A 60,948-nucleotide genomic window follows, 5' to 3' on the forward strand; every position below is an offset into this window, starting at 1 on the left:
GGGTACGGCCGGTCCAAATACATTTTGTTGATTGACTAAAATAAGTGAACACATCCTCTACAGAAAACACACTTCAGCACATTTTAATGCACAGTTACTGTTTATTTGCTGAATTTAGTGGGGAAAATGTAAACGTAAAATGTGCCCTATGTAAAATGTATGACGCATTTTAAATTTTACATTTTTCAAATATGTTAAAAAAAACAGAAATATTGAAAACCTGCCATATATATTTACGTTTGTTCCCTGTAGAGGACTACAACGTGAAAATCAACAAAACATGTCATTTGACCGGGATGTTCCAACTTTAAGTAACTTTGAGTAAAACATTCGGATGTGCTGCGACCGAGATGTGATCACGTTGTTTAGAAATTGTTCATGTGACCACATTCGTAGTATTCTTTTTGTATAAAAACAATGATATAACTAAAGAGATAACACAGTTCTACTCAACACCATAACTCTTAATGTTCTAGAACCCATTATACTGTAGTTTCACCAAACTTACTGATAGAAAAGAAGGACTAATACCCAGGACCTGGCCTGAAGGCCCCAAAATACCTAAAGTTCACAAGCATGCACATTTGAATGCCTGCATTCTGCTTAACAAAACCTGATGGGCGTGCACTTACACAGGCAGAAAAAAATAGTGTTTAAGATGTCACATTGAGTTATACTGTAAGAATTTGAAGCGTTCAGCAAAACAATGTTGGACCCACAAACTTTCCATTAGTTAGCTATATTGCATCTCTAAATCTTCTCATCACTTGGAAACACTTATCATCACTTGGCAATGAAAATATTTCCCTTACTCTATAAATGGTTTCTGAAAATAAGCAGTCAATATATTTCACTGAATTCATATAAAAGAAATGTCACTGGGTATTTTCTTGTTTTCCCTACATTGTCAGCTATTGCTACAAACACAATATGTCCAAAAATTTTAGACACCTGCTCATTCAGTGTTCCTTCTGCGAGCAAGGGTATTAATAGAGAGTTTGTCCCCTCTTTACTGCAGTACCAGCCTCTACTCTTCTAGGAAAACCTTACACTAGATGTTGGAACATTGCTATGAGGGTTTGATTGCATTCAGCCACAAGAACATTAGTGAGGTCAGGTTCTGGTTTTCGATGACTAGTTCTGGATAACAAACTCCACTCCAACTCATCTCAAAGGTGTTGGATGGAGCTCCATCACTCCAAAGAACACAGTTCCACTGCTCCACAGCTCAATGCTGGGGAACTTTATAGCCCATAGTCAACACTTGGCATTGAGCATTGTGACTTTTGGCTTATGTGTAGTTGTGTAGCATCCCATTCTATTGGTAATGCTTTTCTGTAGAGATTTTACAAGTTGTGTGAGTGCAGTTGAACGGCTGTGTCAGCAATGGAGCACCTCAGAGCAGCTGAATGCACTAATTAGGAGGGGTGTCTGGATACTTTAGGACATATAATGTATTCACATACTATTTTATCCAATAAAGAAGGTTAATGTGATAGTAATTGTGACAATAATTTTATTCATGTTATAGTGAATAATCTGCAGATTACTAGAGATGGTCAAAATAGTCAAAACAGTACTCAGAATAATGAATGAATGAATGAATGAATGAATGAATTCATTAAATAATTAATAGAATAGAACAATTGAGAAGGCAGCAAGCTGTGCATTTTTCTGTCACAAGTAATCTATAACAGTGTAAATCTACATAAATTTACTATAAATAAAAATACTAACCTTCACTGTTTGGTGTTACAGTGACATGACATTGAGGAACAAACAATAAAACAAAGTTATTTTAGTTCTGTGAGTGGTCTGCCCAATATAACTGAACAAACCGTTAAAGATCAAGAGAACACGAAGACAGATTATAAAAATATCCAAAACTTTACTTTGAACATCAAAAAGGAAACACATTAGAATATGCATCATAGTATTTGTTATTATGATTTACTTTTTCTACCTGTTTGTGTTAGTTTCAGGGGTGATGACTTTTATAACTGCCTATTACTGTAAAATTTTAGACTCCTTTAGACAAATCACTGAGTTTCAAAATATGGCAATGATATCTTAATGTCTGCTGTAGTTTATCTTCACTTTTCCTCTGTTTTGTGTACCTCTCAGTGATCCGCTTGACCTGCTATAAAACACACCGCACGTTCTTATCAGGCTGCACTACTAGACAGCTACACTAGGCGGAGCACTGCGGCAGCAGCACCGTGAGAGACTTTTTAGCTTTTAATCCAAATTACGGTTTCGGAACTTAAATCTGGCCCTGTGATGGACTGGCGACCTGTCCAGGGTGTATCCTGCCTTTCGCCCAATGACAGCTGGGATAGACTCCAGCACCCCACCGCGACCCAGAAGGATAAGCGGTTTAGATGATGGATGGATGGATGGAACTTAAATCTGAACAAGTGAAACTGTTACTAGAGAAAACATGACATTTGGTGTATAAAAAGGAATTGGGTTCGGTCAAAATTGAACTGTTACTTGAGAACAGTGAATTAAAACGTGCTAAAATTGAGCGCGTACTAAGAAAAATCGTTCTTTATTTAAACATGAGTGGAAAAAATCAATGAATTCTTACTACTGGGAAATATTTTTTTTTTTACTCGCTGAAATATAATTCCTAAAAGTGAGTTAAAAGTTGGTTTCGCTCTTCCTCCCAGTAGTATAGAGGACCAGATTTGCCAAATCGAAAAATAAATAAAATTAAAAAATAAATGGCTCAGTACATTAATCAATAAATAAAAAAACTAAATAAAAACTAAAGTATATATTGCTTATTGTGATCGTAATTATACACATTTCCTTTTTTTTTTGCAGTTATATATTTCTCAATTCATTTATTTCTGTATTATTTATTGTTTTATTAATGCCATTTTTATATTTTTTTATATCTATATTTTTAACAATTGTTCGCTTTATTCATTGATTCATGTATTAATTTTTTTTTTTCATTAATTTATTTATTTTTTCATTAATTCATTTATTTATTTCTGTATTTCTTCGTTCATATGATAATGAGGGGGCGTGTTTTCACGTTCAGGCTTAGCAATCAAGACCAGGAGGAGAAGAGCTGATTAAACTGTTCTTTCACTCCATAAAGAACTGCACGGACAGACAAACCTGCCGATAAACAACTGTCGATGGCTTCCACAGGCAGTATGTGAGAAGGGCGTCCAAATGTCTGAGTTTGATCTGAATTTTACAGAAAAAGACGATGAACCACCTCCTTCAAAGTTCTGAACACTACGTGGTCGACCTCTGAATCAGCAGAGGCAGCAAAATGGAGCAAACTGTCCCCCCAGCCTCCACACAGAAGAGTACATAATCCGGACCTTCATTTTCAGTCAGATCAGCCGAGACTCTCAGATCTCTGACTGTCTGCTGCTGTAAGAAGCCATTACGGTACTGTCGTGTCCTTAGTTACAGCTGAGAGAGCAAGACATGTACAATCGATCTACAGAAACTGACATCGACCAACCAATAGGAATATTAAGATGCTGTGACATCATTCACTGACAGCCCCTTTATTAGCATAAGGACAAGGAAATACAAAAAGAAATAGAGAAATAAATAAATATAAAAATTAATAGTTATGGAAATAAATAAATAAAATAAATTAATAGAAAAACAGAAAAATGTTAATAAAGAAACATATAAATAATAAAAAAATAAATACAAAAATTAGTGAGAAGGGGAAATTACGAAATAGACATAAATAAATGCAGACATATTCATTTATGTAGATTTATCATCATTATTCTTTGCAATTCTACTTCATATATTAATTTACTAAGTCATTTATTTTTAATTTTATTTATTTTTCAATTTGGCAAATCTGGTCCTCCATACAGTAGGGGGTGATATAATAACTGCAGAGGCTCTGTCTCTGAACTCAGCGCAGCGGATGAGCTTCTGGTTTTTACCTCCGCGCAGGAGAGCCGAGCAGCAGAGGCGGGCTGGCGGCCGATCTGACTGGGGTACAGCGGGCCTGTTAGTGTGCTGCTCTTTGGCTGTTAGGAAGATCTGATGTTGCAGTATTATTTTTAGGATATCTGGATTCGTTTCGTGCCGACCTGGAGGACTCTGAGTGACAGAAGCCCGTATTTGTCTGACTCTCCCTGCGGTCATTGGCGGCGCAGATGGCGGCCACCGTCGAGGAGCTGTACCGTAACTACGGGATCCTCGCAGACGCCAAAGAGGATCTCAGCCAGGTCTGGACTTCAGATAAACCCCATCCACCGCGGGGTTGCACTGATACATAACACAGCGCTCAGCCGCGATCAGTAGTCAACCGACTCTGCAGCGCCTTATAATGCGCTATAGACAGCTCGTTACTGTCGAGGCCTGCAGCTGCTAGCTCGGCTAAGCTAAGCTAGCTGTTTGTTAGCCGCCGTGTAGCCTGTAGTCCGGACAGGTGGCCGAGCTGAGATGAAGGGTTTAGTGACCCAGCCTCAGGGTTAAAGGTGTTCACCTATCCACCATCACATGCAGCAAACTGGCTTCCTGTTCTGATAGCAAATAATAAAGATTATTTGTCTGCGGCGTCGTTATCATAGCAGAGACAGGGCTGCTTCAGCTACTCACATCCACAGATGTCACGGCTGTTTGGTGGCGCTGTTTTACAATGTGTGTCGTTGAACTGTTGTGTTGATTTCTTTAAATTGAGGGAAAATCAGCTGAGGTGGGTTGTCGGTTTGTTGGCCGCATAGTTCATTTTAAAGAGAGCATAAGTAATCCAGTCTGAATGGCCTGTATTGAATAGACATCACTGTACTCGTAAATATTTAAAGTATTTTTTCAGTTCGAGCAGTCCGAGTTTTTTCCAACTTGTCAGATGGGTCAGTTCCAACTTGTCAAACCCCAGGAAACAACTAAATATTGTGATACATATTGTGTATCGTGATATCACCCAACCTAACAGTAGCATGAGGGGTATATATGAACAATATGCTGTTGTAAGTAAATAGTCAATATGTTAAGCAACCTGTGATGATCATGAAATGTTTATATTTTACTATGTGAAAATACGTTTTAATGTATAAATGTTTAGAAAAATTAGTGTGTTTTCACAATTTTTAATTTTATATTTACTGTACAACATTGCTGATAATATACTACTCATTAGGGGTGGGTGATATGGCAAAAATATCATGATACTTGGTCTTTTTTTTACGCTACACATGTATCACTGTATTTTATCACAGGTGCAGTGCTCCAGCAGTGCCATATTTAAAACTGCATCAAAAACTCTGGACACAGTGATTTTATTCAGAGTGCACGTACTGCACTGTGCTGTGTCCAGTTAAATAGGACTAACTACGCTGTCTTAATCAAACATGCAGTTGGTGAGAGTTCTTTAAAGGGGAATTCCGTCACTTAATCGTGGAAATGTAAACAAAGTCATTCGGGGTGTTTCTATGTGAAGGTGGTTTATTGTAGAGAAACTTAGTAACTGATTTTTTACAGTGGTGTTGATGGGAACCAGGGATCACAATGTTTACCACACAAAGAAAGCTATTTTATTTTCTATTCTAAATATAAAAACAAACCTCCAAAGTGTTTTAAAGCATCCAGAAGCTCCCAAACAGAAAATTATTGCATGAAATGGTGTGGGTTAAGTGTGGGTTTTTATCTGAGTTTTATGTGTGGTTTCAGCATAAAGACGCCTACCAGGTTATTCTGGATGGTGTGAAAGGAGGTCCAAAGGAGAAGCGACTGGCTGCACAGTTCATTCCAAAATTCTTCAGCAGTTTTCCAGAACTAGCAGACGCAGCCATTAATGCACAGTTGGACTTGTGTGAAGATGAAGATGTCTCGGTAAGACATTATTGGCTGAATTTGTGTCTGTTTTGACTCAATTTACTAGAAGGACAGTAGTCACTAATTGTTGTGGCAACAAATGTTATAGTCTTATTCTTTCTAATCTTTGCAGATTCGAAGGCAGGCCATTAAAGAACTCCCACGCTTTGCTGCTGGAGAAAATTTACCCAGAGTAGCAGACATTCTCACACAGCTACTGCAGACAGGTATTGCACAGAATTACAGTGGTAACATAAAACAACCATGCCGTAAAGCTCTGTGTTCAAAACATATTCTAGGCACTGTATTACATACACTAGACTACATTAGACTACTAAACTTTTTGTTCTTTTTCCCTGTTTTTTTGGGATAACGTGTATTTTTTTGGGTGCTTGTTTACTCATCCTTTTAATTTTTCCCTATATCCAGATGATTCGGCAGAATTCAATCAAGTAAACAGTGCGTTGATCTCCATATTCAAAATTGATCCAAAAGGTAAATTTCTCTCTAAAGCATATTTAATTAGTGTTCATTTATCATGTGTATTAACTGGTATGTCAACTTGGCCATATTCTTTTTTTTTCTAAGGGACTCTTGGAGGCCTGTTTAGCCAGATTCTGCAAGGTGAGGATGTTGTACGAGAACGGGCAATAAAATTTCTCTCCACAAAGTTGAAGACAATGCCAGATGACATTATGACCAAGGAGGTAGAGGACTACATCTTCACAGAAACTAAGAAGGTAACCTGATTTGCTCTGATTTTCATTGACCAACTGACATTTTAAGTAGGCCAATCTAGACAAGGAGGTGCTATAGTTGAATTTGTGGTTTGGCTGCTTAGATGCACAAGGAGGGAGGGAAAAATTAGTGTAACATTTTCGAACATCATAGCGGTTTTGTGTTGTCAACATATCACCAAATTAATTACATCAGTGAAATTCCAGACAAGGAAAAACTGAAAAAAATGAAACTGAGGAGGCCATTGGGTCTTTAGGGCAGGGTAGTTGAAAAACACTGCTTTAGCACTAAACTACTTTCTACATTTTTTAACTGGCAGCTGTAGAGTCAAATGAAAAGTGTGATAGGCCTGCTTAATCAGAGCTGATACAGTTAACTTTGCAAATGAAATGCAGAACACTTGATCGCATGTTTTTGTTTGGTTTTTTTGTTTGTGTAGTGTTGTTGTTGTTGGCAAGGTTTTCACATCCATAAATTACCTTCACTTGTGGTGCAGGTACTGGAGGATGTGACCGGAGAGGAATTTGTGCTACTGATGCGAGTGCTGTCTGGCCTGAAGTACTTGCAAACAGTGAGTGGGAGGCAGCAGCTTGTGGAACTTGTAGTGGAACAGGCCTTCCTGGAGCAGGCCCTCAACCCTGCTGACACAGACAGTGTGGATCGTCTCCTGCAGTGCACACGCCAGGCACTGCCACTCTTCTCGGTGTGTTGGACCACAGAGATCACTGGGTTATCTCTCATGCTGACTTTTTCATCTCTATATATCAGAGCATATTTCTCACAAAATGGCGGTTTCTCTTTATGTAGAAATGTTTGAATTTTGCATTATTTTTCCACAGAAAAATGTGCATTCCACTCGATTTGTGACATACTTCTGTGAACATGTTCTACCTAACCTCAGCATGCTCACCAGCCCTGTGGCAGAGCTGGACATCCAGCTTGAAGTGAGTGACCTTTAAATTGCTGTAAAATCAGGAAATTTTCAACCACTTGAAATGACCAGAAAATGGTGAATGATGTTAACTATTATTAATGAAGTATTATATGTCAAATGTTTTACAGTGGCTTTGATCGATGCTCAGCTAATCAGATTTTAGAACCTGAACTATACGTTTTTTAATTTTTTACTTATTTGTGCAGTCACATGTTTTCTGTCAGAAATGTGAAGGTTTGGGTAGCTTTAATGAAAATCACTCCTTTCTCTAACAGACATTCTGACCCATTATCATTCTCCTTTTAGGTCCTAAAGTTGTTGGCTGAGATGAGTCCATACTGTGGTGACATGGACAAACTGGAGGCCAACCTAACAATGCTTTTTGAAAAGCTATTGGTAAAATCTCATTGTGCTGTAAAAGTTGTTTAGCTTTTTGGAAATAAAGGAGCTTGAAGTAATATGTGAGCTTTGCTAAAGTTTCAAAATGTGCCAATAACTACCTGCTCCATATATGGGAAGTTTGCTGCAAAAACAGCCTGTTCTGAATTCATTGTTTTTGTGTTGTTGCAAAAACCATCCCATTTACCTATCCACCTATTCAGCCTACAGCAGTTTACTGAATTCACCCAATCATATTGAAGTTTAAAGGAGAGTTTCAGTTCTAAATGTTTTTTGAATGAGGCACAATACAGGTCAGCCAATTGGAACAGAGCTTATAATTATATGTCTGTCTTAAAGGCACAGAAACAAAAACATGCCCATTCATTCTAAGGAATGAAGAGAGTCTGGAAAATAGTGATGTAAAGATTAATCATGACCATTTTTGGTACATAAAGTCACACAGATATTTTAAGTTGACCTTAGGGATAACAGAAAAAAAACAAAAAAATTATGGTTCAGGCCCTTTAACAGAAAAACATTAAGATTAACTTGCAAGCTCTTCAGTTTTCTTTGTATGGAGAATGATTAAAGTTTTCTTTTCTCTGTGCTGTTTAGGAATTCATGCCCCTGCCTCCTGAGGAAGAGAATGGGGAGAATGCTGTGAGTGAAGAACCCAAGCTACAGTTCAGCTATGTGGAGTGCTTGCTTTTCAGCTTCCACCAACTTGGCAAAAAGTTACCAGACTTCCTCATCGACAAGATCAATGCTGAGAAGTTAAAGGACTTCAAGATCAGGCAAGTATCTCTTTGTCATCACACATCTTTGTTTTTCATGAGCTAACGCCTAAGTCATTGCTATAGCTGATTATCACAACCCCTTCTAAAGCAATTGTTTGCAGGGGGGTTGAGGACTGGAGTTAAAAAGTTACCTTAAAACAGTCTGATTTGGTGCAGGTACAGTGGGGTGCAGTGGCAAAGCAACATATGGTAATTATACTCTTTTCATTGGGTCTGCAGGCTACAGTACTTTGCACGAGGACTGCAAGTATACATTCGGCAACTCCGTGTGGCATTGCAAGGCAAAACTGGTGACGCACTAAAGACTGAGGAGGTATGGTCATGTGATTGTTCGTGTCAAACCTCATCTGTGAATGTTGCTAAATTAAAGTATGCTAGGTTCTAACATATGACTAATCTTAGTCAGGATTATTGCTATGTTTTGCTGTGATTACAGCTTTTTTTAAACATGGTTATTGTTCTGATATGTCTTTAGAATAAAATCAAGGTTGTGGCTTTGAAAATCACCAACAACATCAATGTCCTTATTAAGGTAACGTTTGAATTATTTGAATTCTCACAAAAGTATTGAGAATTATAGGACAACTGCCGTTCTTTGTGAGTTTAAATAATATCTGCACTGGATAATGTTCACTTGTTAACTTTTGCTGGTGCTTCCAGGATCTCTTCCATAACCCTCCATCATACAAAAGCACAGTCACTCTGTCCTGGAAACCAGTGCAGAAGACTGAGGCGGCAGCTGTGGTGGGGTAAGTCTTATACCAGCCATTGAACCTTTTAAATGTTCAGCGTTCTTTGTTGGTACATCTTTTTATTGGTTAGTGATGCATCTTTGTCTGAGACCCCTGTTGTGCATCTTGTAGTCAGAAACGCTCATCTGGAGAAGACACTGGTACAGGAACACTTGGCAAAAAGGTTTCTCCATTGCCGAGGAGAGATGCACGGCAGATTTACAACCCTCCGAGTGGAAAATACAGCGCTACCATCGGAAATTTCTCTTATGGTGAGTTTGATAAATGAAGATAAAGATGAAATCTTATCTTTAAGAATCTTATCTTGGCTGGCTTCCCCTTCACTACATTCCTTTGTAGAGTGTCTGTCCAGATGTTTAAGGCCTTTCCTCTCAGTTAACTTGATCTTGAAAACCTTTTTTTAGTGACCTGTAATGAGCAGCACAAGGCTCAGCCACACGTTGATCCTGAATTTAGGGTACACTACTTAACTGCTAAACAGCACTGCCTTAATGATAAGTAACGTCTGATGCACTGACTTTATATTTACAAACCCAATTCCAAAAAAGCTGGGACAGTGTGTGATTAGCAAATAATAACATAAAACAGTAATTTTCGGGCATCTTCTTCTTTTATAAGCAAGAATGGTCGTGGCTCACAACTTTGCCAAAAAAACATCAGCAAATAGTCGAACTATCTAAGAACAGCGTGTGACAAACTGCTGTCGAGAAACACAGTTTATTACTGCATCAACAAATGCAAGTTATACTGTACTATGAAGAGTGGAACGAATATATATAAACAAAATCCAGAAACGCCACCAGCCTGGACTCAAATACTGATACTTGAACCTGAAATGGACTGATGCTCAGTAGAAATGAGTTGGTCTTTCAGATTGTTTATGGAAATAATGCATAACGTGTTGTATGGGCCAAAGCAGAGCATCTGTCATGTTATGGAGGTGTATTAGTGCCCATGACATGGGGAACAACCCTCAAAGACAAATATACAAGTGCTGCCTTGTAGATGCTTTCTTTTTCCCTAAATCGACCGACGTTTCTCAATGTCAACAATGTGACAGTGAGCTATTGCTACCTAAAGTGAAGGCATCCAGTTGTGGTGTTCATCTTCAAGGCTGTTGTCAAACAAGGGGGCAAAGTGAGCCAAACAACCAATAAACCACAACATACCAGAGTAAATACATCTAAAGCAGTAACACTAGGTAGTGGATGAGAATCAGAAGATTGTGAGTTGTGTGAGGAGTGTGAAGTGTTGAATTATGTGTTTGCAGAGCAAAGAGGTGGATTCAGAGGTGGCCGGGGGCGAGGCTTTGGAGGAAGAGGAAACAGAAGTCGAGGCCGGATCTACTGAAGGGGGGCTGCTACATTTTTACATCCACACACACAGACACACCTGCAGGACTGCCACATGCCAACATCTCCACTGTTCTGAAAACATCAGCCCTGTTAGTCTCCCCACTCACCGCTGTGCTCTGTCTCCATGATTTTGCTCCTCCAGTTTGTCGTTTTTCCTTTCAGAATGTAGTTAGGGATATTCAGCAGCATTTTCCCCTCACAGCAGCACAGCATTTGGTTTTTTTCTTCTTTGTGGAACAAACACTGCAGAGGTTGTAATTTTGATTTTTTTTGTATGGTGACACATCCTTTGTACTTTTTTTTAACCTTAGTTTTTCCAACGCTTTTGTTGGAAAAATTGTCTTCACATGAGTTTGTAAGATACAACTGTTTTCCTTTCGCATTTTATGATAAACTAGTCCCAGTCAAATTGTTTGTCATTGTTTGGTAATTTTTGGAAATAGTCATTTAAGTTTGTATCAGATCTCTTTGTGCCCTGTGTTTGGGCTTTGCTTTTGGTATGTAAAGAAAATGGTATTTTTAGTGATGTACAACTGAATGGCCATCTTTGCAGATAATAGCTTCCCTAATGTGCATCCAGTACAGAAATTTCAGTAACTGAATTGTTAATTTTTCAGACTTTTTACATCATTTTTGGAGTTTTGGTTTTGGACCATCTTTTTGCATGCATATTTTACAGCAGTTTGAAAAGTTATTTAAGTGTTTTGGATTAAAAAAAAGTCAAAGAATTTTTGTAGTACTAATTTGTATAAACTTTATTCATTGCAATCAAGCTGATTTCAGCTGAGTTGATGTTAAAATGTCTGTCTAGTTCTGCATAGTATTAGCATAAAGAGTGCTGAACTTTAGTTAAGCACTGTTTAGCTACAGGTAAGGTGAGTGTTAAAGGTGACACTGTTGCTTAGTGATTAGCGCTGCTTACTTACAAAGACTCAGTACCTGACTGTAATATCATACTCACAGCCCACTCATTTGTATTTTTTTCTACTCTGAGTATTAAGGGGGAAAAAACGAATTAATTCCAAAACTGATATGTGGATTTTAGTAAGTGGGGAGGGTTATGCTTGAAGTATTTTCCTGCATCTAATTTTAAAGAATATACTTAGATATGTAATTGTCAGATTGAGCTAGAGTAGTATGGCTGTTTATCCCTCTGAATTAGACTGGTGATAAAATATTTGTGCCAGATATTTAAAACTGACATCTCCGTTTTTCCTTCAAACTGTTATGTAAACATCTTTAGGTTTGTCGCTGTCATGCTGCATAGCCCAGTTCATGATCATGATCTGTGGTCCTGGAGATCTGCTTTCTTGTTGAATCTAGTTCTGACTACAGTCTGCTGCATCTGCTCTAGCTAATTAACTTCTTTAGAAGGTGTTGATTGACTGGGTCAGTTGTAGTGTTAGGTTAAGGAGGGGCAGAATGTTAAGATGTGGGTTGGAACTGAATTCTGCAGGAATGTAGATGTCCAGGAGGAGAGCTGGTGACCACTGATGGAAACCCTTTGATACTGAGCTTTTTCCTTCAGAGGATGCTGGTGATGACACTTCAGCACTATGCGCAACCATGTCCGTGTCTTTGTAACTATTGAAGGCTGCCGATTATCAGTGACCCCACATATCCTTAAAAGCAAATGAGTACATTTTCAGTTCAATTAGTATCAAGTGTTCTTGAACCTCAGAAGTAAGCAATGAGGCAAAGTCAGATCCCTTAAAGTTGTTTTAGGGCAGGGGTGTCAAAATTCTAGTCCTAAACGGCTACGGTAGTGCAGTTCAATGTTTGTCTTGTTCTAAAACACTGAAATTAAAAAGCCAAGCCAAAAAATGGACTTCTGTCGTCTACGTTGCTCGGACTAGTCAAAAAAAGGTCACAAATCTGTGTTTTTCAAGTGTTCTGTATTATATAGAGTTAAAAAAAAAATACCTCCGGGGTGGGAGGAAGACCACGCCTGACACTTCAGCTTCCTCCCGGGGCCTGGCCTTCTAGCATTAAGTGGAAGCCACTGAAAAACTCTGCCCCAGGTTCTCAGAGTCCTCTCCCTTACAGTCTCACAATCTCTCCTTATACCACAACCACATGTTGATGACGGTATGGTCTGAACTTGCAAACTTGAATGAAGTGCCCAATTTCTGCCATTAGGGTGCTAGTCCACATGTATTAATGGCAAACTTGCACTGCACCTCCATGTTCTAGAGTTTCTTAATGTTTTTATGCTTTGCTGTAAAAAGTATTTTGGCAGGACAAATTATCCTAACAAGTCACTGCTGTCGTCTGGACAACATGGCATTGCCAGGTCAGAGCCTAGCACGAGACTTTTCACATTTAACTAGCTTTCTCGTCTTTGAGAGGATAACTTGCTGAATTTAGGCCTCTGCCCTTTCCCAGTTTGCTTTGTCTTAGAACACTGTACCCCAAGGCCAGGTTCAGATAAAGTAACATTGTAAACATTGCTACTCGCCTATATAGCGGAGCTGCAGTCTCTAGAATGAGATTTTACAGTTTAAAGACCAGAAAAATATCTTCTGATGTTGTATCTTGAAGGTGGGAGGAACTTTTGAAAAACTACAAATGTTTTAGGGTGGATACTTGAGGTTGGAATTGTTTTTTCCCCACTAGCTGACTAATGCAGAAGGAAGCTTGATAGCTAACCAACTGCTAGAAAGCCAAGTCTAATGCCTGTATTGATTAGCCACTAAATCAGTGGCTAAAGCAGCAGTCAGGATTTCTGTATTGCCTTGGGTGAATTCCCAAAAAGGTGTACGAAGTTGTGAATTCTGTCAAACCGATGAGGCTGATGGTTTTACATAAAACAAATAACACATTAAATGGTAGTTTGGGGTCGGAACATCCCTTTTAATAAGGGATTAAAGGACTAGTCTGCAGTTTTCTCAGAATACATGCTTGAAGGTCCCTTTAATTATGCCTGCTGTAGTTCTGGGGAGCAAAAACCTTTTCACAACACCAAGCATGGAACATATGTTAAACTATTTGGTGCACAGAGTTTTAAATAAATATTATGTTGAAATCTGATGCATTCAAATGCGTATGACATACTGAAGCAGCATAAAGAAAATGTTTATATCTTTATGAAGATGTGTGATTTATCCGATTTAGTGTAGAGGACAGAAACGTGGCCTCCTTCCTGACGTGGCCCAGTCATGACCCCCAATATTATGTTCAGACAAAAGAGTTTCATCAAAAAAGATGTGCTGCTCACACCACTAGATGGCCACCTAGGCCCACGAACCGCACATCGTCTCTCTTTTGTTGGTAAGAAAACATTTTTTTAAAACGAAACTGTGCTTCGTTCCTCCTTTTCACGCTGGTTTTGACTGGCTTTCAGAGTTCGACGTGTTTCATCTGCCTTTAAGGGCGTGTGTCAGTCACGGAGACGGTGCACACGATTAACCAGCGCGCTAGTTTTGTCTCCTGGTTTTATCTGTATTCACCTCATAACTCGCCGATTTGTGTTTCTTGCTTCAACTCTTTCTTTATCCATTTTCCCTCTATTTACAGGACCTCCTGTGTGTAATTCGTGTTTTAAACTGTGTCCGTGTGGAGAGTTTGTGTGCTGTAGGTGGCGCTGTTGTCCTGCTAGTCTTTCCCCTTCGGCGCTCGTGACAAAGGTATTTCCCAGACCAGGCGGCTGCAGTCTTCTGCGCATGCGTGATTGTGGAGCGCCGAGAAAAGAAGCTCATGTTTTAGTCACATTCACGCTGATATATTAGATACAAATCACGAGAATCCTCAAAACCTGCGTCGTGACGCTAGTTTGGCGGAGACTGGGGTTTTCTCTGGATTAAAAAAGAGTTCATTTTAATCAAAATGTCTCTCGTAGACACCCCCCTCATGAAAGACGGTGTAAAACAAGCGTTTATTAACCTGGCTGAACTCGCGCTGCTGATTTATGGCTGTTCTCAGTACAGATGAGTGAACTTAGAGCATAACAGTGACTCCTAGCATGGACTCCATCTTCAGCATTCACAAACTGTACTGTTAATGAGTGAAAACCCGCTCAGATAAATATGTCTAGAGCCACAGATAAAGTGGGTGTACTACTTAACAGTAGCCTCAGTCTGGCTTTCCAGAAGACATTTACCGAAACGAGGAGATTAACAGAACACGGTGCTCTGCTGCAGCCACGTTCATACACTTCAACAGGTATTTGAAATGACTGCTTGTTCTTTGAACGCCTTGATTTCATACATGTGGTCAAATTCAAGCATTTTGTGAAGTCGAAATGGAAAGAAAATATTGAATAATACAGAATATTGAGCAGCTCCTGTTCACCGTTTCATTGTTGCTGCAGCCCAGCAAAAGAAAAAAAAAGAATAGATATGTGTTTTTTTAAGAGCTGTGAGGGAAAGAGTGTTATCCTCTTTTTCATGAACGAGTAGCATCCGCCCCCTCATGTACAATGCCTGGAATAGTAACAGCACTGGGAGGCTTACTAAATATAGCAACCAGGGAGTGTTAACATGTCAACCAGGAACCAGAAAGAAGTGCTCTCCCACACGTGTGGCCGTTGGGGCAACACATAGAATGCTGCAATTATGTGACACATGCTTATCCGGTATAAAATAAAAAATAATAATAATATAGATTCACGGGAGTGGTGGAGAAGATACAGGAGCTATACGCTCCTGCTCTGGTTGAGTGCGTTGCAGTAGAGCGATTCATATATATTCAGAGATGTATAGCAATGATGCTGTTCGTTGTTCCCTGTCAAAGGTGCAGATGAGCAGGATGGGCTGGTGACCATTTGGATGGTTGCTGTTGCCTATCTTGAACGCAAAGCTGTAACAGGATGGATGTTCTCAATCGAAGACGTGTGCGCGCGCGTGAGCGTGTGAGTGTTTTAAAGGAGGGGTAGACTTAGACTTGTTACGCAATAGGCCTGCATGTGAATGGAGGGAGCAGGTTGGTTTAATTGAGGAGGACCGCACAGCACTGGCACAGCACACGGGATTCGCGATAGGAACGAGTTACGGGGTCTACTAGGGGATTGCTGTTCTTGTTTTCTTGTTTTTAATAAGTGATGATTGTCGAATGAACATCTCGAGTTTGTACCATGGAGTGGCGAATGAATGAATGAATGAATGAATAATGAACAGGGGGCACCAGTGCATCGTGACACTGTGACATCACAATGCAAAACTGGCGATCACACATTGAATGACACAATGAATCATGGCGAATGGACATTCTGTATTAATTATGACACCTAATACAGTTACATTGTTTTAACACCAAAGTTTGCAAGCGATCAGCACCAATAATCACCAGCTAACTGCAGCAATGCTCCTGCCTCTGTGGTGCTCTGATGTAGTGAGTTCAGTTTTTCTCCGTTCGAATTTTGTACAAAGTATCGAAGTATCGGGAATCGAATCGAATTCTGGACTGAGTTTATTGTTACGCCTCTGATAATGAATGAATGAATGAAACACGAGGGGTAAAACGCTTACAAAGAAAATAAAGAAAGGAAAAGAAATGAAAGAAGGACTTTAAAAAGTGACTCTAGGTGGACTCAGCCTTTCAGTATCACTTTCCAACCCAAAACTTAACATGTTACGGAGAGAGAACATCATGTGACAGCAGTCTGCCCGTTCATAAATATTCACCGTCTCTATTCATGCAGACTCCTCTCTTGAGGTAGTTATTGTGCCTCGGCTCTGAATCATGTGATTCTGATGGGAGGGGGAGATGCTATAAATAGCTCTATAGCTCGGCTTCCATTGACATCATTTAGGCAGGAGAGACGGAAAAATAAACAGAGAGAGAGAGGGCTATAAGGGCGGAGATTCTTAATCTAAGCTTGAAATTCAAACAAACCCTCATCAATTTTGTTTCTCTCTCGGTCCCCATATTGAAAGCACCGGAGCAGTGTCCGTTTCCTAGAATGTGTCTGTGTGTCTCGCCGGGTAGAGGAACTGAAACGAGGGAGAGCAGATGTGGGGGGGAGGGGGGGGGACATCAAACAAAGGAAAAAGAAACATGTGTGAGAAACCCAATGCAAATATTTTGGATGATGTTTTTAATGGGACCTGTAGAAAGCAGCGTAGCCCAGTCTACTTAAGCAAGCAAAACACACTAGGTGGTTAGGCGGTGTCCGTTCTGTGTTGATATCTAGCAAGCCCTCTGTGCACCGTCCAGATGGACAAGACGAGCCAGTTTTAACAAATAAACTGACTTCCTTTCCATGTGTTTTGTGTAAAGGACAACATGGAGGAATCCTGAAGCGTCCGTTGTGTTTGTTGGTCAGTTGTTAGGTGAAGCTATAAAGGCTTTTCTAGTTACTTACAAACATTGATTAAGTAGATGTTTATAATGGCTCTCATGGTAAATAAGTCCAAGCAAATCAAATAAGGGCAAAGAATGGTGTGTTTGTCACTGTGTCTTTTGATGGTGTCCCATTTTACGCTGTACATATACACATTATGGGTACACATCTGCTGTACAATAGTTTAATATGTGGGGAGTGTGTGCTGCGAAGTGTTTTCTCATAAAACGAAGGTTCCTAGTACTAGTACATAGTTCTTTGCTTGTACATGTGATTTCTTTGGGAAATTCACCAGTGTCTCAAAATTTCTGCATAATTAAACAGTTTAGATGGAAACAAAGTCATTTAGAGTGGTTTCCGGAAAACGTACAGAGTCAGAATTGTTCAGAGTGGTGGTGGCACACGTCTGAGGTATTTAATGCTACCCATACAGACATTTAAACATATATTTTAAAATCCATTCATGGAGGGGAAGTGCATGCAGCATGTTGTAAGGCAAAGTATTAACCAAAGAAAACTTATTTTTGCATATTTACCACTATTTTACCGTTATAAAAACTCAAAAATACGTATGTACCGTTACGTATAAAAACTCAGAAGACACATGTGGGTTCACTGGTCATTTTGGACAATAAATAAATTGGCTATATTTGTGTTGCATGATCCCTGGCTCCTATCACCACCATGGTAAAAAAAAAATCAGAGGCAGTTTTCATATCAAACCACTCAAAATGACTGTTTACACTTCAACCATTTAATTATATAAACATTTACCAACTTTACATTATGTTAAGTTTTTCTAAAACGTCTCACACATCTCACAAACAACGGCCCTTTTGGAAACAAAAGTGGTTATGGCCTCACACCAAAGCAAAGCACCAAAAAATCCTTTTGGCACCATTTTTAATTTATGGTAATACATGCTCATCCAAATCAAAGTTTTGAGACATATAAATGAAAGTTCAGATTAAATTAGATTTATTGTCTGTAATGATATACCAGAATTGGGTTTGTACATCAAATTTGATTTAATTTTTGGAGTATTCAAAGTTAATAAGCATTACATCCATGATAACATTATATTCCACAAACTGATAAAGTCCTTGTTGTAAAATCAGTAGAAATAGGGAATGTCAGGGTCCCTTTGGTGTAATTTGTTAAATCATAGCAAGCTTTGTCAGATTTGTAAAATATTTTTGTAAATATTTTATACTAATGGTAAACCCTTATTTTTGTTTCTATTGGTGTTGTGTTATTGTTTTGCTATCTGGTGTCGACCAGAGGAGGATGGGTTCCCCTTTTGAGTCTTGGCTCCTCTCAAGGTTTCTTCCTCTTGCTCTTAGAGAGATTTTTCTTGCCACTGTTGCCCTTGACATGCTCATGGGGGCCTTGAACCTGGATTTTTCTGTAAAGCTGCTTTCTGACAATGCCTGTTGTAAAAAGCGCTATATAAATAAACTTTGACTTGACTTGATATTCTTTTAGCATAGAGTACCACTACTTCGAAAGCATGAGTCATTAACCTTACTGTAAATAAAAATATCATCTTATGCCATGATATTGTAATATACACTATATGTCCAATAGTACCCAGAAACTTTTTACTGTATCCTTTTTAGTGAATTTAGCTATGTTAAGGTGCACCCATTGCTGACGCAGAGGTTCACGTGCACTCACAGCTTGTATAATCTCCATAGAAAAGCATTGCCAGTAGAATGGGATGCTCTGCAGTTGCACATAAGCATAAGGTCACAATGCTCAATGCCAAATATCAGCTAGAGGGGTATAAATACCCTCCAGAACTGGGTTGTGGAGCACAGTCTGGAGTGGTGGTGCCCCATCCAGTACCTTTAGGATGAGTTGGAGTGGTGTCTGTGATCCAGAACTAATCATTCAATATCAGTACCTGACCTCACTAATGCTCTTGTGGCTGAATGCAATCAAATCCTCACAGCAATCTTCCAAAATATTGTGTAAAGCCTTTCTAGAGGCAGCAAAGGAGGAGAAACTTACTATTAATACATGTTTATCAAAAAGGGTGCTATGTAGTACCAAAAAGTTTTTTTTGGCTTGTAACAATAGTGGAACCCTATATAGAACCATATACAACACATTCTCCATCAATCTGAAGAACCATTTCACCTTTAATCATGCAATGGGATCTTTGAGTGTTCATGGTTCTATAAGGAACCATTTTCATTACTAAAGAACCCTTGAAGAACCATCTTTTCTAAGAATGTACACTTGATTTCTGAAGATTTGTTGGATGAGCATGTATCTGCAACCTTTTGTACCTGTAAAGTATTTGGAAGATAACATTATGGCATGGTTAAAAGTGTGGTGAGATCCTATTTTTCTGATGTTATGGTGCTGTCCGTGGTGCTGAAATCTCATTTGAGTGGCAGAAATCAGTCAGGGTGTGGTGCTGTTTGTGCTGCTGGAACGGTGCCTTTTAACAACCAAAGACGTTTCATGTTATTATTACTCCAGATAGGCGTAGTCACAGTCTGTGTGATCATCATGTACATACACCATGAATTGTCAAAGCTGTTATGATGGTATTTTGTTCTGAAGCCTTATGCAAGAAATAGAGCTGGTGGGTAGAGGGGAGTCTTTGGCCCCACAGTAACAGATTTCTCAGAAAAGACTCCAAACACAAGGGAGGTTTCCAGACTCACTGGAGCATGAAGACACTGCTTGTCCCTTTCTTGATACATGTTGCACAAAATTTAAAAAAATGCTTTTGCACTGACATTCCAAAGTTACAGATGATCACCAACAGTGAGGCAGTGCAAAGAAATGATTGAAGTGTTGTTCAGTGCGTGGCTGTGATTTTCACTTAACGTCCCAGGTGCCTATTGGAACCACGAGCTTTGCTCTTTTTTATTGGAGCTGAGGCACAGTAGGTTAAATCAGGAGATGCTTTGAGCGACTTCCAGCCCAGAGTCAGCCGAATTTGTGATATTTTTAGCTTCAGTGGTGAGTGGGGAAAGTCTAGCTTCATTGCTACATCAACATCATCACTCTTCTCTTTTTTTGGTGTTACTATTGCAGAGCTCATTCAAAGTCTGAGGCTAAAGATGTCTTGTTTTTGGACGTAGAACAGATTTGTTCATCCATTTTTAGTTGAAACATACAGAGCTGGTCCTACCCTGTCCATTCACTCATGGGCACTCACTATTAAGTATAGCTGCTCACATTTTCACAAAATATAACACAGACTACTGAAATTTGAAACCGTAGTTTATGGCTTTCCTTATGAGTACTGTATTTATTGATGTCCAAACGTTTGTGAACACATCCAGCATTTCTTCTGTAATCAAGGCTATTAGTAGGGAGCTTGTCTCCTCTCTTCTGCAGTAACACCCTCAACTCTTCTTTGCTGTGAGGATTTGATTGCATTTAGCCACAAGACCATTAGTGAGGGCAGGTACTGATGTTACTTATCACAAACAACACTCTAACTCGTCGTAAAGGTATTGGATGGAGCTCCATCACTTCCAACAGCGCAGTTTCACTGCTCTGCAACCCAAATGCTGGGGGATTTACACTCCTCTAGCTGACATTTGCCACTGAGCATCATGACCTTAAGCTCATGAGTGGCTGCTCCAGAGCATCCCATTCTATTGGCAATGCTTTTCTGTGGAAAACGGTTCATGTGCAGCTTAATGCCTCAGCCATGCACTCCATAGAGTAGCTCAATTCACTTATAATGGGGTGTCTGGACTTTTGGACACGTAGCATATAAATCATATCAAAACTTTTACAGCATGGCAAAAGTTTTCCATGTAGAACCTGTTGTCTTTATCACTTCTATATCAACTGTTGAAATGCTGTATGTAATTACGCTCGCTCTGAATTGTATAGACGTATGAGTAATGTTACAGAGATACATTGGTAGGCTCGTGGTCGGACTGATCCTTACTGTGTACCCTCATTTAAAGGAAAGAAAAAACATCTAGCTGACATTTTTATTTACCTGACAGGGCACAGAGTTGAAGACACCGGTTTCTGAATGAGTTCTGAGACGGCGTTTGGCGACACCATGCGGCCATCTGCTCAGAGAGTGTTCAGAAGCTAGTGCTGATATGCACTGGTGTCTTATTTACAGGTTGAATTTGTCTTTTTAAACGCTTCTTATTCCTTTTAAATGCTGCGTGGTTCATATGCATCTAATTTGTCAGCCACTGAGAGCTTTAATGACTGTGGGTTTAACAAACACCACCCCTTTCATAAAACAGCGTTCCTTTGTCTTTCCATAGGAAACAGTAGCACAAACAGTGCCAGTAAACATTAAAACCAGCAGAAACCTCCGTGTAACTGTTTTTATGAATTGCGTTTCCGCTCTTAGTGGTGATTTCTTAGTGGAAATTTCCTTAGCAAATGAGTTTCCAAGAGCATGGGGTTCGTGCACGCTGTGTCCCCCGAGTTCTGGTGCTCGAAAGAAGCCCCGAAAGAGTGAAAGTGAGGGCTCTGAGACTATGATACACGGTGTACCCTGCACTCAAGCCCCTCCATGGCTAAACGAGTCTGTCGCGACGGTGGAGGAGCTACTACACAGGAGGTCGCTCCGAGACGCTGGAGCAGCAACACGAGCAGACAAGGCAGATCCTCTTACCCCTGTTTTAGAGTCTCACTCGGTTCTGTTTTTGGTTCGTTACAGAGTTCGTGTTTGTGCGTGTATCTATGGGTGTTTGAGAGGACGCGGCAGCAGCGCCGTCTGTAATCAGCAGCCATGGACAGTACAGTGGGAAAACCTAAACGTGACGTCAATGCCTAGTAACTGACGCAGCAACCAGCAGAAAAAAATTAAAAACACACCGCAAGCCTTAATTAGCAGCGTCTTTTGGGCTGCTTTTAAGCGTGTAAACGTACATATGAAGACACTGAAATTTTGTTGTGAATACAACTTGTTATCTCTCTTTCTTTTCCATCTCTCTCTCATGAGCAGCGAATCCGTCCTGAGTTTCCAAGCGAAAGTTGCATGGAGACACACCGCGTAAGACGCGTGTAATGAAGAGAATGGAGAGAGAGAGAGAGAGAGAGAGAGAGATAAAGAGGAGAGGGAGAGCGGGAACAAACCAAACTCAAACACCAAAGGAGATCATAACGGATCTCCAGCGATCAGTTCTAGGCTGTTTTAGGCAAAAGACAGACAGAGAGGAGGGTCGGTGGTAGGGGAAGGTGGTGGTGGGGGGGCATTGAGGCAGTTGGTTAAACCAAAAAAAAGAGAGAGAAAAAAATCACTGCAACGATGCAACGGAGGCGACTCGAAGCCCTTGCACGGAGTTGGAGAGGCAAAATTAATGTACATTGCATGCACTCCACGTAACGCTCCTGAGCGATGCCTTTGTGAGTGTTTTTTTCTTACTGCGAGCTAAAAATAGCATCAGTGTTTGATCGCGCTCCAGAAATAGGCAGAGGGGGTAACACTTGTATAAAAAGGACTGCAATTCTGAGAAACCTTGGACGTGTTGCTGAGGTTAGCCATGAATCAAAGGCACCATTTGATTCTCATCTTTGTGCTTGTGCAATATGGTCACGTTTGACTGCTTTAAAATATATATGGATGTATGTGTGTGCGTGTGTGTGTGCGTGTGTACGTATGTGTGTTTCCCTCCTTTCAGCCAGGGCTCGCTGCACCGGTAAGTACACATGCAAAGCGATGTTTGGTTCAGCGTGCTTATCATGTTGTGTTTGGATGTGTTGCATGTTTCTTTCTTGTTTGTTTTTTTGGTGCATGGATGGTGGAGGCGTTTTGTACACTGTGCCATTCCCGCCACGGAAACGGTGCAGAGGGGTAAACAAGTCCGTCTCTTTTCAAACAAGTGGCATGGCCCCTTTTTTCACTCAAACTGTAGATGTTTTGTGCTTTTTTTGAATGTTTCTCTCAGCTGCACACAAAATAAACCCAACCTCTCTCTCTCTAGAGCAGGAAATCTCTCAAACGCTAAACACGAGAAGCAGTGGGGGGAAAAAGCAACACCAAACTCATTTGTCTGACGGCGCTGTTGAGCCATTTCTCCCTCTCTTTTTCGCTCTTCTCTCTACAAGCTGAAACTTCGCGAATGGAAATCCCTCAGAGCAGAAGAACAAGGGCTGATGTTGAGGTGTATGTGTGAAGAGGACGGTAGATAAAGACGTGAATGAGGAAGAAGAAGGGGCACTGAGAGAAAGAGAAAGTGAGAGAGAGAGAGAGAGAGAGAGAGAGAGAGAGAGAGACAGAGACAGAGAGAGCTGCAGCAGAGCCGGCGAGAGGGAAACCCACAGACTGACCACACTAGAATGCTGAAAACACTGAATGTGCAGGGCTTCGACCTGAGACCCCCCTCCCTAAAAATCGCCCCAAAAAACGGCTTTTAAGGGACATCACGGCGCCGGTAACGTGCTCCTCCTCCAGAGCCAACTCCAAACGCACAGCCTAAGTTTTCGGTGCGGTCTGAACAGGGTGTTTTCTGTGCAGTTTAAGGCTCGAGACAATGTGGCCACAGGCGGACTCGCTCGGATTTTACTCTTCCGCCCACGTCATTTGCGTTACACACTCTGCTGCAACAGACTGGCTTTTTCCGTGCCTCGGAGCTGAACGTTTGTTTGCTCTGGTGCCCAGCCACACATGCGTTTTTGTGCTTTTTGGTTGTTTTATTTTTTGCTTTGGGCTTGTTCAGCCCAGTCTTAGCGACCCACCACCCCAGCTGCGCGTGCATGGCACTGCTCTGGCACTGCTTTGGCCATCCAGGACGCTGTTGTGGTAGATGTGCAACTTTAAGCCTGCAGCGCGTGCAGACTTCACCCAAATCTGGCACTAAAGTCTGCGCTTTAGCGGGAGGAACAATTTCGCCTAAGAGGCACTCGTTTAAAGGCAGTCGTGATAGGGTGGTCGCTGACCAGAGACGACTTGAGCTGGAGGTTTTGCAGTAGTCTTAAGTATGTCTAAAAGCATCGTTCCAGCAGGCGTGCTCCTCTGTGCTCCAGCTCCATTCGCCTTAGCAATGTCTGTTGACCACTTACCACGACGCAGCCCTACAGTCAAGTGCTAAAGGCTAAAATGGACAGGAATGGGGCGAGCTGGTGGTGTTTGTGTGAGCACTGTGGTCGCTCGCGTGGGAAAGAGAGCCACAACAACAACACACACACACAAAAAAAGCTCGATCTCGATTACCTTGACCTTTTTTCAAAGAGCGCGTGGCTTTCTTTTGTTTAAACGCACAGCCTAAAGCCCAGACATAGCGATATCTTCTTCAATAATTCACCGGCGGCGGTGTAATTTTAGTGGCAGCGCGGATTTCTCCGAGTCGTGACTGCTATAGTGAGTAATATGTGCGCGTTGGCTGCGTCAGGAGATGCAGTCGCTGTGCGGTGCAGACGGAAGGGGGAGAAATCGTGACTGACTGGAGACGTCCGCAAATGAAACGACCACCCAATAAAACCCATCCTAATGGTCGCATCTGGGCGAGATATTTGCACGTTTGTCTCTCTCTAGCCTTGAGCCACCTCAACCTCCCCTTGCACCAACGAAGACACGAGAAGAATATCAGTGATTAAGGGACGGGAGGGGGGATCTTGGTTTGGGATGAGTTCAGACTGGTGTGTGTGTGCGTGTGTGTGTGTGTGTGTATTTGAGAGAGAAGGGGGGGGGAGTCCAGATATAGATCGTGACCCTCCCACCTAGTACAGTTTCTTGCATAGAGTTCCAAAAAGGGATTGCCAGAGACTTTTGTGGTGCATTTTGACAAATGATTGCTATGATGTGGATATAGGAGCAGAACTTGCCTGGTAAGTAAAACAATTCAGCTACCAATAACGCCAGCTAGAGCAGGTCTCTTATTCTAAAGGAAGCAACGCGTGTCTGTCCATCTTTGAACGACTTTTATTTTGCTCTGTGTATCACGATTCAGTGGTGCTGGAAAAGTAATCATAATAATAACAGACCAGTGAGAGGAACGAGTCAAGTTATTGGCGCTGTTGTTTTGTTTTTGTTTTTGTTGTTGTGCCAGACCTGCGTTACGTTACTAATTGACGTTCTGTTATAGAATATAATATTACAGTGTAAAACAAACAGGTAGTTATTCCATTCAATATAATGAGTGTGAATGTATATAGACCTTTAATGCCACTTTACGGAATGTACTGAGTGTGAGATGTTGTAGTTTTTTTTGTTTATTTTTTTTTTTTTGTAGAGAGAGAGACCCCCGTGTCCTCACTCAGTGGTATCAGCCAGTGAACTCTCAGTGGTCATGCAATGAAATTGCTTCAGAAGCCTGTCATGTTGTTGTCGTCGTGTGGAGGGCGATGTGGTGCTCTCCTGTCTTGAATTACATGTACAATATTGGGGGTGGTTTTGGTGGTAGATGGGGAGGAGGGTGGGGGCGTTTGGGAAAGTATGTGTTGATAGTCATTTGCTATCGATGAGCACTGGCTAGGGTTCGGTGGTCTCTAAAAGGTCTCTGTCTTTGTGTGTGACCCGCAGTATACCGATTGCAATCTTGAACACACGCGCGCGCGCGCACACGCTGCATTAACACATTGACATGACGAGCCTCCTCCTCTCCGAGACGTGACTGGACAATAACGTTGGGCTCAAAAACAGCAAACTCTCGCTGTAATCAGACCGTCTTACACGGAATTTGTCTGGTCACTTGCGCCAACTAGGATACAATTTGGTCCGTCCCCCCCCCGCTCTCTCTCTTTCTCTCTCTCTCTCTAGCTCTCTCTGTCTCCCTCTCTCACTCTCACTCTCTCTCGCGTTTTTTTCTCTTTTTTTTCAAAAAGGGGGGTCCCTATATGAGCAAGACACCGATTGGTGGATGACGATTTTTGTTTGGTCCAATAAGATCCCTCGCTGCTCTCTATTTATTGCGAGCAGATTACAGACTGCTCTCTCCTCACCCAGAGCACTCTCTCTCCCTCTCTCCCTCTCTCCACTCTCCAGCGGCTCTATCTGCTCAGGTCTCTGCCGAGACGAGATCACGAACCAGGGGGATGTATGGCATTTACAACAGCGCCAAAAAAAGAAGCGTAGGGTAAAGAGAAAGGAAGACGATGCCGATTTTCTGACTGTATGTGTGTGTTGTATTTTTTGTTTTATTGTTATTTTTTTATTGAGGCTCCAATCCATTCGATGCAGCTCGGTAGGCAGGAGCGAGGGAGAAATAGGAGGAAAAGAAACTATGGGAGTGAATTCAGCACCACGGACAGCGCTCGCGGGCAGATTACAGGCATTTGGATGCTGGCCGTTCTGAAACCCCCCCTCCTCTCTTACCCTCCTACCCCCCAACCCCCCCTTCCTCCCACCCTCCCTCCTACCCCGTGCTCGGTGAATGTGAATGAGTTGGAATACACTTCAGGCACGGAAAAGGCTTTCAGTGCCCCTCGCTTCGCCGATGTCTGGACACAAGCGCGCGCACACTCGGCGCGAGATTAGGAATTGAAGGAGAGACCGTGCAGGAGGCACCTGGATGATGTCGCTGCTCTGCTCGATGTCGATGGACTTTAAAAAAAAAAGGAAAGCTGCACCGCGGACTGACTGACTGCGATCTGCTTCTGTCTCTCGCGAATCTTTTTGCGGTCTGGGCTTGCTGTTCATAAGTATCTAGCTGGGAAGCCCTTACCCCAAAAAGCATTTGCGGAAGGCGCATTCAGCGAATTTAACAACAGAAGAGGCTTCACAACAGACAGCTTGGACTTAAATATGAATATACATCACAAGCTCAATTATTATTATTATCATTATTTCTATTTTTATTATCATTATAATTGTTATTATTACTATTATTATTATTGTACTTTTTTTGGAGAAAGAATGTCATCTCGTACTATGAAAAGCCCAACTTCTCTCGCTCAGTCGAGAGTTTTTCTGGCGTCTCCAGTTCGCCCCTGAACACACACACACACACACACACACACACATACGGCTGCAGAAAAGTCACCCAAACAACATCCCACATCCACCAACGGGGCTCCAGCAGTCCGCACGTGGGAAAACACAGAGGTCCAATTTAGGGGGTGGGGGGGCATGGGCAAAGAAAGGGAGGGGGCATTTCGTTTGTATACAATTCAATTTTGAAACCAAACAATGTCGAAATGACCCCACCCCTTTTGCAACCACGCACAGGTTCCATACTGTTTATCCACGCATACCAGCTTCCTAAGTACATTCTGAATTATCAGCATATAGATGACAGGGTGCCAACGCGTGGCACTGCAAGCGTCACCGTGAGCCTGTACGTCATGATAGGGGCCCTGAGAATACACCAATCCTCCAATATTTCACCCTCTCTCTCACACACACACACACACACAGGCTCACGAGCAGTTGTAACACCACTATGAAATCCCCATCATTCAGTAACTCAACATACTGCCCATAATAAAGACTCTGATAACTGCAGGCAAATAACAAATAACTGTACAGAGAGCCAAGGAGGCTAGTTTCTCTCTCTCTCTCTCTCTCTCTGTGTGTGTGTGTGTGTGTGTGTGTGTGTGTGTGTGTGTGTGTGTGTGTGTTAATATATCATGTCCGCAAGACGTGGCCTCAACGTGTCTCAGGACTATCCACCACTTACATAACTCGTAGCTACGAGTTTTAATTCTCGTGGGATCCACTCCTTAAACTGTTGCCTCTATTTTACCTTATTATGGCCACCCCTTGCAAGAAGTACCGTCCAAAATGATTTAGTGACCAGGACCTAACAAGCTAAGTGTTTTAAAAAGGCGTCTCCCCGTGGTCTTGGTCACATGATTGGCCTTTTTGACGTAGATTTGTAAAAGACGTCACTTCCCCTGCTCAGCGTAAACGATACGTAGTCCACAATTTCATTACAACTCAAGAGTGAGCTGTAACACGTGCTCTCGAGTCTGTCTTCGCTCGTGTAAAGAGTCAGTAACCCCCGAGATCTGAGAAATCAAAGTCTGCCCAGTGTGTGACGTAGACCATTGTGTCATCCCATTTGCTTGAGTTCACTCTAATGGGCAACGCATTTAACGATTGACGATTGTCTTGAATAAGCTGGGTTGACTTTGGTTCATGATACGTATGTATTGCGTGATAAGTTGGTCAATTAAAGGAAACGAGAGTGGCTCCAGTTGGTCAAGGCGAGTGACCTCCATAATACGTTTGAGTAAACTCCAATCAGGTAACAGATGACATTAAACTAGATAGCTGTTGTATTGAAAATACATATAAAAAATTCTTCATCACGCTCAGGAGACCCGAGAGGCCCCGAATGACGAGAATAACCCCGAGAAACCTGAACAGCTACTTCAGCTCAGTCGCTTCTCAACGGGGTTGAGGGAGGTGTGCTCGGTGTAAGCAGAAGGGTCTCACGACTGAAAATAGCTTTAATTTCCAATGACAGTAATATACAAACACAGAGGTAGGTCAAACTCATCTGTAAAGACGGGATACAAGGCCCTTTGCAGTCGTCCATAGCGTCTCCAGCTCCTGACCGTGTAGGACGATAATCTACCAATATACCGGACCACCCAACAGCTTAACTAGCTTATAAACGTCTACACATTATTTTTAATAGATAAGACACAATCATCCATGAAACGTCACGTCAGAAACAGCTAAGGAGTGCGTTGGTTTTTGATTGAAGTGACCACCTCATGAGCTGAACGGTCATGTTCAGAGATAAGGTCCTGTAGGCTCTGGGGTAAAATGCTATTTTTATTAGCTGTCATCATTAGTGAGGTGGTGTGTGGTCTGAAGTTACGGTGCAGAAAACTTCCTCAGCGTCTCTCCTTCACCCCGTCTCCTCCCAGCGCCCTTAATCATAAATACGATTTTCTGGGCTGAAAAATAGAACTAAATGGCTTGAAAATTGTGAGTAAAACATGTAATATTAATTTGAAACAATATCATTTGATACAAGGGTCGCTTGGGCTCCTTGTGGAGGGTCCAGCTGATCCTCCAGTGCTAAAAAAAGACGCAAACCATTCGACGAGCGGCAAAGACGATATTATGTGATGCACAAAAATAGTAACACATATTTTAAAAATGATAACAAATAGAAAAGAATTATAGTCGAACTACCAAAGAATTGAGTCAGCCAAAAGCAGCCGAGAGTTAATGGCCCCGTGCGCGTGCTGAGCTGTGTGTGACAGACAAAGCGACCACACACACACACAAGAGCCTGTGTGTCGAATCACCTTTCTCATATATATATATATATATATATATATATATATATATATATATATATATACATATATGTGTGTGTGTGTGTGTGTGTGTGTGTGCAGAGAGAGAGACGTTCGTGACTCGGTGATGCACTGAAGTTGTTGGTATCAGTCACTTCTTCCTTCTGTCTGAACATCTATCAAACCTATATGTTTTCTGGATGTTCATTCATGATTTTGTCCATGTTCTTTGGCAAAGGTTCTCATTCACTCATTCATCCTTTTTCAGCTTCCTTTCCACTTTTCACTAAGGTATATCTAAATCTTTGTGGTTTATTTTGCTTTCAGTGTAATTGGACAGAAACCTTGAGAAGTTTCTTCACTGCCACTGAAAGATGCCAGATCTTCTCAGGCCACCCGGCACCTCGCTTGTGCTCCTCCATCCACATTATTCTCACCAGCCTCTGTAAGTTTTCCACTTTTAAAAGGTGCTATGTGTTTGTTTTTTGCTTTTATCATTAACCCATCCTTTCATTTTACTGTTGCTTCTTTATTTAGTACTTGTGTAATGGCATTTGCACTGTGTAACTGCTGTAAGCACATACAGTCTTAAAGGCTCAATGCAATCTATCTGGAAATGTGATAATTAGCCTGTCAAACCTGTCACACTTTCTTAATTAAACTCTCAACAAACAGTTTACATAGGATGCCCATGGAGTTTTGCCTGGCCCCACACTGTGAAGGACATTGTAAGACACTGGTGGCATAGCTGGGTGTGGTCCACAGAGATAGATTCTGTTTATTAATTGTAACTATCTGTGAGATTTCTGAAGTTTTGATCAGTTGGAAGAGCTGATGTGGTTTGTGGGTGAACAGGGTTACATATGTGGATATTTTGGTAGATGATGAGCTAATGTGGACTTTTACACCATTGTGACGGTGAAAGAGAGCGAGGGCTTGAATCGCTTTTTCTCCTTGAACAGTTTCTAACCTGATTTTTATTAATTTAAAAATGTACATGTGCATACACACAAACACACACACACACACACACACACCACACACACATATGCATGCACTCACACACACTTGCAGGCACGTATTGTGGTACGCACACATTTACACACACACACACACTTTCTCTCTTTTTGTCTCTCTCTCTCTCACACACACACACACACACACACATGCACACACACTCACAGCACACACACTCACACACACACAAACACACATACACAGCACACACACTCACACACACACACTCACACACACATGCACACATAGGTATGTGAAGCTTTAACCTGACTGTATGTGTCAAGGTGGCTGAGCTGACAGCCTTGACTTTTTTGCCTTTTTGTAACAAGTAAACCAGTTTTGTTGAAGTACGGCACTGTGCAAAAATCAGAGACCATCCTTCATTGATTTCATTTCCAGTCAAAACAACCACTAAGTACAAGTTGTTAATTTTTCAGGATATTTCTGATTGATATTGATACAAGGATGATCCAGTTTTATAAGGAAGGGGAAAGACAAAGGAAAATAAGTGGAAAAAAAACAGTTGCCAAAATTGTTATTAAAGTATATAGTTATTAAAACCTGTGGAGAAAATGCAACTTCTAACAATATTACAAGACATGGTAGACCACTACAACCATCAGCACGGAAATTGATATTACATTTACTTGTTGAGATTTCTGTGTAATTTTCTGTTAAATATATGTTTTCTACTCTTTTCCTGACTCTGAAAAGTGAATTACTTAATGGCCATTTTAACTGGAAATTAAATAAAGGAAGGGTGGTCTCTGACTTTTGCACAGTATAGTATGTTGTAGGGCAGCTTTTATTTTACACAAAAACACTTTCCCCATTCTATTTGTGGTTGAATAGAAATCCAACTAAAAGTTCAGGTTCCGATCTGATGAGTTGTTGCATCTGTGGTGTGTTTGTGTATGTGTGTAACAGTATGATGTACTATATTGTGTCATTGTATATACACATATATGTATATATGTGTATTTACATATACATATATATATATATATATATATATATATATTTGTACATTTTTTGGTTGGCTGTAGGGCTGCAGCTCTCTGCTTCATTTGATCCACCATCTGAGTTTCAGCTTACCACAGAAAACAGATGTCTACCATTTCAATAAAAAAATCACACACATTTATATAATCATATAGATATATATAAACCCCTTCAGCTGCAGGGATACTTTTTGATGTTCATCCACAAACTAGATCTGTGATAAAAACAGAATGAACGTTACACTCGTCTTAGACTGGAGGTATTGAAAAGGAGCTTGAGAAGAAGACGACATCTTCAAGGCTGAGATTAGCGTGACTCTGTGCTGATTAAGCCATATAGATTTGTACAAACTCACAGAAAGGCCTCACTAACCCTTTGTGAATCAGTTTAACCATACATTTCATTTGCAATAGGGAGAATACTGTAATACTTGCAATTGGAATTGCATCCAGCTGAGATGTGGTCACACGTACTGTGTACTAGACTTGTAATTGTTGTAGCTGATTTCAGTCAGTCAAATCTTTTTAGTCTACTGTGTCTCTTCCAGTACTGTTCAGATCAGTGATGAGGGTGGAGTTCTCTGAGCTAAGGGATGGACTCAACTGCCTTTAAGCTGGTCCATGGAGATAAATTGTGTTGACCAGAAGCTACTTGCTACACCATTATGTGACAAGTTTGGTTTCAAACTAGCTTCTACCTCTGCCCTGCCTTTCTTTAGAGTTTTCACTTAGTTGGCTTGCAAACATTTGTATTCCATTTCCAAGCCACTATGTGTTAGTGTCCGAACAATGGGAAACAATGGCTTTTTAAAAATATTTTAATTTATTATCTGTAATAGCAAGCATGATTTAGATAATTCAGGGTCCATATAAAGGAAAACTTGATACTGTATTTGCCTGATCGTGTAGTTACAACTATACTGTAACGTCAGCACTCAATTCAAATAAAGACTTTGTTTATGTCTTAGAGTTAATGCAAAAACACAAATCCGCTTACTTTCATTTTGTCTCTTATTGCCCTGCTATCAATTTTTATCTTTATTTAGATGGACAGACCTTGGAGCCTGAGGAGCCACAAGTTTTCTGCTTCCACATAATGGTATGGTGGCCTTCGAAATATTAACGCTTCTTCACAAACATTGTGTGATTTCATTTTGCTTTTGATTTGTGGGAAGTTGTCGGCATTCTAATTAGTAAATACAGGGGTCTACTAGCATGCGTTATTTCTAAATATATTGTTTATTATTTTCTTCATTCATGCCTTCAAGTATTGACTTCAGGTCAATTGACAGGACAGCACAGACAAGGACAATGGACACTTTATTATCTGTATTAGATAATAAGTTAAATTTTATTTTATCCATTATTCCTGAAAAGATCTTTTTATTTATTTATTTATTTATTTGTACCTTCATACTTTAGCTGGGACAGTGGACAGTTCATTATTAGCAAGAACAATGGACATGGCATCATCTATCCTAGATAATAAGTTAACTTTCCACTGTTATTGCGGGACAGGTGACTGTTTATTGTATTTATTTTATTGCATTATTTATTTATTCTTCATTTAAGAATTCATACATTGGCTACGACACTGGACAGTTCATTATTAGCAAGAACAATGGACACTTCATCATCTATCCTAGGTAATAAGTTAAATTTCAACCATTATCCCTGGACAGATCACTGTTTATTGCATTTATTTTATTCTATTATTTATTTAATTCTTCATTTATGCATTCATACATCAGCTGGAACAGTGGACAGTTCACCACTGACAAGGACAATGGACACTTCATCATCTGTCTTAGATAAAAAGTTCAAATTCAACCATTATCCCTGGACAGATGATCGGTTGAAGAGAGATGTTGTTGAGACTGTGCTTAAGGAACTTTGATCTTTCTTTGTCTGCCCTGTAAACAGTTATTGCTGTATACAGCGAGCTGGTCTCTATAAACAAGTCTGATGAGCAGATTTACTGTAGGACGGCAGATTGTTCTCTATAGAAGTTTGAGCATATGACTCAGGGAAGGTGTGAGGGATGAGTCAGAATCAGGCGGGGTTCAGGAAGGGAGGGGGTCCTCTGCTACCTGTGAGGGGGGTCCTATGACGTGACTGGATCAGGTGAACCAGACTCAGACGATCCATACACTCATCAAACTATATATGCTCACAGTAATATTATTAATAATAATAATGCAAAACCCTACGGACGCCATTTTAAAACCTCAGCCATTAGTTTTACTCATACACAGCATTAGAGTGTTTGTGTGCCCATCACACGCTCTTAACTCAGCTGCCTCGCTGGCATTTTTATATAACATCTCCCTGTTTCTATTCTTATTGAGGCAACTTAAAAAAAAGTTTAAATTCATTACTAATGTGTGAATAGGATTTTAAGAGAAAACTAACTATTGAACATGAAATAAACAGATTTCTACAAGGCTGCTTTTACAATATATACGTTCAGATTGTAATTCTGTTTTCATGTTTGCCAGTATTAGCAATATTCCTAGTGGATGGATTACTGAATGAGTTAACAAATATTTACTTTTAACTGTTAAGTTTTGACACTTTATCACTCTTTTTATCACCCACAGGTCTATTTATTATTTTTAATTATATTAATTATATCACAGTTAAACATGGAGATGGGTGATATCGCAAAAATATAATATTGCGTTACTTCGAGATTATGTCACAAATTTTATTTTTTCAGACATCTGATCAGTTGGAACGGAGAAAAAAAGAAGAAGTAGCGCTACATTTTAAACAAATATTATCAGAAACTGTGAATACAATGATTATTCAGTATTTGGCATACTGTGTTGCGCTAAATCCAGTTAAATGAGATTAATTTTGCTGCTCTTTATAATGAAACATGCAGTTGGTCAGTGTTCTGCAAGTAGTGATGATATACACGATATGTTCAGAAAAGTATATTATATTGTATTGTAATATAATTCATCATGATAACTATATATATCGTCATGTTGCTGAGCCCTAGTTACATGTGACGTATGTATACAAATGCTAAAAATACATATTTGAGGTATTTGAAGACATCATTCTTCCATACACATTAAACATAATACAACCAGAATTCAACTTACATCTTTACCTTTGTAAAAGTTTATCTTACCTTACCTTAAAACACTTTTTACTGTACTGTACTAATGAATCCCTTAAAATTCCAGGTTTGTTACATCACAAGGCTTATTATGCAATTACTGCAATGACTGCAATGCAAACTTTATTCTTAAGTAACAGAAGTCTGTAAAAGACGTTTGTACAGGTCCTATTTTAAGAGAGAAGAAAAAACAGAGATAATGAATTAAATTCTCACATTGTATCATAATCACAGTAATGAGACAATCTGTGCTGCTGCGGAGTGGCACGGGCAGCCATACAGTGAGTGATACTGCTGCATGTGTGAGACTCAGCTGAGACCTTTCGAGAAAACTACTACTCATACAAGTTTATATAAACATGAGACAGTTTCATGATACAGTTTGTATTAATAAATGTGGTGAAATACATAGTCACTAAATCAGTTCTGAATTTCAGACGTATGGCTGGAGAGGCAGAGTGAAGCTAAAGTCCCTCAGTAGAGGTCTGGTTTTACAGAAAGCCTACCTGAGTGATGCACTGTGATGAGTAGATTTGCCTTTATTAATCAGTGTTTTTCACCTTTGAATTGTAGGATATTTGTGAGTGAGAAGAGGTCCAGGCCAGAGCAGGACGGGTGCAGTACCATACCGTCTTTCTGCAGGGAGGAGAGAGGAGAGAGAGGGAGGATAAGGGCGTGTACTGAGATCCAGAATAAAATGGATGAATCAGTTATCACAGTTAGGTATCACCTGCCGCCCATTTAGCTCAGAGCAAACAAAGAGAGAAAAAACAGAGGAGGCTTTAAAATGCAAAACATAGTTAGGTTTCAATTGGTCAGTCTCATCTTACCCTTCACTGACAATTCACCATTCTGTGACTACCAGCACAATGTAAAAGTAATGCAAATGTCAGTAAATTCTTTTTTTCATAGACTTTACACTTTAAAAGAGTATTTAACAGCCTAATATTAACATCTTTAAAAAAAGAACTCTCACTTTTTAAGCAATGAACTAATTCAAAAATGTATCCAGCTTCTACATTCCATCAAAATAATCCTAATAATGTATGTTAAATATTCTTTTTCCACTGCTCTTAAAGTATTCTGGAAAATGTGTATCATTTGATGTAGACTTTGTTTAGAAATACATTTTTTGAATATAGGGGGATTCTGAATAGAGAACATAAAGTGATACCACAAAACCATACAGAAAAAAAGAGTTTCCCTCAAGTTAAATGGGTGAACACCTCAGATTTGTCAAAATAATCATGCAAAACATTGTAGATTTTCTTATGTCAATTATTTTATATTCTAATAATGCAGAGTAAACATCCTATACCTTTAAGTATTCATCAGTATCATCTGAGACATCAATGTTTTAGTAAATTTAGCAAGAGATGAATGATCCCTTTCAGAAAATCTAATAAAAAAATGTAGCTTTTCTGATGGAAAAAAAACTTGTATATATATATGAGACATTTGGTTTTGAAAATATTGTCTTGATAGAGAACTCTAGAGGAGTTGTGTGCATACCTGTAGAGAAAAGGAGACTGCGTAGGGGAATATAAACTGAGGTAGTTGTTTTAGTAAAACCCTGGCCATGTAGAGAAGAGGAGAGAGAAGCAAAAGATCCAGACTATCTCAACTTAGCTAATTCATAGTTTAAAATAATTCTTGAATATTTATATTAATTCTTGAATCGGTTTCAGAAAAGAGCCTTTTGACAAGAGATTATTCAACTACCATTCTAAGATAACTATTATAAACTCTTAAAATAGAGCAGTGCTTGAGAAGAACCACTTTTGGTTTCCTAAAGAACCTTTCAATGGATGCCTTTTGAAAACATATTAAAGTTTAAAGAAACAGCACATTATGTAAAGCTTCTATATCAGTTAAAGGTATTACCTAGAACTGTACGTCCAAGTTATTTTATTTAAGACTCATTTAAGAACCTTTATTTTCAAGAATGTACCAACTATTCTAACTATTCTATACAACTATTATAACAAAGGAAATACTAACATAAAAATAAAGTCTCCAAAAATGTTTCTCTGGAGTAATGCAATAGAGGAACATATTTTAGTTCCTTGAAGAACCTTTAAATGGAAACTTTTCTTTCCCCTTTAGAAGTTTAAAGAACTTCTACACAATGTAAAGGTTCTATACTGATTTTTTTAAGCTTTAAGTCTTTTTGATATCTGTACATTAAAGCCAAGATCCATTTACTTTATTTAAAGATTAAGAACTTACATTCTAAAGTGTACCAACTATACTGAGAGAACTATATTTTGTACTATTCTGTATATAAAATAGAATTATGTTTTCTATTACTTTGTATTAAATGGGAAAGGGTCTGCATAGGTGCCTACATGTTTTGCCAAGTCTTAAATGTGAAGTAAGGTTGGAGTAGAATTTATAACTGCTAGAAGAATACATAAGACTGACCACTGACTTTAAACATGAGAGGCAGTGCTATAGTAGCAGCAGTGGGCGTATAATGTATACATATATACAAAAATGACTGTATAAAATTGTAAATGTAGAGAAATTACAAAAAAAAAACCTGACGTACATTGTAACCCATTAGGTCAATCTGTTCTCATTCTGAGTCACTTTTAATTATGTAGAACCAGAATTTCACTGCATGAGTCTAAAAAGACATAAAGATGGTCTGACTGTATTGTTTTTTGTTACAGAGAGACAGATATAGCCAGACTGACCGTCATGAGCAGCCATTTCAGTGTGCGTGTGTGTGTACGTGTGTGATTGTGTGTGTGGGGGACTGAATAGAGACTTAAGCTTGCATGCCTGTATACCAGTGAGTATGTGTAGTAGGGGCTGAGAACTGAAGCTGGAGTGAAGATTTGAGTTTTATTGTTGAAGATTTTGTAGGTTTTACACATTTGAAGAGTTTTGTTAAAAATGCTGTATATCTAATATATACATAATACTGACATGACTTTAAACATGAGAGGCAGTGCTATAGTAGCAGCAGTGGGCGTATAATGTATACATATATACAAAAATGACTGTATAAAATTGTAAATTTAGAGAAATATCTTTTAGAGAAGATATATATATATATATATATATATATATATATATATATATCTGGCAGTAGCAGGCAGAGTTTTGAAAAGAATAACAACTTAGGTATAAAATTCTTTGTCAAAATAAACATTTTTATTTCTCTAATAAAGGTCATTATTTATCATAATACAGCACTAATATTTCTTGTATGCATAAAGCCCACTCCCAACAATGTATATCATGAAAAGGATAAAGGATATCTTAAAAGTGGAGAATAACGTATTTTGGAATTAACTGCTTCATTTGCTTTGTGCTTTAAATTGTATATGAGACTCCATGTGTGAGCCTGAGTGTGTGAAGGTTGTCTCTGTGCAAAAAAAAAGTGTGTTATGCCTTTGCACGTGTGTGTCTGTCTGGCTGGCTGTCCATCTCTTTCTCTCTCTCTCTATGTATATATAGTTTCAGACAGAAGAATGTTATTTCAGTTGATCATTACAATCGATAATTACAGCCAGCATTTCAAACATACAGATTCAGAATGATTTTAATCAGTAGTTCTGGTAATAACTCTTTGTGATGAAGTGAGGAAGCGTAAGAACGTATCTGATCACAATGTCATGCTCAGTGTGTTCTTCTTAAAATGAACAATTATTTAATTAGTACTGGAAGTGGCAGATGTACAGTGCAGAGAGCATAGCCTCTCTATTATGTAGGTTTGTAAATTTTATGACATTGAGGCTGTCTTCAAATCAGGTTTTGAACAGGTACTTTAAGATCTATTACCTGTGAAAGGTGAGTGTTTATCTAAAAAAAAAGAAACAAGAAACTGCATCTGACTAGCAATCCAGGCATATATTAATGAATTATTGATTCGAAATTTTAAGACAGAATGTGCATAGGAAAAATATATATGGGGTAAAACGTGGCTTACATATTGTATGACAGACCCAGTTTGAATTCTGTGTACTAATAACACATTTGGAGGGAGTTAAATTCACAATAATTTGAAAGTATATAGTAGTGATTATTGTAAACATCATACACACTGCTTGACCTCTCAGGGTCTGCGTGCATGAGAGAGAGAATGAGCGGGAGATAGAGAGGGAGAGAGAGAGAGAGGGGAAGAGACAGAGAAAGATGTAGACATGTGTTGTATTTGTATAAGTCTTGTGTGGGGCTGTGTATGTGTGTGTGTATATTTTGTGAAAGTGTGTCTTTTGGCCATCACAGCTTATCACTAACAGTGTGTGACGCAGCACCCTTTCAAGAGGTACACATGCGTTAAGACAGACGACAGAGACTTTTCTCAGCAGATCCCAAATTTACAAACAATACGATATCATTACTTCATCAGGATAGAATACAGAGTTACTATAAATTTTATTTTTTATTTCCTTTTTTTCCTGAAGGGTCACTGAGGCTGGTGAAATGCAGTAACGGTGCCTTTATTGTAACACTCGGCTCTCTGCGTTCATCAGAGCTGGACAGTCAATCAAAGAAGTTCTCATATTGGATCATATTTTACACTAACATGTTTTTCAGGCTGAGGCTTTTACTGTTCAAGTGCAGTTTTATTTTAAGTTAATGTATGTCGTTTGAATCTGAAACACATAAAGACAGTTTAACAATACTTCAGTGCAGTTTACTCCAGCACACAATGTTTTATAGCTGAGACAATAAATATTGAGTCTATAGGAGATATATGAATATATGTGTGGTTAATTGTACTCAGAATTTTGTGTCTTAATTCTACTCAACTATGAGCCTACTTTGAAAGATTGCTCATTTGCTCTTTTAGTGTCCTTAATAACATGAATGTAGCTGTAAAAATGTAAAACCTAACGTAACATCTACTAGTTTGAGGAGAAACCAGTTTGAGGAGAAATTAGAGGAGTTTTTGCATTGCTGTGTTCATGTTGTTTGACCGCTCTGAGTGCGACCAAGTGAGTGTGTGTGTGTGTGTGTGCATGTGTGTGTGTGTATGGTGGGAGTTCAAGCTTAAGTATATATGTATGTATGAGTATGTATGTGTGTAAGAGTGTATGTGTGTGTAGGTATGTGTGCATTATTGTGTCTATGTAAAAAAAAAAACAGCAAAAACAAAAACTTCTCTAACTGGCTGTCAGTTACTTCATATTCATTCATATGTGCAGAATAATGCCGCTATACATATATTTTTCCTCTTTTGCCTCAGAAAACAAACCTCAACCCCTCCTGTTTTGACGTCTAGAATTCATATACCTTCCTAGCTCAAAGTGCAGATACATTATATCGCTCTGCTGTGTCTGTCTGCATTGCTGCATGAAAGCTCATCTGTACGCATGAACAGACACTACTGCAACATAAAAATGATACAGTTAATAAATGTACAATGTACAAATGTCATAATAAGAGCTGGAGCCTTATAGCTGGAAGCATGCATCACATTGTAAGGCTGAAATATGAAAGCATAGTAAGTTAGTAATATGTAAGTAAAATTGTGTTTAGTTTGGAATGAGACTAATGTAAGTGAGGGTGATAAACATATTTTGATGTTCTGATCTGTTCATGTTTTCACAGGTGGTATAAAATTTGAATAAAGTGCACAAGAAGTTGGATCCCTCCTGATCAATCCACTGGTTTTTGTTCCTTACCAGTAAAGGATATTTCAGCTGCTTATTCAAAGAGAGGATGATACAGTAAGGTATTTAAACTTCTATTGTTTTAAGCCTTTGTGTTTAGAGTGGTGCAGTCTTTAGGTTTTTTCCTAGAAACTCTCGGTTCACATGAGGTTGACAAAGTTTTCTTGCGACGTCAGATCAGGGTGAACAGCAATAAGAGCTCACCGGTCTGTAATAAATAAATTCATTAAGGCTCTTAGGATTATTTACAAGTATTTTCTGGACATTGTCTTCAGTAGTTGTGATGTGACAGCTGATGCACTGTAAACTTATTACATCAATCTGTCACTAAGCTGTGTCGTAACTCCAGACTGTGAAAGCAGCTCTGTTACAGCTGTAGAATATTATTATAATTTTAGAATTGTGGTAGATATAACTGGCAGGAGGGTTTGGAGCTTTTCTGACCATGTGCTTATAGAGGAGGTGAAAAGATACAGACATACTGACTACCCTGAGTGGCCATTTCATTGTGTGGACAGTTCAGCAGCGTAGCACTGTGTGTGTGTGTGTGTGTGTGCGTGTGTGTCTGTGGTTTAGTCTATTAGGAATGTGTTTGTTTGTATTATGGTTGTGTGCACATATATAATGTGTGCATGTGTGGCTTATTATGTTATGGTGCCGTGGAGTCCAAAGGTCTGAGACTGCATCTCTCTTAATATGGGATTTTTTTTGTTTAATCCTGGAAACAAAGAACAGAAAATATTATTAATTTGAAAATTTGAAAATGAAAAGTTATGACAAGTAAAATGAAGAAGACAAAAGATTCTGCACTATTTATAGGTCATTATTCAACCGTAAGCAAATACGTGATATTAACCATGTTAAAGACTTTGTGCAAAGGGTCAGATTTTTTACTCTTATTCCTTCAGTTGTAGCAGATGAGTCTCAAGTAGTTTTGATCTACTCATCAGAGGCTTTTGTCACTGTTAGTCAGAAGTTCATGCCAGATTGAGTGCACGCTGTCATTAAATCAAAAGTCTGACAAACACTAAGAAATTCTTATGGTTAAATTTTCAAGATTAAGAGATTTAAGACTGTTATGCTGATGATGTAATTTGTAATAAAACTTAACTTTGTATTAAATTAGAAAGGAATGCAAAACAGAAGCATTTTCACTAGTGGTCTCAGAATGTGTTTGAATTTGAGTGTGTGAACATATATAGTGTGTACAAGGATGTATACATGAGTGCGTGCTCTATGACCATGTGCATATTAGTGTGTGTGTGTGTGCATGTGATGGTCCAAAGTGTGTCTGTGACATTAACCGTGCTTTGTATGAAGTCAGAGTGCATGTATATGAGTGAAAGATCATATTTGTGTGGAGCTGTGCAGTGCTGTTTGAGTCTGTATTTGTAACTGTGTGTGACTGTATATTTGTCTTTGTGTGTATCATTTGTTCCGTCACTAAAAGAGTGTGTATCAGAGTGGTTTCAGGATGTGTGGATGTGAGTTCAGGGACAGACGGAGGAGCACATGTGCTGGCTAAGATTACCGAGCTTGCTGTGAGGGAGTGCCATCATTTTAAATATGTCTGGCCTGTACAGACTTTATATTACATTTACATTTAGCTCTAGATTAATTGTTTAAATTGTGTCTTTTTGTTTTGTGTGTATGGAAAGTGAAGGTGTCTAAAAAAGGTCCCCTAACAATGTATGTAACTGACAGGCCTTGTCTGTGCTGTAGGTTTTTCCCACTGAAACAACAGTGAAAGCCTGCACCTAATATAATGCAGAAATATGTACTTTTATATTTATATTATTTATATTTATCATGCTCCCTTTCTGTTTAATCAGAGCTAGATCTGCTTCTGGCTAGGATTCTGCTTTACTGAGGCTTTTTAAAGCTCTTTCATCAGAATGTCATTCACTACTGAAAATGTGAAAATGCCATGTGCTCCATGTAGAGATCAGTGGGTTTCTATTGTGCAGGTTCGAGGAAGCATGTTCAATTATGGTTCTGTTCAAATAAGCTCTGAACGATTTCTCCGGGAACCATTAGCCATCTTAATGTCTAAAAAGGTATTTTAAAATCTGTGGCTATACTCTAAAGCTGACCCTCATATGTACTCATAGCTCAGACACAAAACATTAGCAAAATTACTGAAAACGTTCTATTGTTAATGCTAGTAAATTGGTTGGGTAGACATGCCCAGAGTAACAAAATAAATGCTTTTATGAGTAAATTGGTTGGATAGATAAGCCCAGAACTGCAGAATAACGTATGGATTATTTATCATATAAAAGTCATGGTTAGTGTATATGTAATCTCATATGTATAGTTTTCTGTGTATAAGCTTGTGAGCCGAGTATGCTTTTACAAAGAACTGAATGAGTTGCTGTAAGGGTTTAATCGAATGGGTGCAGCTATGATTCTTATATGTAAACCATGCATGCGCACATGCTCCATATCAACACTGTGGGTGTACGTATATGCACAGATGTGTGTGTGTGTGTGTGTGTGTGTGTGCGTGTGTGTGTGTGCAGAGGTGTTGATAAAACAAACTCTGAGTGTCCGTTACATGTCCTAAGTCACTAAAGTAGCACAGACTGTAATGTAAGGAGACTGTAAGATAACTGAATGAGGTAAAGTGCAGAAGGACATATTAAGGTTTAGTGAGAAAACAGAGGGGAATTGATGCAATATTATTTGATGTTTTAGATGTTCATAATAACTGTATGCAAAGTATGTGTGCGTGTGTGTGTACGTCTATATCTTTGTCTCTCCGTGTGTGTGTGTGTGTGTACGAGTATACGCCTAGGTCGGCCTGACCATGTGTGTGTGTGTATGTCTGTATCTACCTGTCTGTCAATGTGTTTGTGTGTGTGCGTTTGTGTGTAACTGCTTGACTATGTATGTGTATGTGTGTATATATGTATATATGTATATATCTGTCTGTCCATCTGTCTATTGATAACAGTGAAATAATATAATTTAATGCCTGTCATTTGGCTGATATTATTATATGCATTGATTGTGTTTTTGTATGTGTTTTGTTTCCTTTTGTGTCAGAAACTCATACTGATCATCACTCCTGTGGCTATGCATCTGTAAAAAACTGACAGTGGCCAGTGTAAGCACGTAAGTCCAAAATCTTTCTTTAATGATGATTCCACTTCATGCTGGGACTGAGTGTACGTACAAAAACCTCCAACAAGTAATAATTTAAATTTTTTAAACACAAGAATATATATTAATTGTAGATGGAAGTGGAAAAAATGTAGGATGCTGTTTTCTTTCATTTTGTGGTTAAATGTAAAATTATGAACAAATAATTCGTCCTGGCTCTGTTTATTTGATTTATTCATGAATTGAGACTGTTGATAGTTTACAAATGCAATTCAAGTGAGGCAGCAAATAGTAAACATATTCTTTCGACTTTCCTCTCTTGTTTTTTCACAGATGAGCTAGATGGGAATGAGCATGGGACATGGAGAAGTCCAGTAAAATTCGTCCCTGTCTGCTCTACACGCGCAGAGGGCAGAGGATTAATTAAGGAGCTATTTGACACCGTCAGGTATTTAATATTTAAACCTCTGTTTCTAGAGGGCTTGTGTTTGGAGTAGTTAGGGAACATTATGAACGCTATAATTTTTTTGTCAGTGTTTTAATGCATATGATGCCCTTTGAGACCATTCTGTAAAAGTAAAGTGAATAAGGCGATAACTGAGATGTGATTTAAACAATGTAGGAGGAAGTAAAAGCACTGTCGACTGTGTGAATTTGTATATTAGCGCTTACAAATTCAGGCAGCTGTGTTTGGACGTGCGCTGGACGTGTCTTTGAGTAGGCTATGTTGAATGGCAGGGGCACGTAGGGAAAAAAAGAATGCTACATGACTAGTTAGGCTGGAATGTGTGGTCTTAGCTGGTTTCATAAAGGACAGCAAAGTGGTTTGTTGGGACGTGTTATAGCGGTGCGTAAAGATGCGGCTCCGTAGCTGTGAACTGAGTATAACAGCACATGTGTAGTATGGAGATGCGTTTTTTAGGAATTAGATAAGACAACCTACACCAGACATATTATTCACACGCAGTGGCTCGTTTGAATTTTACAAGTGGTCATTCTGAGGACTCTGTTTGAGGGCTGAAGAGGAGAGTATGTGTGAGAGAGAGCCATGCAGTTCTACTGGTGAGGAGCGTCGCTGTCCATCGCTACTGGTGCTGAAATGTCCGCGCTCCGAGGGCCACGGCCACTCAGCCAAGCTCTTTACGCATATATTTTATTTACACCTATTCACTCAGACTGTACGCTATGTAAAAATAAATGTATAATTAATTTAATGCTTGCCATTGACTGTTTGGATCCGTATCGATACAGTAACTGCACATTCTTAAATAACGTCCAGGGCTTGTGTCCAGGGCACACGTTGTCCAAAAAAGTAAATTCCCTGAGAGTTACGCAAATAATTTTAAAGTGTGAATGGCACAAAAAGACGCAGAAACCAGGGGCAATGCTGAGACTTGGACATGTGAATGCGTCGATACTATAAGAGGGGTGAGAATAGGTGAACGTGCATATAGCGTTTCGGTGGAGTATCTTTGCCTTTATTAATATGAATGATTTTATTTTGCATAAAAATAGGCACACAGTGAAACACGACACACACAGTGATCACGTCTGAACGTCTGAACACACACGCGGTGTACACAATAGATAGCAGCAGCAATGTTTCCAACAATATCGTAATTTAACCGAGCCTTTTAAAATATATAATTATAATTACAGCCCACTTATTATCTAATATGTTTTATTTAGTTAAGTTAAAAATGGTGCTGATTAAATATTGTGGTTTTGAATATGCATAAATGTGTGTAGCAGTGTTTCTGTGCACTCGTGGCTCTTATGTGCAAAACAAAGGTAAAGACGTGAATAAAACCTTTTAATAACTCTGCCAGAATTTGTTTAGGCTACTGTGCGAACTGTACATTTATTTCAATGAGTGCATTACAAAATCTCATTTGTGAAAATGTGTTGTATCTTTGTATTTCTTTGGCGTCTTAACGCAGTATTGGCGACGGTGTATTATGCCTTTATCTAACATATCTAACAAAATTGCTTTTTTGCTGCCTGTTTGTTTGCTGTCGTATTGCTGATCAAATAAAAAAGCTTTTGTTTTCATACTGAGTCCTGGGTTGTGTTCTTCATTTGTGTCTCATCCTATTAAAGCACATTTCTAAAGTGTGTAGTTTTTGAACATGTTGAAGTATTTCAGTTTTCCACATACTCGTTTGTACAATTAATTATCTGAACAGGCTACAGAAAAAAGCTTTGAGAGGCAAAGAGTCACAATGTCATAGCCTGGTGAAACACTGTTGAGCTGAAATACTAAATATCAGCTGTAATATGATTTTGTTCAGAGAACCCGTGACTTTTTTGTACTAAGCAGTTTGTAAAGATTACGATTCCTGTGTTAACATGCTCGTGTTGATCTCTACACGCTTAAATTTTAGGTTATATCTCAGGTGGTGATGAGAGTGGAGTAAGAATGGCGACAGGACACGAGTGCCTTGTACAGAGCAAAAAAACTGCTGCTGCTGCTGCTGCTGCTGTGAAGGAGAGACACAGAGAGGGTCTGCTGACAGTCCTAAAACAGGCGGAAATATCTGCATGTCCGTTAATCTGACACCGTCCAACACGCTCTGTTTATAAACGTATGTGGGGGGAAAGCCTCAATGTGCTTTCATATCACGTCAGGCACTCTTTCCTAACCTTCTTCCCCAGCTCTGCTACTCTCTCCCTCACTGTTTACATAATCCCAGGCTCGCTTCCGTGTTTGTAAAAGCAAGATCCCACCGCTTCTCGCGAGGTTTCAGCAGAGGCGCGCCTGGTAATTGTAGTTTTTTGCACTCGTCAGTGGAAAACATTGAAAGTGCTGTAGAAAAGAGGGCGCACAGTATCTGAATTTCGTAGCTGGTAATAAACTGAAGGGTTTCTCAGGCTTGTGCCTGTTCTCGTCCTGCTTTTCAGTAGGTAGCAGAAAATGCCGTCATGCTCTAAATCGGTACACTTGTTATGTTATGTTTTTTTTTAATGTAGCCTATGAGTCATGGGTGAGCCAGCACCCGTGAATGAACATGAACGGCATTCCTGACACCAAATAGTATCGCCCAGAGATCACACGGAAGGCGGGAGACCAGAGGCTTCTCCGGCCAATGGGCGAAAAGCTTCATTCATAAAATAGTGGGGGCTGATAAGTCGAAAACGTGGATTTGGAGGTTTCATAATCCTGAGTGAAACGGGAAAACCTCGCTCTGAGTCACAGCCAATGGGCTCGCCCGAACGGAGGTTGCCGAGACGCTTGTCCAATCGCCGTTTGAGCCGCCGCCGCTCTGGCCCCGCCCCTCGCGGAGAGGGAATCTGATGAATGAGAGAGGAGCCCTCGTGATTGGCGCTGAAATTAACCAAAGAGTGGTAAGTTTCTGGTGGCGGATGGTAGTTTCGTCCAATGGCCGGTGGGTGTGGGTGTGCCCGGGGCGGCGAGCGAGTAGGTGGGGGGTGTGCACTTAAATCCGGCCAGACTAGTATGTTAGAGGAGTTGTGGGGGTGTGATGCCACAACCTGCTTATAAAGGGGCTCGCACGTTGTAGGCTGTGAAATCAGTGCACGTCGCCTAATTTTCGTGGGTCAGGCTGCCGTCCGCATGGAGGTGATCAGCGAGCTGGAGAAGGTACTGCCTGGGGCCGAGGCTGCCCTGCTGTGGGTCGGGGCGCTCACCACGGCCTCCCTGACTCTCTGGATCCTCTACCGGCTCCTCTCCGGCTTCAGGATATGGGTGCTGGGCAACGGAGACCTGCTCTCCCCCAAACTGGGCAAATGGGCAGGTGAGTTCAATCCGTTCATTCACAGCGGAGGAGCCCTTCAGTTCAGCAGCTGAGTCAACATCTGAACGCGACTGAGCGCTCAGCTCAAACTGACTGAACTTCGCGGATTTTGCTAGGAACTAACACTAATTGAACTTTTTGGTCATTTTTTGCCGCAACAGAGTCATTTTGTGGTTAGAGTCAAAATGTGGTTTTACATGTTTGTGGTGATAAAATTAAGTACATCTAGATTTTTCTTTTTAATTTAAGAAAAAAGCCCCGCCAGGTTAGTCTAATTGAGAAATTAAGCACTCCACGTTCACCCGAATGGTCCATAAAGAGGCGGTAAGGGTCTCAGGTTGACAGATTGCGCCATACATCCACGGATTGCGCGCACATAATCGCAGCTTCTGACTCACTGAGATGAAGTCAGACTAAATCATGGCTGGAAAAGCCAGCTGTCTAGAAACAGGCTCCCTATTTAGCCTTAATATTGGGGGTAAATCATTAATTGGAACAGTCAGTTTAATTTATAAGGTAATTATATTTACACAAACATTTTAAAGCGTAAATAATAAGAATGAGAAGTTAGAGCTCGTGGACATCACCGGTAAAGGTGACCAGAAATATTTTATAGACTTTAATTTTCCACCCAGTTCCTCCAGGGTTGCCCGTCCTGGGTTTGATCGGCCTAGCCTGACCCAGTTATCCAGTTTCCCGTCTGTGCTCAGGCGCTGCGCGTCTCCTGACAAACACGGCGTCAGTCTTTTTTTCAGTGAACGCTTCGGTGTTTTAGTGGACAGAAAAATGACTTGGTGGGTTTCTTATGGCCACGTAATCCCGACCGCAACAGCTCAGCTCATGAGGCAGGACGCTTTAGGTTGGTTTTGGCAACATGACGCAGTTTAAAACGCCAATCTCAATTATAATGCGGGTCCATACCACGTGCGGCTGCTGAGGGGAGGTTTTTTCAGAGCCGCTCGGGATAGTTTCGCTAAATGCCTGGTGGAAAATATCCCCAAAGGATAGACTTGTAGTCCGTTTACTTCGCTATAATTTTTCATACTGATGTGTATTAAAAAAAAATAATAATAATAAATGTATGACCTGGTCCTGCATTGGTAGAGAGGCAGGCTGGAGCCACCTCAGCGCTAAGCCCCCCTAGCGGCGGGTTTGGTTATGACACAGATAGAGTTAAAGAGAGGGAGCTGAGCTCGGGGTAAAAACGACGTGTGTCTTCTTCTGCTCTAGCGCAGGCTTTTAAGATTTTTGCTGCCTGAAAGCAACTCGCTGCACCTTTCGACGAGCTGTGTGCCACTTAATACCGTTTCCGAGGCGATCTGCTCGGGCCACACCCTGAAACACTGAGTCAGGGTACCAGTTTGACTCGTCTCACATTCTCGTCCAGTGAGCGTCACGTTCTGAGCTTTCAGATGCAGGTGGACTGTTGGGGTGAAATGCAGGTGCTCTGCTTGTAGTTCCTGTAGCACTGGTCCTGTCAGGTTGAGCAACAGCCGGTTTCAGGTTCCCCACGATTTCCTCATGCAGGATGACGTCTTGCCCATTGGTATTCGAATTAAATGTATTAATAGATTCAGTGGTTTCTTAACCTAATTTGAAACAATATGTGCTGCCTGCTCCTTCTGATAGATTTCGTCAAACCCAAATAGTTTTAATTTATGAGGTTGCCAAACGCAAGGGTGGTTCTTCTGCATCACCTTCAATAGCCTGTGCTCCATCCAGACCAACAAGTTTTTCCCCTCCCTGCAGGTCTTGGGAAGCAGTAAGCTGTTAGACGGAAGGTTTCCCAAGATTTTTTTAGAGCATAGAGCATAAGGTACAGATAGGCTGTTCAGCAGTGCTACACTCTCTTCTTCTTTTAACTTGGGTTATGAAAGTGAGTCATGCTGCTGCATCAGAATGTAGTATTCCCTCAGTTGTACAGGGATTCCTCATCTGCTCACAATGTTCAGGAGACCCCTGGCGGTGAAGTTTCAGCATTGCACCTCAACTTGTGAAGGTCATAAATCAATGAATGCTTCCTGTGCTGTCATGATTGTCTCATTTACAGCTTTGTAAATGAACCTCACCTTTACACAGTGTGATTATAGATGTTGAACTTACTTTAACTATTAAAGCAGTTTAAATGTAGTTATTGGTTCTACCTTATTGCAGAAGTAAGGCCGTGTGAGGGTGAGGTGTGTAGCCACTCTTTAGAGCATATTTGTGTGAAGAAGATAACTGCCGTTACATCATGCGAGTCTCGTACAGACATGCGAGTCTTCAGTTGAAGCCCACCCCCACTCTATTTTCCTTCACATGTCGTACTGTATCACAGATTATATAAGGATGCCTATGTCCAATTGGGTTTGTTCATATCCCCCCACCCATCTGGGGGTTGAAAGTCATGTTCGGTGTAAGACTTTGTGTGTTTGGGTTCTTTTTTTAGAAGGGAGGGTTGGCTAACCTCAACTTTGAGGACAGTATTAGTTCAGAATAGGTTACCATTCTCTCTGTGGCCTCTGATTGGTGTTTTGTATTGGCTCGGCCCTTATAAGTAACATACTCTAATTCCCCTAAATGTATGTTGTACGCTAACCCTTGTAATATTGAATCAGTTAGCATGCTTTGTGGTAGCTGCAGTACAGTAAGTATAGGGATTATACAGGCTTTAGATGTTCATAGGAAAGTTCTAATTTTGTCACTGTTGCAAGGACTGCTTTTCGTCTCACTTTTGCTAACTCAAACAACAACACACAAACGTTGGAGCATCAGCTGTTTGAAGCTGTGAAAGAGGGATAGAGGAGAAGTTCTGTAGTTTGTGAATAGCTGAATTCCCATTCATAGCAGGCCAAGGCACATGTGAATGAAATGTATTCCCCTGTGTCTGTAAGTGAGTGAATGTCAACTGTGTGCGTGTTTCTGGCTGCATGTTTGTGAATGTGCAGGCTTGGTGTGCTGTGAATGGTGACAGTGTGACTGGCTCCTGTGCTGTGGAGGCGGAAGGGCTCAGAGATAGAGGGGGGGTGCGGCTGGGGGGCTGCTATTAAACAGAGTGGAAGGGGGGGGCTTCTCAAAGAGAGCACTGCCATTCATGTGACCAACACGCTCGTTGCCACGTGCTGCAAAGGGATACTGGGTAAAATTGCAGCCCCTCCCCTTCTCTCTCCTCCTCTTCTTTTTCTCTCCGTCTGAGCCTCCATCTCGCTCTGTATCTCCATCACTAAAGTGTCTCTCTCTCTCTCTCTCTCTCTCTCTCTCTCTCTCTCTCTCTCTCTCTCTCTCTCTCTCTCTCTCTCTCTCTCTCGCCCGCCCCCCCTACCCCTCCCTCCCTCCCTCTCTCTCTCCCCCCCTACCCCTCCCTCCCTCCCTCTCTCTCTCCCCCCCTACCCCTCCCTCCCTCCCTCTCTCTCTCCCTCTCTCCCGCTCGCTCACTTGTTTGCCCTCCAAGACCCCCTCCCTCCCTTTTCTCTTCTCTGTCACGACTCAGTCGCTTTTATTTATTTATTTACAGGAAAAGGGAATCTTCCATCTGGCATTTCCCTTCTGAAATCAGTTTATGCACTTTGTTGCATTAATATTACACTTTGTCCATAACCCCTTCCAAATGTTTGATTTAGCTGGGCGTCTAATACATTAGATGCCTAATTGGACAGAGATATATTTTAATAACAGTATGGATAAAAAGGCAAATGGGGTGAAACCCATGCACATTCTCACTATTGTAGTGTCTAGCTTAAGCTGTCATCTGTTTTTTGTTTGCTTGTCCAAATCTGACACTTTCAGGGAGGCTGTACCTGACAGCAGGAATGAAAATTTATGCAAAAGCAGTCACCTTGGTGCCCCTGAACAGGTTCTTTACAGCCTCGCTATACCTGTTCTTCAAGCCTGCGTGATGTGTAGGGCTTTCACAAGGCAAACAACTATTCTTAAGAGTCCCTGCCAAGACTGCATCTTCCCCATAGAAATAGCAGTGCAGCTTTTTATAAACCCCATATTTTTGGTCTATTCTAATTTTGGTTTTTCGCAGAAGAGAAAATGGGGTTGGGAAAGGAGGAGAACTATTGATATATATATAAAACGTGACTTCTCGGTACTATTTCTGACATTGCCTCTTAAAAAAACTCCACCTTTTTATCTGAGTAGCGATGCTATTTTGGGTGCTGAACTGCTCTGCTGTGTAGTTTTTCTCCTGGCCATGTGACAGGCCTATGCTATTTAAAGCGTGATCTGCTGCTTTGGGGAGTGGGAGGAGGTGCAGGAGTGGGTGTTTTAGCATTCTGCAGAAAAACTGAGCCAAAGATGGACGAGCTCATTCCTTTTTTTTTTTCTTTTTTTTGGTGGGGGGTTGGGTTTGGAGGGAGGTGAGGGGGGATGCGACAGATTGCATACAGTAAGATCCTGTTTGAGAGTCATGAGTACACCTTATATAATACACCACAGATCTAATCAAGCTTTATTATATGGTTTCTATTTGTGTACAACCAGTGTGCCACAGAATTCCACAGTGATGTACGAGCCAGTTCATCACGATGTTTCCTTTTAGGTAGAGGAGAATAAGTGGAAATGCCCTGTTGAATAGAGCAGAATTCTGCAGCAGGGCTTCGAGTGCTTTTCTGGCACTAATGTAGTGCAGCAAGAGCTCCATGGTGAGCTGGGTTGCTGGGGAAAGCAGAGTGTGGGTGGGGTGGAGGGGTTTGAGGGGGAGGGATGGAGGGAGGGCAGCATGTTGTTGGTATTCAGGTGTAGTGGCTGTTCCAGACGCAGCAGCTATTTTTACTCACTCCGCTGCTTTTTTTAGCTTAGGAAGATTGAACGGGAGCAGGGCCAGTGCGCCTGTGCGATGCTGGGACAGTCCATATTTCTGAATGTGATGTTCGTGAGCAGACCCAGACGACCTCGTCTGCACAGCCTTTAAAGCTGACAAGTATGGGGGGGAATGAGAACTGAGTTAATCACAGAATTACTGATTTCTTCTCATAAGCCCCATTTTCACTGGTGTTTAATGGCCAGTGTAGCCCCTCCTGTTGCACCTATCCTTTCTCTTATTGTCTCCACTGGTAGAGAGAGTTGTGCACTCGCACACATGAATGGAGGCTCAGCTTTTTGTATGCAGCGTGCGAATCATGTCCCTGGTCGAGCGTCAGTGCTTCTCGTAGTACTCACGCAGCAGCTTGCGTAGATCCTCTCCATGGCACTGCTCACGTGAGGGCAATTAAGCCCTGCCGGGAACGCTGGTGTGGGCTTGGCTAGGGGGAGGCTTCCATTAGAGCAGTTTCTTTTGGATTTTTATTGACTTGTATAGATCAGTATAGTTTTTGTTTTTGTTTTGAACTGTTAATAACAAATAGAATACATTTGTCCATTTAAATTGATTTAAGTTGAAGTGATGAATGGTATCACTAATCATCAAAGCCATGTTGTGTACACTCTCTTTAATATGTGTTTTTTTTTTTTTTTTTCAGGGGTTCTTTAGTAAAGGGAATGGTTCTATTTAGAATCATAACCGTTTCATGCTTAAATGGTTCTTTGCGTGGTAAACTAGTTCTTCAGATTGATGGAGAATGTGTTGTATGTAATTTTATATAGAACCTTTTTGAGTGGTTCTGCTATTGTTACAAGCTTAAGGGCATAAAAAGAGCAGAACCCTTTCTGGTGCTATATATATAACCATTTTCAAAAATGTTCTATATGGAACCATATACAACACATTCTCCATCAATCTGAAGAACGATTTCACCATGCAAAGAACCATTTAAGCATATAATGGTTGTTTATAGAAATTATGGTTGGTAATTAGACCTTTATGCTTCTTTATTTTTAAGTGTTGAATAAGGCATGGCTGAGGTTTAAAGGAGTCAATCTTGTGACCTAACCTGACCAACAAACTCCTCTTCTTGTGAGCATTGTGGTGTATTGAGACTTTTGACCTTACATCATGTGCCTATATTCCTCTATACATGAAAATATGCAACTGTGTGACCTTAAATTCCTGTAGCTCTGACCTGTCAAATTGAGCAATGTTTACAGGAACCAATCTGCACAGGAATGCTGTATGTGCAGAATCCAATGTACTGATGCAAGACCAAGATTTTAACCTTGATTTCACTCTGTAACCACAAGAATGTTATGTAGCCAGGACTGTTCACCTGGCAGGTGACAATTTTGGTGATGAATCTACTGATTAAATGATTTTACAAGCTTCATAAGCTTGAGTTTCATCTCTTTGTCCTAATAAAGTAAATGGAAGATCTGGATTGTAAGCAGTGTTTAATATTCACAGTGGTACATACAAACTCCTTGTTTACCTATTCCCTGCAAGTTTGATGCTATACTGTTCTCTGATTGTAATAGCCTCAAAATAATTTTTTTCACACTTGCAGCTCCTGATCAGATTTCAGTGCAGTGGAGCCCATTGAAGTTTTTCGAGCCAGAGAGCGTTTGATTCTTAACATGGGTTTAAAAATAGCTAGTGAATCGAGTTCTCCCTCTTCATCCCTTGACTTTGCGCAGTCTCCCTCTCTCCTCCTCTCCTCTTGTTTCTATTTTTGGCAGTCCCTAGGATCCCTCCTCACCCCTCCCTTTCTGTTGGGCTCTACGGACGTCATCACTCCCCTCCCTCCCTCCCTCCTTTCTTTTCTCTCTTTTTAGCCGACAGCTTTGCTCTAGTGAATGACCGCTGCCTGGATCAGTCTTTCACCAGTTGAGTGTTAAGTGTGAGCAACATGGCAAATACTGCATGTGTCCCTTTTTGATTTTGTCTCCACAGCTTTCAAAATGAATAAGTGAATGAGTACAGTGAACCTGCATTTTCATGTTACCTCCTCCTCTTAAATGCAGCCACATTGTGGAAAAAGATGGAGGCCATTGGCTTAAGCCAAACTACAGACAGGAATTACCAAAAACAGCTTTACAGTCACACCAGAATTAGCTCAGTATTTTAATAAAGTACAGGAAAGCTATTTACCTGCTATGCATTTTGTTCAAATTGTTCCAGGACTAAAACCGCCTTGCCAACTGTAGTGATTCTGATTGGACCTGCATCTTCTCACTCAAAGATGGCAATGCAACCTGGAGCCAATGTGACTGGCTTTTTCAGGCTTTTATTTCAAGGCCTTCATAGCATGTCTAGTGTAGTGAAAGTGGCTCAGGAGTTGTGGCCTATGCCAGATGCATCCAGAAATCTGTCTTCTCATTTGTTTGACAGAGGTGGCTAATCACAGCCTTGGCCTTTAAGAAATATGTTTAAAGTAAAGCATTTCAACCTCTGTACCTGTGTGTGAGGAAAATGTTCATTTCTCCTGACCTCTTCCTCTCCATCTTCTTTTCCAGTGGTGACGGGAGCCACGGATGGAATTGGGAAATCCTATGCGGAGGAGGTAAGGGTTCCTCTACTTATTTATTTCTCTCCCTCCACGGAAAGCACAGTGACTCATCACAGGAGATGGGTTTCTCTCCGAGGCCACGGGAGGGAGGGCGACTGGAGCACTGCTCATGAAGAAGAGGCCTCTCTGCTTACATGCCAACATATACTTTCAAGAAGTCTCAAACAAATTTCTGAAGTTGTTGCAAAATTGTTTACTTCATCAAAAATGCTAGACATTTGGCGTTAGTGTGTTAATGTAGCTGAATGAACATGCCAAGGGCAGGTTACTTGACCAAACATGAGCTTATGATGAATAGAAACTAATAACCACCAAACAGTGTGGTGTTATTGGCATAATGGTAATGGTACCACCCAACATTAGCAGTTTGGGTTGGACTTTAAGCTGAATTCTGGGCAGAACACATCTAAGCTATGAAAAAGCATAAAGGGGATCTATCCATAGTTGTAAGCCTCCTATAACATTGCTGTCCAAAAAAAAAAGGCAAGTATCTCTCTTTTAATTTTATACACAATTTGAGCACAACAGCAGCCCTTTACACTGTGTAAAAATGTAATGATGAACTGACAAATAGAAAAGCTCAAATTATTAGAACAAAGTCTCTTTGAATTCACCTCCACTAAATGTAAAGAACATTTTGTTTTCTCCTGTAAAATTTCCATTTAGATGATACTTGTGTTTTCCTTTTGGACAGCAATGATCTGCTGTATTTGATTGTTTGAATTCAATACCTTTTAAGTTAGTAAGTAGGTTTGTCACAGTTGGGTAAATGCACATGATGTAATTTGTAGGGTTATAGAATTTCTGATTTATTTCATGTTTTACAGCTTGCTCGACGAGGATTCTCCATGATGCTCATCAGTCGCTCTCAAGAGAAGCTTGACGACATTGCAGGGTCCCTCGGTGTGTATTTCTTTTAATTATTATTATTTTTTTTATAGTTTGTGCATCCTCCCGCAAACACACACATGCGCACCTGAGTGAACGAACCAGAACCCCTCTCTAACTCTCTGAATGACGGACAGTCCTCCTAATGTTAATGAAGCAGAGTTTATTTTTAGTGCTGTCCTGAAAGGCGGGGTGGGGGGCCTGGAGAGCTGACTGGCCAGAGAGCTAATGCAGCCTGGCAGGAGCGCACAGTCTAGGCACCACATGGAGCTCCAGGTGCCCTTTGTGCATCTCCTCCAAAAGAGGTCCCATTGACACCTAGCCTAGGCCTGTGATGCAAACACATACATTGGATATTCCCTAATGAAATATAACGAATTTTCACTACTTCTGCCCACCATCCAATTGGAAATTTAAGATGCGCTCAACTTTTCAGCTTGACCACGGAAACTCCTTCAACACTTTGTCTGGAGCCTGTCTGAGCCTATAGTCACTGTCATTTCTAAACCATGCAACTGTCTAATCAATTTTTTTAAACCATTTGAAAATATTAGCTGCCTTTAACCTTATGAATGTTTCATGACCAATGTGGAGATGTGACGTTCTGTTACAACAGTAATATGGGGATAGGTGGTCTAATCCCACCATCTTCACTCTTTAGAGTTAAGGTACCACTTTATAATTCCTCTCCAGCTGAATATTATTGTTGTTGTCCCAGGCCCCCCTACCCCTCCAGCCCATAAACATTTTTTACATTCACTCCCATCCCTGTAAGACTTGCAATCCTTTCTGATGACTGTCGTCATGGAAATTTTCGGGGTTGAGAGCACGGGGTGTAGGAAGATGAGGATCTCCGTCTAAACGCTCGTTGACGTCTGCACCCCTCCCCGCTGCACACCCTTTGATTCGCTTTTGCACGTAGCCAGACTTTCATGCTTCTCATTGTCCCTGTTTTCGTAGTGGCCATTGCTTTTGATGGCTTTTTTTTAAAGTACTGTTTCTGAAACAATAACTTAGAATCTAGTTTTTCTGTTAGATGCACCAGTCTAGTCACTCTTTCACAGAGCCTGCCCTGCTTTTTCTGAATGGGAGGGTGCAGTCGCTATGGACTTTGCCAGTTCACTTGAGCGCTCTCTCTCTGCCACTCCCTCTATCTCAGTAGGCTGAATGAAGAGGGACTGTGTGTGTGTGTGTGTGTGTGTGTGTGTGAGAATGGTGGGGCCTTCTCTTTCCCTGGTGAAGAGATGTAATTCTGGCCCCTCTTGTGCGTTCTCTGAATAATTAATTAATACAGCCTTTACTCCATGTGTGTTTAAGCTCTAAATCATTGTTGGTTCCTCTTATTGGAATATCAGCAAAGGTTTTATTTGTCTGTAGACAAACCTGAGCAAATTTCCAACATCCAAGTTTTCTAGGGTTTGTGGCATCTTACTTTATGTACTTTTGTTTTATTCCTCCTCAGCGGGTGTTTGAGAGAGAGGAAGAAATAAAGCAGCTGGTGGAAAAATGGAAAGGGGCTCTGCATCTACCAGCCTGCCATAACCACAGTCGTGCTGAAGTCTCACCGAAAGGAGGGAGGGGGGGAGCGGGGGGTTATGGGTAGTCACGAGCTGGGTCTCTCCCTGCCAAACCTGGCATTCTCTGCTCACGCCTCAACCAAATGCCCTGGCAATGCGTGGGCTTGGAGTCACCAAGACCACTTTGCTACAGTCACGAAGCTATTTAAAGCTGGAAACCTTCACTCAAAATAGATTTCATATTTGCTAACATAATAGTCCTATTAAATCATGTTCACTGGCCTGCAGTTCCCCACCCCAAAGCCAGCTCTGTCTCCATTGTGCCTCCTCAAATAATGGCACTCTACACCGTGATAGATCAGAGGAATTTTCCTCTCATAACTCCCTCGAACAGGGTTCAGACAAATGAGTCTTTGGACAATACATTCTAATTGCTGCAGGCATGTCAGCTGAAGTAGAGGAGGGGTGTAGGAAGCAGAGTGGCTCATTTCTTGATGCACAGCTCCCCCTGCTGTCCAAAACAGCCCATTCTGAACCACCAGTGTTGTCCTCTGCAAGCTATTTTTAGTACACTGGCAAAGAATGGAACTCCTGCAATAGGAAAGTCAAAGACGATGTTCAGAACAAGAAAGGCTGATTGTCTCATATGTAGAATGTGTTCTTCCACACAGTGACCTACAGGTGCTGCTTAATGAACATGTCATATTGTCAAAAATGTCAAACTGATAATTGTTTAATTTGTCTCACAGAAAGTCGCTTTAAGGTGGAGACGAAGACAGTTGCTGTAGATTTTGGTAAGATTGACATCTATCCAAAGATTGAAGCAGCACTTGAAGGCCTGGAAATTGGAGTCCTTGGTGAGTTTGGATTCGCTTGAACCTTAATTTTTGCTTTATTATTATTTTTTTTAATATTCTTTTGTATATTAAATTGTATTGAAAGTGTTTGCCTGGTTTGTTTTCATACTGGGAAGATTTTCTCACTTTCTACAGTGTGATGTTTCATTAGATCTTTTTTCCATTTCCAATATGATGTAAACCTTTTCCTTTTCCTAACAGTGAACAATGTTGGCATCTCTTATCCGTACCCTGAGTTCTTCCTGCACATCCCTGATCTGGACAATGTGAGTAAGAATTATGATACACTTATGGTGTATAATCTTAAACTTGCTGATTTGTTTAATGTTTAGTGCTGAGGCTACACTCAGATCTCAGAGTTCTTTGGAGCAGAAAAACTGCATTTTGTTCCCTAAAGCCCTAAACAACCATTCAGTGGACACTTCATCTGGTGTTTCCACTATTTTTGTCTGCAAACTTAATAGGTCCTCAGTAGTTTAATTACTGACAAGTACTTATAGTTTTCTTGTTGTCTCACACCCATGATCTCCTTTCTTTTTTAGTTCATTAACACAATGATCAACGTTAATATCACTTCAGTGTGCCAAGTAAGTATTTCCATTTACGTCTGCCGTTTCAAAGCAAATTAAAAACTCCTGTGTCTAATTTAATGTTATTTTAAATCATTTTGGCCATGTACTCCTCCATTTACTGCTATTCTGTAGTAATGTTTCTGAATCTCTCATCAGATGACTCGTCTGGTGTTGCCCAGAATGGAAGCTAGGTGAGTCCTAGGAATCCTCTTAAAACTAACTAAGCATTGAGTATAAGAGTTAAAAGCAAGTTGAAATTCCTAATCATTAAAATTGAAGATAATACAAAAAGCATTGTAGTAAAGATATCTGTAAAAACCTTTACTTACTGTCCACCATTTACCCCCACCCCCCCCTCCCCAATTTCCCACACTCTTTTTGCAAAATTGGAAATGGCTTGCCAAGCTGAGTAACAAATGCATTTCCCTGATTGGCCCTGGAGTCACACATGACTCAATATAGCCAATCATGGAGCTGGGAAAATTTTGTACAAATGGGACCAACCTCAGCTCTCTAAAGCATGCTACTGCAGCTGCAGGGGTACTGCGTGAGAAAGCTGGTGCCATGGCAACACACAAGGCGATCATAATTAGTTTGTGTGTGTGGTGTGTGTGTTGTCGTCAGTCTGTTATGGCGCTGTCAGGGTGTAGATTCTTGTTTTTAGCCTCTCTGGTGGGCTTGTTCAATGTGATACTTACTTTGGCTGAGCACAGTAAGCTATAACTCATTCTGTCTTTTTCAGAGCTAAAGGTGTTGTCCTCAACATCTCTTCTGCCAGCGGCATGTACCCAGTTCCACTGCTGACTGTCTACTCCGCCACCAAGGCAAGTGGATCCCCATCTCCACAACCCTACTTGCATATCTGATCACGGCAACTTCCATTGATGAGTTCATGGTTAATATCAGTGGTTGCCAAAGTCATTCCTGGGGACCCCAGGCTCTGCAGTTTTGTTTTCCATACTCTAACGCACCTGTCGCAGCACATAAGTGGCTTGTTAATTTTAGTTGAATTGAGCTGAATCAGGCATAGTAGATACAGGAAAACACATTTGTGTATGGGGTTTACAGAACAGGGACTGGGAGCCTTGGGTTCCATGTTAACCTTATTTAGAGTAGTGGCTCACAATCCTGGTCCTGAAGTAACTCTACCCTGCATGTTGTAATGTTCTCCTAGCTCTAATGCACCCAGTTCACCTCAGGTGGAACTTGTTCACCTAAATATCGGTCCCATGCAGAAAAGAGAAATTTTTATATATGTATTTTTTTTTGTTATTGGGTGTGTGTGTGTGGGTGGTGTTGTTGTTGGGTGTTGTTTTCAACCAATGCAATTCTGATATTAATATTCATCCCTATTAGAGCAGGGAGGCTGGAGTCCAACATAGTTTGGCAATTTCCTTACTCGATCATACCAACTAAACTTTGGACTTGACTGTATAGATTAATAATCTACTACCTATGATAAGTGAATTTTTAAGTTTAAAAATTTTACAACTTGTATTTTAGGCTTTTGTTGACTTCTTCTCCCGCGGACTCCAAGCAGAGTACAAGTGCAAGGGGCTGATCATCCAGGTCAGATTTTTTTCATCTCACTTTCTACAACAGATCAGTTTCACTAATAGTATTATTTGGGGTTCTGGTTGCAGCCCAGAAGGATAAGTGTCTGGTCTAAAAGTCTCTTAATTCTGCAGAGTGTGCTGCCTTTCTTTGTGGCCACCAAGATGACAAAGATCAGGAAACCCACTCTGGACAAGCCCACTCCTGACCGCTATGTAGCTGCTGAGGTGACCACTGTGGGGCTGCAGGACCAGACCAATGGTTATTTCCCCCATGCAGTCATGGTAAGAACAGGACTATTTTCACATATACCACCAGCCTACAGGCCTTGATTCAGGGCTACCCTGTATATCTTGCATTTGTTTAGAGTTGTGCACGTCCTCAGAAATGAATGCGATGTGTTCAGAAGATGCAATACCAACATAAACGGTGGGGGCAGTATACCACAATGTGACGTAAGCATCTGACTGAACAAACCATGACAACAGCCATTTCTGACATCTGTTTCTGTTGTCTTCAAGATGAACAATCAAACTCTCTTCAACTGTCTCTGTTTATTGTTGTGCAAAATCAGAAGTAGTAGCTCAAGAAGGATTTCTGCCAGCAAGGCATCTTTTAGCAATGATCTGCCCTCTGGTGGATATAGCTTTGAACTGAAGTATGTGAACAATTCAACTTGTGTAGTAGCTGTATGTATACACATCTGTGTAGTTAACTTAAGAATTAAATGGGTCTTTTATCTACATGTGATGGACAAAAAAACAATTCACCAGGCCTTTGTTTTGATGTAATTTATTTCCTAACTGTCCTTTTTGTGTGTCTTGCAGGGATGGTTGACCACTGTTCTGGTTCCCATCAATCTGGTCATTTACTTTGGCATGCGCATGAACAAGGCTCAGCGTGGTGGCTACCTCAGGAGGAGAAAGCTGAGATAGTTTGCAGTGATGACCTAAAAGGAAAACGACTTGACCAACAACCATGTCCTTTCATTCCTATCAGCTTAGTTTGGATATGACTGCCTGACATTTGTATCAGTGTTTGAATAGTTTTGCGTGGAGGCTTTGAAGTACTGCCCCAGTGAAGATCTTTTTTTTATATATATATATATATAATATATATATATTATATATATATATATAATATTTAAGAGCTACTGACCGCACAGATGTCCCACTGACACATCTTGAAATGAAGTAGTTCAGACTCTGCCTTTAACTTGGTGAGCATTTCTTTATTATTTGCTTGTTTGATTTGGGAGTGGGGGTGTAGCTTTCTGTACAGGGTCTAAAGAGTGCTGCACTGGTGCATGGAGGGCTCACTTTTCACTGCTGTTGTAAGCAGAGGGTATGTGAATAGAAAGTGGGTTTGA

General features: G+C 40.5%; 2 protein-coding genes and 2 long non-coding RNA genes across 4 annotated transcripts; all 4 read left to right on the forward strand.

Annotated features, from left to right (window-relative positions):
- Positions 1-3,916: 3,916 nt before the first annotated feature.
- api5 (apoptosis inhibitor 5) lies at positions 3,917-11,444 on the forward strand. Its single transcript, XM_036576211.1, has 14 exons — positions 3,917-4,223; positions 5,668-5,829; positions 5,945-6,038; positions 6,241-6,306; positions 6,400-6,551; positions 7,046-7,252; positions 7,389-7,493; positions 7,790-7,879; positions 8,480-8,658; positions 8,881-8,974; positions 9,137-9,193; positions 9,322-9,410; positions 9,525-9,664; positions 10,684-11,444. The coding sequence occupies exons 1-14, from the start codon at positions 4,152-4,154 to the stop codon at positions 10,761-10,763; spliced, it is 1,587 nt and encodes a 528-aa protein (XP_036432104.1). The 5' UTR covers positions 3,917-4,151; the 3' UTR covers positions 10,764-11,444.
- A 10,794-nt stretch (positions 11,445-22,238) lies between these two features.
- On the forward strand, positions 22,239-32,308 carry LOC118811315. Its single transcript, XR_005007472.1, has 4 exons — positions 22,239-22,530; positions 22,676-22,693; positions 29,517-29,634; positions 32,254-32,308. It is a non-coding gene; the product is annotated as an uncharacterized LOC118811315 (long non-coding RNA).
- Positions 32,309-39,917: 7,609 nt separating this feature from the next.
- On the forward strand, positions 39,918-45,117 carry LOC118811316. Its single transcript, XR_005007473.1, has 3 exons — positions 39,918-40,029; positions 43,016-43,084; positions 43,406-45,117. It is a non-coding gene; the product is annotated as an uncharacterized LOC118811316 (long non-coding RNA).
- Positions 45,118-46,550: 1,433 nt separating this feature from the next.
- On the forward strand, positions 46,551-60,659 carry hsd17b12a (hydroxysteroid (17-beta) dehydrogenase 12a). Its single transcript, XM_036576212.1, has 11 exons — positions 46,551-46,827; positions 54,139-54,185; positions 55,019-55,094; positions 57,346-57,453; positions 57,655-57,719; positions 57,996-58,040; positions 58,182-58,216; positions 58,768-58,849; positions 59,529-59,594; positions 59,714-59,863; positions 60,407-60,659. The coding sequence occupies exons 1-11, from the start codon at positions 46,647-46,649 to the stop codon at positions 60,512-60,514; spliced, it is 963 nt and encodes a 320-aa protein (XP_036432105.1). The 5' UTR covers positions 46,551-46,646; the 3' UTR covers positions 60,515-60,659.
- The last annotated feature ends 289 nt before the right edge of the window (positions 60,660-60,948 follow it).

This window comes from Colossoma macropomum, unplaced genomic scaffold (assembly GCF_904425465.1).
Source record: "Colossoma macropomum unplaced genomic scaffold, Colossoma_macropomum, whole genome shotgun sequence".
Taxonomy (NCBI): domain Eukaryota; kingdom Metazoa; phylum Chordata; class Actinopteri; order Characiformes; family Serrasalmidae; genus Colossoma; species Colossoma macropomum.

What these genes read in the sequence shown, in the direction of transcription:
- api5 (XM_036576211.1), top strand. Translation starts at nt 4,152, where the DNA reads ATGGCGGCCACCGTCGAGGAGCTGTACCGTAACTACGGGATCCTCGCA. An exon ending in TTAAAGGACTTCAAGATCAG is followed by an intron (nt 8,659 to 8,880) that starts GCAAGTATCTCT and finishes TTGGGTCTGCAG; the next exon opens with GCTACAGTACTTTGCACGAG. An exon ending in CATCGGAAATTTCTCTTATG is followed by an intron (nt 9,665 to 10,683) that starts GTGAGTTTGATA and finishes ATGTGTTTGCAG; the next exon opens with AGCAAAGAGGTGGATTCAGA.
- hsd17b12a (XM_036576212.1), top strand. Translation starts at nt 46,647, where the DNA reads ATGGAGGTGATCAGCGAGCTGGAGAAGGTACTGCCTGGGGCCGAGGCT. An exon ending in CGACATTGCAGGGTCCCTCG is followed by an intron (nt 55,095 to 57,345) that starts GTGTGTATTTCT and finishes TTTGTCTCACAG; the next exon opens with AAAGTCGCTTTAAGGTGGAG. An exon ending in ACATCCCTGATCTGGACAAT is followed by an intron (nt 57,720 to 57,995) that starts GTGAGTAAGAAT and finishes TTTCTTTTTTAG; the next exon opens with TTCATTAACACAATGATCAA.